This window comes from Poecilia mexicana, unplaced genomic scaffold (genome assembly GCF_051168715.1).
Source record: "Poecilia mexicana isolate PSO_F unplaced genomic scaffold, ASM5116871v1 scaffold_4, whole genome shotgun sequence".
NCBI classification, from domain to species: Eukaryota; Metazoa; Chordata; class Actinopteri; order Cyprinodontiformes; family Poeciliidae; genus Poecilia; species Poecilia mexicana.
The window spans coordinates 15,918,238-15,990,326 of record NW_028263373.1 but is presented as its reverse complement, the minus strand read 5'-3'; the positions used below and the strand labels follow the sequence as shown (position 1 = coordinate 15,990,326).

At 37.4% G+C, this 72,089-nt stretch overlaps 2 protein-coding genes across 3 annotated transcripts; both read right to left on the bottom strand.

Moving 5' to 3' along the window:
• Positions 1–33,481: 33,481 nt before the first annotated feature.
• On the bottom strand, positions 33,482–41,144 carry ptger3 (prostaglandin E receptor 3 (subtype EP3)). Its single transcript, XM_014971287.2, has 2 exons — positions 39,955–41,144; positions 33,482–34,506 (listed from the first exon to the last, which is right to left on the bottom strand). Exons 1-2 carry the CDS (start codon positions 40,897–40,899, stop codon positions 34,180–34,182), a joined length of 1,272 nt encoding a protein of 423 aa, XP_014826773.2. The 5' UTR covers positions 40,900–41,144; the 3' UTR covers positions 33,482–34,179.
• A 1,959-nt stretch (positions 41,145–43,103) lies between these two features.
• On the bottom strand, positions 43,104–48,424 carry zranb2 (zinc finger, RAN-binding domain containing 2). 2 transcript variants are annotated; one of them, XM_014971290.2, is made up of 10 exons: positions 48,268–48,424; positions 47,671–47,723; positions 47,475–47,583; positions 47,302–47,384; positions 46,563–46,639; positions 46,260–46,409; positions 46,030–46,181; positions 45,568–45,627; positions 44,148–44,297; positions 43,104–43,931 (listed from the first exon to the last, which is right to left on the bottom strand). In XM_014971290.2, exons 1-10 carry the CDS (start codon positions 48,321–48,323, stop codon positions 43,874–43,876), a joined length of 948 nt encoding a protein of 315 aa, XP_014826776.1. In that variant the 5' UTR covers positions 48,324–48,424; the 3' UTR covers positions 43,104–43,873. The 2 variants fall into 2 exon arrangements, with proteins under 2 accessions (XP_014826776.1, XP_014826774.2); XM_014971288.2 differs by having other exon boundaries at positions 43,104–44,297.
• Between the last annotated feature and the right edge of the window lie 23,665 nt (positions 48,425–72,089).

The following is a 72,089-nucleotide window of genomic DNA, read 5'->3' as shown; positions in this document are numbered from 1 at the left end:
TTCAGAAATTCACTGCAAACGGCAGCATTCTTCAATAGCACATAGGAAATTGCTTTTCTTTGACAAGGAATTTAGTTTTATTTTGGTCATATTTGTCTTATGTTCATGTTCAGACAGAACTGAACAATGGGGTGCCATCACATCATTCAATCTCATTTTAACACATTTTTTACCCAGCGTTATCAAAAAGAAAAAAATAATCATTATATGCTTTCAGTCAGCAGATGTTTTTTGTATTTTCAGTTGGTCAGTGACATTCAATGCTGACATTTCATGAGAAATATTCTGTATACATGAACTATGTTTAGCCACAGCAATTCGCTGTGACTTGTTAGGTGTGGAATTGAGGAAATAAGCGTGATTTATCGTCTGAAAATTATGACAAAACAATCTTAAAAAATATGAGTGGGTAGAAATAGAAGTAGTTTTCTATTAAAATTATGGAGCCTGGAGTTCTGGGGAAAAGAAATGATTGTAATTATCTCTAAAGCTATTAGATTTGAAGCTCTCATATTTTCATTATGCACTTTAAAATATTGCAGAAACTGAGAGCCGGTTTTACTTTGCTCCAGTACGATGTGGGAAAAAAAAAATCTTGGCTTTAAGATCATGGTTTATTTATTTAATGCTGTGTATGCCTGGCAAAAAAAAATGGCACTGCAACCAGCAAAATCATGATAAATCGCGCTCTACAATCAGATCCGTATGTACAGTGAGTGGCTGGGCAATGTAACCCTAACCCCATCAAGACACAAATAATGGCAGTGGAGTTTAGTAACAAGCCAAGCCTGAAAAAAAATACTTGTAAGGTAGATCACAAGCAGATAGATACTACATATCACCTAGAAAGCAATCTCTTGAGATGTTGTCAAGTAACCACCTCTTAAGAGCCTTACAGAAAAAGTAAAACAGCTAAAGCACATTATCTGTATAGACAATGTGTCCTTTTTAAAAATCATTGTTTATCGTTTCCTCTAACTTTTACTCAAAACCACACAAAACACTGCTAGTTAAGACCAGATGTATTTGATGAAGATGATTAAAGGTGTGATCATTTTGTTTACAAACATAATAACGAGCCTAGGAAGATTGTGTTAGGATACCCCATAAAACACAACTTTGATAGCAAGAAAAAGCATTTAGTCTTTCAAGATAATTGTGTCAAACATTTAGGCTTGGTAGGTCCCAAAAACAAGGAGGAAGCAGGCACACTCAAGATAAATAAAGTTGAATTTAATGACAACTTGAAAGAACACCACTGATGCCATCACAGAGGGACAACAACTTGGAGCCAAACAGAGAGACACGCGGAGAACAACAGGCAAGGAGTAGATGAGATCATGGTACCGATATATTCGGAGGAGTGATTAATGGAACAGTGAACTGGTGAGCCTGATTAAGTGAACATGGAGCAGGTTTCGGGGGATTTGGGGGGAATGGCTACAACACGAAACCATGGAAGCAATTCAAAGAAGCACAGGGGAAACAACAGAACAAGGTGAAGATGGGAAAATGCAAATGAGTGAAACAATCACTAACAGAGCATGGCTAAGTTGTGACCAGAAATATGAAACATAACTGACAGAAATAGAAAAATACAACAGATGAAAAAAAAAAAAAATTTAAGAACTAGACTTAAAATCTTATATAATATCAAAGAGTCCCTACGCATCATCTAAGAGATGTGTCAGTGTTCTCTAAGCAAAAACTAAAACTCTTCTCCAGGTTTCATAGTCCTGTAAGGGGCTACTGTCAATCTTGACTGATGCTGACAAGAACAAGCCAGTCTCGTATGTGTTGTGTCATCAACATGTCACCATAGCTTTGGCTGAATTATGTTTAGGACTGTAAAGGTTGTCACTCTGAGGGCTGTTCTTTTTGATGTGGGTTGTCACTGCTGTTTGTCTCACCCATCATTTAACCACTAACGGGACTGCAGGGATGCAGAGGTATAACAGCAATACCAAACTGTTATATGTTTGAAGATGTTTGCTTTGTGTGGCTGACACAATAATGAAATAAAGGGTGAGACAAATGCATGGGCTGATAGATTAACATAAGTTCTCATCGCCCTCCAGTATTTGTCATGTCACAACAGAAGCTTGATCTTGTAGCTTAACAGATATGTCACAAGAGAAGAATGAAGAAAAAAGCAAAAGGAGCAACATTTCTGTCTCAGTCTAGCAGGACCTCTCACCACACTGTCACCATCAGTCCCAAGATCTCCTGCACCGGTACCCTGGACGGCTGCCATTATTTGAATCACTAAATCTGCAGCACAAAGTGAAGCACTAAGTGCTTTCAGTCTGGGAGGCTTCTTAATCAAATCTGGAACTCATGTCTCATAATAAACCTCCAGAATCCCTAACACAATGTAGAGAACCACAACATTCGGTCTCTGCAGTTGGTTGGTGCAGTAAGCATGTGTATCAAACAAATGCAACATTGTTTAATACCTAAACAGATGCATATTTATGTAAGGACTGTGGCTCAGTGGGTAGAGTCGTCGCCTTGGTCGGAGGTTAGATTCCAGCTCCCATCCGCATGTCGATGCGTCCTCAAGTTGCCTGTTGATCTAGGTATTGGTGTATAAATATCATCGGAGAAACAGGAGAAACCTACAGCTGGAAGAGTAGCTTGTTGAAATATCAAAACAAATCCAAAGTAATTTAGACATGACATCTAAAATATGGGTAATTATTTTTTAATAAATTGTAAAAGTTAACATTGTCAAGTGGTCAAATTGTTGAATAATCTATATATCTGGGCATATCTGGGCTATCATTGAAAAAAAATCTCTCAGTTCTATACATTCAACCTTTATTAAGTTGATGACGTGATGACCCTATTGGCTGAACAAATCACCAATTTTACAATCAAGAAGTCTAGTCTGGTGCAGTTTCTTATCCAGGTGGTGGTGCTCCCACACAAGATGGTTTGTGTGTGTAGGAGTATTAGTCTCCTTGTTATCTCAGGTGACAAGAGCACAATGACAAACAACAGATTGGCTCATAATGTCCTAAAAAACATGGAGGCCAAAAAGACTGAAACTGCAAATTAAAGGAAATGTAAAGAAATAACATAAGGAACACTTTACTGGAACATAAATATGAAGGAATGTAATGACTGCAATACGTTTTATGAAAAGGGAACAAAAGCCAACAGAATGCAGAAAAAATGGTATTAAAGTTTTCATGCTAAGACTAGCAGATAACAGCACAGATCAGATTTCCAGGTGAAACAGCAGAAGATCATTGGTTACTTGCTGTGTTCAGGGTATGACACGGTCCTCTGCAAGACATAAAAAGCCGCCTATGAGCTGAACCACAGAAATAATTTCCATGTCTGGTTTGTGTCACTGTCGACCCTCGCTGACAGTTTCTTCAGTTTTACTTGCTGACCACCAGCAGACATGGAGGCCACAGCTATAGCAAGCTGCAGAGCAGTCCGACTGCCTGGACTTCCCACAGGTCCACTGGCCTGACACATGGCAGACCGTGAGTGAGGCTTTTCTACTCCACTGCACTCTAAATAGCTCAGATGCACTGAGGTGGAACATTCATGCTGGGATTAAAGCAGTTTACACTTCGTTCCTGCTGAAGAGTGAAGAAACACTTCCTTTTACAGTTGGATGACATCAATGAAGAAGATATAAAGAGGAAGAAAAGATTTTCTTTTACTCTCATGAACAGCAACCTCTAAACTCTCTGCTTCGATTTTACAGTTAAATATTTGGCAAGTAATTACGCTGATGATTTCTTTTGCTTACTCGTCTTCAACAGACTGAAACTGCTGGATATAGATATGTTCATAATGGATTAACCTCCAATAAATAACCTATCAAGACGCTGCACATTAACAAAGTTGCCATTAACTCTGATATCCAGCATTGCAATGTTCAACGTCTTATTACTCCCAATGACTCGAATCTACATGTGCAGGTCACACATTTTTATTATTCTTTAGCTATGAAGGGCAGGAAGACTCCAAGAGGGCTGATGCAATAATAATGGCATTTTGCCATTTGGGTCCATCATCTTCACAGAGTTACTGATACTGAAAATGTATGCTCATCTGTTTCACTGGAACATCTTTCTAATGGATTCTTCAGACCGTCCAGAAACAAACCACATTCCATCCCTTCGCATAGAGACGTGATTTGATTTGTGTTTTAGAACTTTGTAATTACGGAGAGCATTTGGAGCTTGGCTGCGTCTCCGACTGCTGATTATGGGCCAACAGATCTTTTAAATCATGAGCCGACTTCTAATCAGTAGATTTTGTTTTGTAACAGACATTATACAGCCGTGTGGGAGGTGAGGAAGAAGTCTTTAAAGTTTTGATCCAACATTGATAGCAGTTTTCACTTTGATTGCACTCCAAGGCTTCTGCAAAGCAAGTTTCAGTACATATTTTATTAGTTGGTATTTGCCAATCTTAACATTCAAGATCTTGGTTGAAGAAGTAATCATTAATATAATGAAGTAATTAGTGTGTGTGATTAAAATGTTAGGCACCCACTGATGTTTCTGTAATAGTGATGCAACTTGTTTTTCTTTTTGTTTTTTTGTTTGTTTTTTTTTCCTGGGGTGGTTTTTTCCTGTAGTCTATCTATAATCCCATTACATAGATATAATACATACTGGAGATTCCAGTTGTATCAAGGGTCAAACCTCAGTGGTGAGGTTGTGTTGGAAACATGTCTGTCATGTTAGGAGGAACACTTCTGACCCACAGGAAACAAAGGTAAGTTAATTTCTTCTCAATATCTACAAAGATAGGAACCATGCAGGTGTTCTCTCCATGGATCAGGTCGGAGGGTCGTCTGGAGGAAGAGAGACGGATTAATGACTGAGCGAGGTGAGGATGGTTGTTAATTTGATGAGGTGGGTTAAATAGGTTTACAGTTCCTGGGAGGCTTCTCAGAGTGAAGAAGGAGGAAGTAGAATCTGGGCGAAAACAATCGATACGTCTGAGGCGAGCCTCTCTGGTCCGAGGAGGCTGAACTGCGAACTGGAACGATCCGTCGGGCAGGTGAGGCTTGGAGCTGCAGGTAAAAGTTCAATTCTGTTTTGTCATGCAAGCCCAGCAGAGAACCATGTGAGTAATCATCCAGCAGAAAGTGGAAGTCCTGCAGCTTCTTAAATCCTCTCAGGCTGATGACCCAACGAGCTGCAGGTGCGCGGCTCTGGTCCAGGCTGCTCCCAGCAAGGGAGCCAAATCAGGAGAGACTCGGACTCATGTAGAAACAAACACAGATCCTGACGATATCTGGGCAGATGAACCTGGAAGCAGCAGCAGCAGATTGTCAATGGCACGTGGCCCACATGGAGAAAAAATAACCAGCAGATAAGGATTCTTGCACTTCATAATCCGCCACACACAGAATCCCAGCTCCCACGCTCACAAATCGCAAATAGAATTAGGATGCTAAGGAGCCAAAGAGAAGCTTTGGAATTCTTCATTATGCTGTTCAGATGCAAGATCTACTTATAAAAAGAGATGGCCTGCATAATTAGATACTGTTTGACAAAGGTATGAGCACATCTGAAGAAGTCTGCTTCAAACACAGCTGCCCAGACATCCATCTGCCCCCGCAAACCTAAAAATGATAGTTTTAACTGCTTCTTCCCTTTTCCATCCTCCAGTTGCATAAATCACTATAAACTGGAATGACTGGAAATCCTTATGTCTTCAAACGGGATGACAAATCTTATTGTTCCCTGCCGAGTGCCTCAGTCCCTCCCTCACAAATAGAAGAAGGCAGCTTAATCACTTGTGCATGGAAAAATGAGGCCGCACAAATAACACAAACATAAGTACTGCAACCGGTGGGGCTGTCTTTTTGTCTACAATAAGCAAAGGGAGTTTTATTCAGCCATCCTTTTTGATTAATTACTTTTTCTAGCACTAAAACGCACATATGCTGCTTCACAGCTAAAAAATATGGGCTCCAAAACTATTTTGGTCAGCTGTGAAAGCTGCCGGGACCGCTTTCCTTATATCAGGACTTTGCAGACATTCTCACAGAGCTGAAAGAGAATCAGCAGGTTTATTGTTTTATAGATAGTGGCTCTGCAACTGTGGTATGACAGTAATAAACAATCAGCAGTGGGTGGAGGTAAAAGAGGATGGGGATTTACAAAGGGATTTCTGCTCAAGGCCAATGTAGATTAAATAATGCACTGATGCACATAACAGTTAGATGAGCTTTAACAAGACGCAAATAAATTGCTGGCATTACAAAGAGAATTTCTCATACAGTTGTGTAGTGCATTCAATTATTAATAGCAAGCTTTTAAGATTTTATTTTTTAAATGCTAGGCATTCTCAGGTTTTTCTAAAACTCACAAAAACTGTTCAGCATCAAAACGAAGCCTGCAGTGGCTTACAGAGAGAACATTGAACAATTTGAAATCAAGATTTCATTAGTCTCTTTGATATTCTGTCTTTTGTTTATTTAATTTAGTTTCACAAATCTGCTTAAAGTGCAGTGCAGAAAAATCAAAGAAATACACATTGAAGAAAATTACTGAATATAAACAATTAAATTGATGAAATGTTTTTTCTGTCAAGAAATGTTACATACCTCGAGGCTAAACTAGGATGATGTTTTTCTTTTGCATTTGAAATAGCGAAGCATTTAAAAAAGATTATTCCCATAACTCCCTAGTTGAACTTTTATGTTTTTATTTTTTTGTGGATTGTGTAACAAATTTGCATATCTGCAAAACAGAAAATAGCTTAAGGTGGTTTATTCATCAACAACACCTTTAGATGATTATCTGGAAAACAAACACAGCCCTGTCACAAGAGATTCAGAGCAGATGTTTTGCTCGATTTCACAGCTATGTAAACGAAATCCAGCTATAATCGAGACTAACACTGACCACGATCAAAGGCAGTAGGTGAGGGCATAATTCAAATGTGTATATGCATAAAAACTTTTGTAAAGCACTTGTTTAATAAAACAACAAAGCAGTATTTCTGGACGTTGATCCTCAACTCACGCTGCCCTGTATGTCTTAGTTGTTTCTTTGCTTTAACACACCTGATTGAGTTGATTATCATTCAGCAAATTGAATGACATTAGTTGTTTGTTTGTTTGTCTTCAAAATGTTTGGAAAGATTTTTGCCAATCAGACAGACCCCTTGAAACACAAAAAGCACCAACACCAAGTCATCCTTTTGCAGCCTGGCTTTTGCTAAATGTTACTTTCTGTGGAATTTATTGCATGTGCCATCTTTGGAATATGACATGGTTACAGCTAAATCGCTATCCAGTAATGGAAAATATGTCCTAAGGATGAGAAACCATAACCAACGGTGAAATAACTGCTGAGTCACTGATTCTGATGTACAGTTGTTCGCAAAAGTGACATGTATTTTATGTCCTTCTTGCCGTCTCACAGTAAAAGTGTTTTATGTTCAATTATTGAATGATACATATTTCAGCTGTAGTGTACCTAGTTACTCTGACAGGATTAGGATATAATGTAATAGGATCTGAGTGAAAGTGAGAGAGTGTAACGATGTAAGTGAGAAACGTGTGATCCTGCTTGTCTCAGATGAGAGTTCATTTTTTTATATATAAATTTATAAATACAGAAAAAAGGGAAAGTTATCTGCAGGACTTCTCCCCTTCTCTCTCTCTGAGCCGTCTCTCATCACAGAAGGTGTAAAATAAAGTAAACCTTTCATTTAAAATTCAATTCGCATACAATCTGCCCTTTAAATGAACAAGCATAAACTTGTACTTTTGCCTTAATAAAAGCTGAGGTAATTTAAGAGTGCTCCTGAGAGCCACTTCAGGTTCTTGGCAGTGGCGTTTGTAATAAAAATGTGTCGTCCAACTTCTCAGCAGACATCCAGAGAGAGGTGCGCCTTTATCTCTGTTTTATTAGTAATATTATATCAGTGAAATAAAAGTTGGGAATAGGGGTTGTGGTAAAGATAAATATCCTTGCAGAACCAGTCTTGAAAATGTTGTTTTCATCCGTTTCCTCTTTTGTTTGTGTTAATTTCTCAAACGCAGAACTCAGGACGATGAAGGGTCGTCTTCTGCTGTTTTGGATTCTTTTTCATAAAACACTCAAAAGGCCAAAAACATTCACCTTATTTAATCCAGAACACAAAATTCTCTTCCCCTCGTCTGGTATAATACATTTGTAATTCATTTATCCAGGGAGAAAATTCAATTGCAACCACCGCGGAAAATTTGGAACACAATAAACAAAGCAACACGCTGACAGGACTGGTCAGAAAGTCAATGCTTCATTGCTGCTGCTGCTGCCTTGCTTAATGCTGACCTGCATCAGCAAAACACTGAACATCTGTTTGACACGTGAGAACCAAGTAACAACGTTGACACATGCATTTTCTATACTGTAAATTTAGGCAAAGACAGTGTCATGATGTGCTTTTATTGGTTAAAAAAAGAATAGTGGTTAGATTTGTACTTTGCTGTACGATGTTAAAGTCACTGGACATTAAAGCCTAAAGTCAGCAGATGTTGTGAATCAGAAATGGCCACTTTACCCAAACAAAGGGCTGCTCAAATTGTGTTTTCACGTTTTCAGCAATGACACAGTCTAACGGAAATGAACACTCAAGGAGAGTGCAGTAAATAGCTCATTTCTATTCATTATGTGTGTTTTCAAATATCATATTGCTTTTGTTCTGCTGAAAGGTGGAAAGGGGTCATTATACAAACAGGTTCTGTCAGGAACTGTTGTGTCGTTCTGGTAAATTGTTTTTGTCGCCGTGTAAAGTAAAAGGGCTTTGTTTTGTGCTTTCACCAGTTTGTGTCAACCTCTTTTCATAAAGCCTAACAAGTCAAGTGAATAATGTCTAAGCCAACAAATATAGTTTGTTTCCTTAGATTCATGAGATCGATAAAAAGACTAAACTTTTTAATTAGCTAAACGATCCATTGTTAAGAATTTACTTGTAAAAAATCCCCAGTGCTTCATTTTATATCAGATTTGGTCAGTTTGTCATGAAATATGTTTTACCATTTTGGCTACAGGCTCATTTGTCACAAAAAGGGCAGGATAGCCTCAACTTGGAAAAAAAGATAAATATTTTTGAAATGACCAATAGATGCTCAGTGAATGATAATCAGCCACAAAACAGAAAGTCTGTTGACATGACAACTAATCATGCACTCAGACTGACCTTCAGGGAAGAATGTCAACAAGAAGTTCATTGTTAAAAAAAAATAAATAACGGTATGTAAATGTTTGCAAATTCAGACCTATTTTGAATTTTGGAATATGTAAAACTACACTCCATTGATTTTTACTATCTGGAAAAGTACAGCAATACTTTCTTTTCCCGGTTCTGACCAGGACTTTCAGAAAACACTCCTTTATTCAGGTATGCTCTAAAACCAAGAACACTGAGGGTGACTAGTCCTGCACAGCAATAAAAAAAACCCAAAGAGTAAATAAATGGCCTTGCAGGATACAAAGTGGCAGCAAAAACAAAAAACCTTGTGTTCAGAATTCACATAATTGGAAATAAAGACCCATTTACCAAGAGCCTGATTCAGTCGATGATTAATGCCATCAGCATCAAAGTAAGCCTCCCACACAGACTCAAACACAACAAATTGACGTTTTTACATAGTTTTTCTGTATTATTGTTATTTTTATTTTTTCAGAGATTTTCTGATGTCGGCGCAGAGTGACAGGGTGACTCATCGGTTCTCCTACTGCAGAACCTACTTATGGTACCTCACACTCACTTTAGCCCCCAGAGGAGACAGATCCTTCAAAGCTTTTGGACCAAGATTGTGGAATGAAACTCCCATTCTACTTGTGATCACTGATCATTACTGTTTAAACTTTACCTTTAATAACATAAAGATACCTCATTTTTAAAGTGCAATCAGTAATACTTTTATAACAAATTTATATCAGTAATGATTTCCTGGTTAATGTCAAGTTGTCATAACAAAGACATTTTGAATGATGTCAACTTTGTATTAAAAGTGTCATGATTTACCGAATGACGCTTTATGACAACAGTCATAAATATTCATGAAGGCTTTTTGATGTTCATGACAGGTGTTATGACATGTTTATGACAGTGTCATGTCAGTCTTATTCAACCCCCTTCAAATAAAGTGTTACCAAACATTTTAACCTCACTGGTCACTGGACTTCCATGACAATTTGTATTTTCTGATGAATTTCCTAAACATATCTTTCATTGTGTTTTAATTGTTTTTACTGTTTTTGTTGTGTGTTTTTTTTTTTTTTTTACCGTGAAGCACTTTGTGACTTCTGTCTGAGAAATGTGATACACAAATAAAATTTACTTACTTACATTATTAATAAGCAGTTTGGTTTTTAACTTTCTGAAGTGGTAGCTGTTCATGATGTGTACTTTTCTGCTAAATTGCGTGAGACATAACACAAAATGTTTACATTTGATTAGTGATTCAATTAAATTCAGTTTAAACTGTTTCCGGTCCTGTTATAAGTCAATAAAATTTGGTAGAATTTTTAGGGGCCGGTGCTAATGAATGTGGGCCCCGAACGCAGCTGACTTTTCTGTTAGTTTTCCACTCCATACAGACCCTTAGATAGCAACAGGGCCAAGATGCAAAATCACCATCTAAAGATCTGCAGTACAATCTTGTCGAAAATCTCAGCAAACATTCCTGATAAATGAATCAACTACTGCAATTTCACCCTGCTGAGAATTTCATCAGGCACTTTTTTGTCCCATCAGATGGATGAGTTCCTCACGATCATTTAAGGAGAAGAAGTTTTGAATTCATTTCCAGACTTTTCAATTTTATATTTTTAAAAAATGATTGTGCTGCCACAGGTTTGGAGGCATTTCTAATGCCTCCAAACCTGTGACCTTTCTCCATTAAAATCAAGTCCTCATCCTGCCACATATTTCACAACAGTAGCAATCCTCTGCAGAACCTGTGTCCAATACTCATACTTGTCAGTAAACTTTTTATTTTTTTCAGAGTCCTCTGTCAAAGTTAGCATGAAAGCATGGCTTGTGACTGTGACAACCTTCATATTATGCTTCCAGTGTTGGCATTTCCTTGCTCTCGCCAAATATTTTACATGCAAAACTGAACACACTTCCTTTCAAAGTTGAATAAGTCAGCCGTTCTCTGTACACAGGCTCCCTATTATTTAGTTTGTGGTTGAAAAAGCTTTTCGGGAAAAAAAAAAAGAAAAAAAAATGGATGCAGAAAAAGTCAACATATTTGTTTTGACATGGCTCTGGTCCAATTTTTGCCGAGAAAGAACTTGCCTGTTCACCAAAGATGTTCCCCCAGCGGCCCGAATCATTGCGATACAAATCTTCTTCTTCCTGCTTTGGTGCATCCTCTGTTTTCTGCTTTGTGTTCTTCCTGCACTTTGTTTTCCTGATTCCCTCCAGACTCAGCAGTCACCTATTGCGCCTACAGGTCACTCTTTACCCACTTCGTCCAACTTCTATATTAGCCGACTTCAAGAAGTTTGTTAGCTTAGGTGTTTTTCAAAGTACCTCTTTACCATGAAATTCTAAAAGATGTTTATTTTTTGATAACCGCTCTTAAATTTTATGTTCCAAGTTTAAATTATTGCAGGAGAACACATTAAAATCATTGAGACAGTTAGATTGGTGAGTTTAAGGTCCAGTTTGCTTTAGAGCTCACATTAGTGATGCAGACCACTTCTAAATCAATCATTTGCCACAGATTAGCATAAGGATGATTACCTTTATCAGTAATTTAAACCCGTATATGTATAAACTTATGTCCATGCTATCAGGCCAAAGCTGCAATATTTTGTAAAATTTGATGAGTGTTTGGGTAGTTCCTCTTAAAAAGAGGCAACACTTTTTGCTAAAGAGTTGCTTCAACGAACCACATACCAATAGTAACAGATGAATTTCTGTAATATTGTCCATATTTTCTGTAATATGCATCTAAAAGTCAGGAATATTCAGATCTCTGAGTACAACTGAACATGTTCAATTCAAGCCTGGACTGGATTATTCCTCACTGATTAACTATTCTTTGAAAAGTTGATGTCTTTGAACATTATTCATAATTGTACAGAGGTAATTAAAGCCCTTTGTAGTCTCTCAAAGCAATCATGGTGCATCAAAACCTTTTCAAAACTTTCTTCTCAAAGTAAAACCATAATCGCTTGCAGCAATCACTTTGACCTAAACCGGCCCTGGTTGCACAGGACTCTCACGTTAGTGGGGATGTTGTGACGCACAGGAGGTTTGCTTTTGCAGATCATGTTGTAGCTCCGAGACATAAACACTTTCATAGTGAACAGATGTTAAGTTTCTTTCCATGCAGTACCTGCTTGAGGATGTCTTTCATGAGTTTGTTATACTTAAAACGATCGTGAAGGTAACAACCACTGTCTCTCAAACACTTTGTTGCGTAAAGGAAACTTTTGCATGGGTAAAATTCCACACAGGATCTATAAACACTGTCTGCCATATTGGTACCAACAGAAGACACGGCTTTTCCAAGCTTTGGCGTTTTGCTATTTGCACACATTGCACATGAGAGTTTCTGGGCTCATTTTATGTCATGCAGTTGTGTAATTTTACATTGACTTGAAACTATGCACAGTGATCAATTTAAAAATGGGAAACTGTGGATGGATCATAAGATGGAATAATTGAATAACCATTTTCAAGGTGAAAGTTTCAAGGTGAAAGATTGAAATAGAAAACAATATAATAATCTAACTACATCCAGTGATAAGTTTTTTCTTTGTAATTTGAAGATAGAGACAGTGTCATTGTGAACTAATGCTCTGAGCGAACAAGTGTGGGTGTGAAAACGTTGTGCTTGGTTATTCTGAGTTTTTGCTACTTGTTCCTCTAATGATTTGCTCATTTCATGAGTGTCAGAATGTCACCGCCTCTCAGAAAGAATAGCCTGCCAACAAGTCGCTCCTGTCCTGACAAGGCGGCTGCAGAGAAACCTTTAAATATCAATGTTCCACAACTTCTATTTAATCAATTGCCGGTAGATTTAGTATGGCGCAATAACAGAGCTAAAAGGATTTGAACATTAACCCGTTGACTTTTGTAGAACAAAAAACGTCAATATCTATCTCAATGTAAGCTGCAGAAATCTTTTTCTGCAGCTTACTTTTATTGCTGGTCAGAGTAGAAAGACTCTCACAATTTCTGATTTAGGTGATAAGATGTCAAAAAGGAGAAAACACATTAACAAGCTTCTCACTGCTGATTTTTTTTTTTAATTCAAGAAAAATTGTTGTTATAGAGCTCTTTAACAACAATAAGGCACCATAACAAATACACACTCTACCCATTAAAGAGATTAATTAAAAGTACTGTCTGAAAAAAACGAAAACAAAACAGATGGGACAGTAAATACAACTGTTATGTGATGAGTTGCTTGATACAACATCACATTTATAAACAATTAGATTAGAATATTTTCAGCAGATGCCAATTAGCACCATGCTGATGTGTCACCATGATGTAGTGCTGAAGGAAAACATATACTGAAGCTCAAGGGCAATACTTAGATAAAGATTTTAATAATTTTGCCATTGAAAGAAGAATAAGTTCACCGAGACTAACAGCAAAACCACAAACAGACTAAAATGCAACTTTGACACAAAAATCTGAATGTCTTAGAACAAAAGCTTCACTATTTATTTAAAACTGTACTCAAGTTTCAACCTTACATGCTCATATCTCAACTGGGAAATATTACGCATTTGCTTCGCGTCGCCCCTGCTCAACTAATCTCCTGCAACTATTTTCATCTCCAACACTGCATGCTCTTCAAACAGCTATTCATTTCTTCCTACTAGCTGTCCGTGGTGCTTCTCCCTCTCTGCTCTCATTCAGCCTCTCAGTTAGAAGTGAATTAAAGGGGGAAATTACAGGCTAAATAACACTTCACAGTGGAGGACCACGGTTAATATATGAACACATATAAACTGAAGAGTGGAGTCTCTGGTCTCTATTACACGTAGGAACAAACCACAATTGCAATACATATTCACCTCTTAAGGTTTCATTTAAGGTCATGAAGTTCTAGACTTAATTTTCCACTGTAGTCTTTCTATGAGGTTTCCCTCTGCTCATCTTTGATGCAGAGATTGTTTTTATTTCCCTTTGTAGTGACCTCAGAAAGGAAAACTTCTTCACACACTACGACTACAACTATGGCCTGATTCTAGATTACAAAATCATTTAAACGTGACTAACTTCAAGTATGTAACAACACATATTAAATTCCACACACTGTCATTTTTAATAAACAAAGATAAAGCCATATTAGAAAAAAGAGAAAACTTTATGTGAAAAACCAGATCTATGGTACATTTCAGTAGTTTGTTGAACCACATTCGCGAGCATTATCTTGAAGAGGCTGCTCTCTGTATGACTATGTAAGTGTGCAGAAATGTTTGGCCACTTTTCTTGAAAGCATTGCTTCATTGCTGGCTCATTTTATGTAACTGTCAAACACAAATTACAGCTCTAAAGAGAAATGGAAGAAAAAATATATGTTTTTCCATAACCTTTGGCTGGTTCTAGTTTTTTTGCTTGATGAAAAAATTGTGGCAGATTTGAAGAATGTTGACTTTATTTTACTTTAACAACAACAACAAACCCCCTGTTGCTTTAATTGCAGATTCAAATTCCCATAAAATATAATTTACCTCTGAAATTCATTAACTACAAAGATGCTTTAGAAAAAAAAAACATGCTGTTTAGACTCAGCAAGGAAGTTTTCCTTCTGCTGAGACTGGATTAGTGTAATAGGTAAACCCATTACATCTTAAAGAAAACTCAATTATAGACGTATGGAGGTCAATTCATTATGCAGAACACACAGCTGTCATTAAAGGGGGGCGACACCCAGCCGAAGCAAAGATGAACAAACCAGAAGAGGAATCGACTGCTTCCTCTAGAGGCCTCTCATCGCTGGTGTAAGAAGAATTCCTTGTTGTTCATCCATGCAAGACCTGATCCTTTTATGATGAACATTTCATCACAACATGATGTGATTTGTAGCTCCGCACCCTATCACTGGGTTTCTTTCAAGAGCAATATGCAGTACATAAAAAGTGTGGAATGATGACACACTGAGTACAAATATGGAAATTACCTATGGGAACCAGTTGGGGAAGCAGAAGATAAAAAAAAAACTTAAACTTGTAACCAAAAAATTGTGCAAAATGAAACAGCAATTTCACAGATATATGAAAAAAACTGTTAAAAAAATAAGTGGAAATTAACTAATTTCTCTTGCAAACCAAATAAGGTCATTTATAAAACCAAGTACACCCAAGTTAAAACTAAACCTACAGACCATGACAGAAAACATTGTTATTCTTCCAAACAAGCTATTCTAGGTCTCAGGGATATACAAGAAATGTTTATTACATTTTTTTGCATTTTTTCTCAGGTAATGAGATTTCTGCCAATTCTGATCTGCTTTCAAAATGAGGAGTTTTAGTAGAACAGTACATACGCATGTCAGACCAAGAAGCAGAAGAAGTGTAGTCTCCTGCACAACTAACGACAATGCAGCAGTGGTTTCTGAATGGTAAGTCAACAACTAACACTCGTCTCTTCCAGAATCAATTGTAAAGCACATACTGTGGGAAAACCAGCTGACCAAATCTGCTCGAGCCCCACTTCCGTTGCTAGGTGAGGGGCTGGGCTTAGCAGTGGTTGCTAGGTAACCAGGAAGTGCCCATCGGTTGTGACCTAACAATCACAAGGATTTTGAAACGCATCGTTTTCAAGACAAAATAAAAAATATTGGCAGAAAATGATTGGTTTGTTTTTAAGTGCTTGTCTATTTCTAGAAAAAGTAGAACCCAAATGGGATTACAAAAATGTGCAAAAAGCGAATCTGAAGCGTAAACGTTTCATTTAAAATAATAATTTGCACTGCTGGTTATAATATAAAGTGGCACAGTTTTATTTAAATGATGTTACAGAAACATTTCATGAACATTTAATCAAGTCACTGTTGTTGCTCTCCTAAAAACAACAACTAATGATGACTTTTGAAGGAAGAGATTATCATGGAATAATAACTTCTTGTTATTACATATAAAGACATGAGTTATAAATTGTATGATTTCTTCTATAACCAGAAACACTGCTGATGAAATGGTAATGAAGTACAGTTTAAAGAGAATAAAAGGGTTGATGAAAAAAAGAAACAAATAAAAAACATCTGTATGTCTGTTGAGTTCCAGGTTTGCCTTCCAATATTCTAGACATAATGTGACCTTAATTACCTCCATATGTTCCTGTAAAAGCCTATTTACAGATTTAAAAATAGTTTAACCCATTAATATTTGTATAAAAAACCCCAACCTTTACCCTCACATTATGTCTTTCCACTTCACACCATCAACAGCAAAAGTAAAACATGTTTATTTATTGAAATAAATTTCAGCTCATACCTGGATGTGATTTTGCTGAAGTTCGGCATTTTGTAAATCACTTCCCTCACCTACCTAAATACTTCTCTGAATTTTTCACTCTGTGGGTAAAAGTTTTATGAAAACATGCAACTTGCCCTGGCATGAAGGCCTTCTGCTTGTTCATTCTGGTGGTAACTTTTTAATACAAAACAAGGTTTGACTTGTGGGCAAACTATTAAATCTTTCTATTAGAATAAGTCATTTCCCCCCAAAGCACACAAACCTCTATGTAGACCAAAGTTATTGCATTTCCATTCATGTCACCTAAATAAAACTCCACTTCATGCTTAGATTGAAGCATTTTGTTTTTTATGATTAGAAATCATACAAACAAAATTAAGTAATGTAACAATTTTTGACTTTGTGGCTAAAATTAGCAGTGGGGTATTTTTTTTACACAATATATATATTAAAAAATAGCATAAATGCTTATTGAAAGATAAAAAAAAGCAAAAACAAACACAAAGAAAATATTAGCTCCACACAAACGTCTGATAAAGAATTTCTCAAAGATTCATGACATTTGTTGCTTCCAATTATTTACAAATAACCTGAAATTCATTTTTCTTTTTATTATTTTTCTCTGATTAAAATAAACAAATGGTTGGTAGAAGAGGAACAGAAAAACAGATCAAAGTATTCTTAAACATGCAGTAAATGCAGCGCTAAGCTGACTGAGAGACTCCAACATTATCACATCTTCTGCAAAGCCATGCAGAATCCACAGAACTCCACAAAGAGACATGGGAGGTACATCTTACGAAATTTGAGCTGATAATTTAAACAAATTAGAAAATTAGAGTATATCTTTTTGTGGAAAATTACAGCTGAAGGGCCTGGTGTGACAACTGGTTGCAGTGGAGCACTGATGGCTATTTGTCTTGCAAGTGTATTACTGTCTTTATTGCAGCATTTCTCTGGAGACTGAGCCTGTAGTAAAATTCAGTCATGATTATGTTTTCTTTTACTGAGCTGTGTTGTACAAAAGCCAAGGGGGAGCTTTTAGCCCAGTGTTTTACAAGGTTTGCACTTTCCATTATGTTACAGAAAACACACAATTCTTCCCAGGTGTAGGCACTAATGTGCAAGGTCAGCCTTGAGAAGTCGCAGAGTTTTGTACAATTGTTTTGTACATAATGCGCTTCAGTTGCTCCTCTGTAAAATTTCAAATGAACTTTAATGAAGGGTATTGACCCAAAACTGTCTGACTGTGAATCAATTAGATAGATTGATTCCTGAAGGCTTGGTCATTAATGCACAGAGAGTCTGGAGTCAATAACAGAAAACAGGAGAGGGTTTGTATTAACATAGCGCTCATAAAACAAACATAAACTTATGCTTGTGAAAGCTGCGTGAAAATACTTCATCACAACAGAGCCAGAAATCTAAATGAAATAAACACTTAAAAACTGTGTAAATTTACGCCTGTGCACAAACAGGTTTCTATGAAAAAAAAGTTGTTGAGCCTCCTAAATCTTTTTCGACCAGAAGGGGCTCTTAAAGGGAGGTCATTATGTTAAATTGACTTGTTTGAGCTTCATGTCCTGCTGTAGTGTTACTCCCTCATCAAAAACAACTTCTTTTTCCACAACGGGAAAAAAGCAATAATGTTTTCCAACAACTCATCAGATTGTGTTTTGAAGCAAGAATTAACCCCTAGTGTGCCAAGAGAAAAGTCTGTATTGTCCATTGCTGATGCTTGTGCATATCGCTTGTTCAACAGATTTAATGACGTACCACAAACGTGCAAATAAGTACATAAGTAAATAAGCACAATAAGTACATGGTGTGTGACATAATTACCTCATACATTTTGGTAAATAAAGGTTGTTGTGTTTCTGCTTTATTTCACACTTGTGTTCTAGAAAACACAACATCCTCTTCAACTCTTAGCCCAAAACTCAACAAAAGTAAATGACTTTGACAGAATCTATGTCACTGTATTAGTGTGAAGAAGAAAACTATTAAGTTGTAGCTAATTTTTGGAGACAATCCAGAATGAATGAGCATTTGGTGTATTTAGTGCCGAATAACATTTATCTGAGTGCCAACTGATGCGTTACTGCAGGTGGAGACATTTTGTTGAAAAGTCCATTAAAATGTCAGTTTTCATAACTTTTTAACAAGAGTCTGCTTGGCAATTGCTCCAAGCCAGCAGGAATAATGTTACCACAGCAACAGTTTAGAGCGGTGAACCTGGTATCAGTCCTTCTCATGTTTACTCTGAGCAGCAGGATGTGGCGCCCTTACTCTAAATACGACTCTCTGACAAACACAGGAGATCGAATTAAATCCTTCTCCTCACCCCAGGTTTAATTTAGTGTTATTACGATGATGAGGTCTCTTGAGGCCTTTGAGGTTTCAAAGCTTTATTGATCCACTACCAATAAAAAAAAAAGTCACATGGAGCATTTAAACCCTTCCTAGCCTTGGTGCTTGCTTATGAGTCTGAGTTTAAACATGTGCACACTTATAAATGCACTCACAAACCGATACAAGCATCTTTTTCTAAATGGTTATGTTATGCCACATGTTATCACATTTTCATGTGATAACATGCCAGACAGTTTTGAGCAAAGGTTTGAGTTCGAGACTCCTTTAAAATTCCTGCTTCCAAGAAGCCAGGATTTCTGCTAATGGTATCTTAATCAATATTTTTTCCATTTTCAGTGTATTCTTACTAGAAAAAGAGAAGTAAGGACTATATATAATAGAGACGCAGCATATAGAAGAATGGTCTCTAAGAAATAAAAACAAAATCCAGCAAAGACCAGAGACAATAATTGAGCAATGTCTTACCCTCCATTGATCATTGCAGGTTTTCAGTTAATAGAGCGTTGAAATCACCTTATTGGCACATATTGGTTGTGCAGTATTTTATGCCCCATGGCCTGTTTCATATTTCGTGGTTTTCAGAGATTCTAGATTCTACTTTGGAAGTGCTAATAAATAGTTTATTTGTGGTTGCTTGTAACAAATTTCCTAGATTCCAGATCTGAAGTTGGCTCTTTGCATGCTCTCCTGTAACTAACCCCTTGGTTCAGTGTTGAGAAGATTTTATGTCTGAGTAACTCAAATGGCCAAACTGGGAGTCAATACAAAAAAATCTTCTGAAAATGGCATAAGATGGGCTAAAAAATACTGGTTTAAAAAGGATTAAGCTTTTTCTGAGTTTCTGAAAATAATTTTTACATGTGGTCACTTCGAAGCAAAAGGAAGCCAAGTTCCTTGAAAGCTAAACGTAAAGAAGTGATGATGATGTAAGACTTTTACACAATACAGTACAATAACTAAGTTGCTGTGCTTACATGTGATCAGAGTCGATGATATTACTTATTTAATATTATGGTTCATTTTGATTCACAACTAATCCAAACTAATTGTAACTAACAGTGGTTAAAATTTGAATTAAACCCTAAATAATTCCTCACTGTGAATGCAGCTCCTGTCTTTTTTTTCTTAATGCAAAGAAATGCACCAAATAACATCCATATGCATAAACACTCACACAGTGTTCTGCAACAATTATCTTAAAGAAATCTCGTTTGGTGTTATTGAGCTAAACAACATCACAAAAAACATTACCACTAACTATTTATGCTAATTTGAAAAGCCTCCCACTTTTCCGTACTTTCAATGTGAATTTAAAGCAACTATAAAGATGTAAATGAAAGCATAATATGTGTGAGAGCCAGAAGAAGAATCTTAATTGTGTGACTAATTACAGATTCAAAGACACAATAACTCCTGATGTTGAAAAGCAAAGTATTAATCTTACATTCGTTGATGTGGTTCTGCAAATTAGGCAGCACTCTATGGAAAGTTTTGTGTGCCATCATGTCTTATTTTGCTTGTAGAAATTCTAATGTACTGTATAATCAATAATGGCCTGAGGGAACAACCACAGATTATGAAACAAACCAAGTAGAGATCACACCCTTGGCTTCTGCTCATTGATATTCAGAGAACACAGACGTCTTAAAACACTAAAGACATTTTCTCATTAAAAGTTTTTTCAGTTATTTATAGCTCTTCTTTTGTAAGAGGGGACTTGTGTGTGGTCCTTTCTAAATTGATTTTCCTCACCGGTACCTTCTGGGGAGGAACTCAGTCTTCTTAATATTTACCTTCTTCAGCACAAGCTTCACAGTTTCGCTTCCCGGGATTATTCCAGAGATATCAACAGGGTGATGCTGCGGGCTGCAGGCATGTGTTGCAACAATGAGCAAACTATCGATCACATGTGACAGATTTTACTGGAGAAGAGCTACACAGTGGGTGTGGGATGGATTTATGGCTTCATTAGTTTGTGTTAAGACAGCCTACAGATGGCATCAGCCACAAAAACAATGCAGCTGATCCTTTAAGGCCTATTTGATGTGGAGTGGAGCCTCTGAGGATTGCATCTGTTTTTCCAGGACATCCCTCAGGAAACACAGAAGTGAATAAAGGTCAACATAGTAATCCATAATCAACAACTTGTCAACAACTTGTTACACAGCAATAAACTAGGAACTGTTTGTTCTAATATTGAAGACCTTAGCCTGTGTCATTGCACCGCATTTATCGATAACTCATATTTTTGCACATATTAAAGGTAAACGAAGGAATTAAGTTGAGCTGGACGTTTCACCTTACTATCTCATTCATGAAACAAAAGTGATATGCAAGTGCAAATGCACCTGTCAAGTCCTCCAAGTGCAATACTCACTATTTTTCTACTGGATTGCAGTCTAAATATAATCAAGGCACAAAAGTTGACAGTGAAGATAAAAAATATTTTCTCACACCATGCTCCAGGAGTAAACCAATCAAGAGTTCAAGAAACATCAGTCTGAACAGTTTGTCAGTGTTAGACCAAAAGCTTAAATGTCCATTTTTATGATGTTTTTTGTGAAAATTAACTCTGTTAATCACCTCTGACATTTGTCTGTTGTTGAGTTGAAAACAGCAAGGAGCTTCAACCAAACATGATGACTTTGATGTTTTCTCGTTGAACCTCGTTGTCGTCAACGAGGTACTACTACATTTGATGTTAAGGCTCACTCACTAGTACAGCCAAATGTTTTTGACCGCAGTTTGAGTATTTGTGTGAAAAGGCGTGGATGTTCCTGGATCCTCAAGGCAGTCGGTGGATGACCTTTTGACTCATTGTGGTTGTTTACCTGTCCTCAGGTCTCTCTGTCCTCACACAGAGCGCAGCAGGACAGTCTTGTCTTATTTTCCAGCATACAGTTGAACACCAAGAAAAACAAACTCAGTCAGTGCAAAGTAAGCTAAGCTAGAAGTATCCATCACTATGCTAATTAATTCAGTTATAGTCATGCCTTTGCTTCTTCTTGAAAGGCCCCTGGAGACTAATTATGTCTATTAGATTAAAGAGACATTTATATCTCTTAGTATAATGGTCTGTGGAAGGAAAGCATTACCAACTCATAGTGAACTACATCCTCTAAGAACATACCCACACAAATGTAAAAGTGGGAACTAGGATCCTCTGGAGTTACATTTATATCACAGTTGCACACAGTTTTTGATGAGATAATTGTGACAAAGGTTACAATGCTATAAAAATTTCAAAAGTTAAATTTTCCTCAGCATTTTTTATTCTACCTACCAACCTGCAGTGATATCTGGAGGACAGAGAAGCCATTCCCAGACTTGGCTTGATTCATCATTCATTCATTCAGAGCAGACCGGGAAATTCATACTTTGATACTTATATTGGACATATGTATTGTTGATTCAGCTGTTGCCATCTCTTAATTTGTTTCTTTGATATTAATTGAAATGATCCTAAAACATTATGCAGCCAAGCAACCATTAATTACCCTTATGTTCCTATCAGTGTATAAATCACAACCTAAACCTTTGGGAGGGATGTAATTCCACAAAGAGAACTTTTTTAACTTTGTTCTTGTCAAAAATAAAATAAAATAAAAGTATTCCTACCCTCATTAATATAAGTCTATTTTCACAAGAAGAAGCACCAATTGCAAATGTACAATTTATTCTATTCTATTCTATTCTATTCTATTCTATTCTATTCAAAAACTATTTTAACATTGGATATCAAACATTGAGTTTGCACAAGGTTTTATCTTCACATCAAGTATAACATATTTTTATGTGTACAATCAAAGCCAACTTGTCAATATTATTCTTCCTGTTGCTATCTCCATGGAGGATATAATAACCTCAGCTGTGAGGAATAAAGTTACATTTAGTCTTTTAGCTGGCTCATTTAAATTTATTGTACGCATATATTGCCCCAACTCAGCAATAAAAAGTCACTACAGTTTGCAAAGCCAGGAGACTGAAGCCAGTGATTTCCATGGTCCATGACTTTAAGCTTACAAATTACTCACAAGTGACACTGAGGGCAATGGGAAGAGCATTGAGCTTTGATGAATGCAATGCAAAATGTAATCTTTAATAATAAGTTTGGATAGTTTAACTTGGACCACAGTCAACTGGGAATTTAAAAAAGGCATTTTCTATTGGAATCCATTGAAATTTTCATTTTTGATCCCCCCAGAGGTACATTTTATATGTTATGAATAGGAATCATGTATTTTCCTAAAAATACAGTTAAAATGCATAGAAGGGTGGATCTATTTAATCACTGAATCATGCAGACATTTCAGTTATTTTTCTTTAAATTTTTTTGAAAATAATGGATAGTGTTCTTTCCACATCACAGTAATTTTATTATCAATCAAAGCACAAAATTGAAAAAAAAATTGGAATATCTGAGAAAGGCATCAGAAGAACAATGTTTTATTTATCCTGATTTCACAGTTATTCAATAAAGTGAAGCTAACATTGAGATAAAAAGTCTTCTTGTACTAATAAGAGCTTTAAATTAGGCTATAAGATTTAGGTTGTCTGTTAGAGGACTTTGGAAAAACAATTAACTTGGCTTCAGTTAAGTCAAAAATAAAATAAATAAATTTCTTAGCACAGGATAAGAAAACTTTTAAAGGTTCTTATTAGAAAAAGAAAAAAAGAAAAAAATAGTGAAACGGTGCAAAAAGTATAATGTTGTTTAAGGATTTTTGCAACAACAAAAACCCCTGCAGTAAAGAACTTAGTGCTTTCATAGTTTCTGGTGTTTTTCTGTGTATTTAGGTATCTTTGATCTCTTGGTGTGTTAACTTTTCAGCCCATAACTCTAGGGTTAAAGCTGTTCCACATTCTGGATCACGGTTTTATGAGCTGTTTTCCATATGGAAGCAGATAAAAGACTTTTCTAAATGTGTTTGTTTGATGCCCAGAAATGTATACCTTTCCTTTTTGTTCTTTTTCTCTGTTGTAGTATACGGCTTCTCAACCCGAGGCTGTCCGGGCTTGTTGATGTGCCGCCGTCAAACCTCAGAAAATCAGCAGCAGCAGCAGCAGCAGCAGCAGCAGCAGCAGCAGCGTTGTTTTCAAAAATGAACTAAAAGGTCCTGGAGAAAGCGCTCCTGTGTGAAACTTTTATCCAGTGTACATTCATAATAGACACATCTATTCAGGCAACATTTTATACCAGGTTTTAAACTCATAATCATACAATTATGTATAAAAAATTTTTTTTTATGATATTTTGAAAAGGGCACTAGCACACTCAAGTACTTAAAGCAAAACTTTCTGATTTGGTTCTTCTTTGCTCAATGTGGTGAGGCTGAAGACGTAAACGAAGTGAATTTGTCCAGAGACTGACAAAGAGAAGAAGTTGTTTTCAAATCAAATGTAATACAGAAGGATGTTGTGGGAATTTTCCTTTAACAAAGAGTGAGGGAAAACGGTTTCAAGGCCCAAAGAACCATAGAAAGAATATATTCTTAATTGGTATTTATTCGAAGGCTGTACAGCATTGGAAATCTCTGCTCACTGATCGCAGTCAGGAGAAAGAGCCTCGAGCAGAAAACAGCTCACACTTTTATCGGGAGAGTTTCATAGTTTGATAATCTACTTGGTTACAGAACAGACAGCAGACAGCAAAAAAGAAACAATTCAATGACTTAAATGTAATGCTAAGGCCAGAGAAACTAAACTCCTACAGAAGTCTTTTTCATGAACTCATGCATCACACAAGAATCATAATACTGCTATGCACAGATTCAGCTAATTATCACAGTCACCTTAAAATTTCCCACCACAATATGAAGAGCAAAACTATGTAAGATTATTTGATGCTCCAAACTTTCACAACTTTCACAGGTTTTTGATTTCATGATCTTGAGTAGGATTATTTAGTAACCTGTTTTTGAAGATACAGTATTATTAATCTACATGAAGTCAGCCTTGTCTGTCACGTGTTGTTTAAGATAAATGTGCAGACTTCCAATGTTTTAATACATAGTCCGCACATTTCCTCTGCTTTCTTTTCTTTATGAGGTGTTAAATGTTTTTTTACAGTATCATGTGAAACACTTTACCATATTTCTTGTCATTTTAATATCTACAAATTATTTGTGGTTTTAGAAATGTGATGAATGTGCCTGTCTGTAAAGACGACTTAGCCTAGCGCATGCACCTGAGCAGTTCTTTTTTACTCACATTCTCACATTTCTGCAAGTTTTTTTGTGTGTGTCTAAAAACACCCCAATAAGACTTTCTAATTGTGCAAAGCTTAAGTTCTCAGATAATTTCATCGCATAAGTTGGAGGCTTCTCGTCAAAGAAAAAGAAACCACAATCCCTGTTAAATTCTAGCTTTTCAGCAACATGTATTTTGCACATTTGTTGTGTTTTAGAAATATTCTTAATTTTAATCTGCTTGTTCAAGTTTTTTTCTTTTTTTTTTGAATATATGATGAAGTTGTGGAATATGTGAAATTTCATTTTCTACACCTAAGGTTAAATCTAAAGTGTAACCCTTTCTCAGACAACATTTGAAAAAAAAAATCCACCAAGGTGGATGCAGTGAGGAGACACTGAGGGGCGTGGAAGAGTGGAGTGGGTTAACCGGGGTGTGGTCAGGAAAAGTGAAAGCACCGTTGCAAACTTAGCACTTTGTCTCTTTACTTAGGAACTTTTCAGATCTGTCTAGTGACTTTTTTAAGCAAACAGGGTCAAATCTACTGTTTTTTTTTCTGTTATGGAGACTTTAGCAAAAACACGTGAAAGCACCAAAAAAATTTTTTTGAGGCAAAACTATGAAGCAGAGAAGGGAACGAAAAAGCCAAAAACAAAGGTAGAAAAAGGCAAAAACAGCAGTTTTCCTGTAGTCAGCTAAAGCAGTAGCTGCTTCACAATAACTCTTGCGGTTATGCTGACTAGGCACAAACCAGGTAGACAGATCTCATCAGGTGGTGTCTCTCACTGTCCAAAAGCTATAGCTTTCAATTTTGGTTCATTGTTTCTGTTTTTCTGAAACAAAACACTGAAGAAATACAAAACAGGAAATCAGCTGGTCCAACTGGTGAAGCAGCAGGAGAAGAATCAAAGCATGATGATGCCACAAAAGATTGCCTATTATAATCAAAGGCTACAGTAAACCTTTTAAATGTAATGTGAGAGAAACTCATATCTGCAAGAAGTAAAAAGCAAGGTGAAAGGGTCAAGTACTCACTTTCACAGGAGAGATGGGCGACATGGACCACCTAAAATGTAATCATGATGTTCTGTGGGATTTATTGCAATAATATTAACAGTCATGTCTTTTCTGGCTATAAATCCATCACTACACACAGTTAAGAGAATCATAAACACAAATAATGCTTGAAAAATAAAACATATCCATGATGAAATATGTTACTCCAGTGTGCAGGTACCATTAGGTAGTAATGGACCCAGCACATGCATTTAACATATTCTCAGATATTTTGATAATCCTTCTCATGGAACCAACAGTGAAAAAAAAGAAGAACTCTTTATTATATTATTAGACTTTATTATCTCCTAATTCATCAGCTATTTGAAGCTTCTCACCTGATACACTCTGAGCGAGGGGTGGCATGCAGCACTCAGTGTTGGCCACAAAGCAACCATTCATTGGTGATTTTTATCTGGGATGGACAAAATCATAATTTCCCCGCTAACAATAAAATAAGAGAGTAGAAATAAATCTTTTACCACACTTTGTTTTAGTAGGCTTGACTACTTTCAGCAACACTTTAGCAGCAGTTACAATTTGTTACAAATAGCATGTTCAAGTGCTTGGTGTTACTCGCCTTAATCATATTTCCATATTAGAGTAGAAAATGTAGGAATGTAATGACGAAAGACTCCATCCGTCCATTATCCGAACACGCTTGTGAGGTTACGACGGGGACTGTCTCCAGCGGTCATTGGGGTGGGGTACAACCTGGACAGGTCTCAATTGTCCTTGAGATCAGTTGACCTAACAGTCATATTTTTGGACTGCAGGAGGAAGACAAGATACTACTGAATAAATATTTCAAATGATTCTTTCTGGGAGAAAATCTGCCATACGGGAAAATGCACATCTCTGCAGATGGGCTTCTTGAACATGACAGTGAGTTTGCTCCAATTAAGTAGATACACAGTCAACAGACCCAAATCTAATTGCACAAAGTCTGGATATAATGCTTTGCTTCAGGACTTACTTAAAGGGAGCTCAATTTAAAATCGAAAATGGATTAAGGATGTTTCCAGGCTTTAAAATCACATCAGTTGAAAGGTTGATGCATTTTAGACTACTGCCCTTCACTCTGAATGGAGACCATTGTATTAGCATAAGGAGCTCAGCTCAAAGTCAGTTGTGCGGAGAAGTTAAGCTTATATATCATCGCCTTCCTAAAATAATGGCCAGTCATCTTTTTCCAAAAGTTTATTTTCTTTTGTTTTATCTAAGTCATCATTTGGCAAAAAGGAGGTGGTGACTTTTTTTTTTTTTTTTGCTAAAACCACTTTTGGAAAAAATGACTTAGAGCATCATTTTAAGGAGGTTTACCCTACTGGTAGTGGGTTTAATTTACTGTCTGTTGGATAGTTTTGTGGTTAATAGTCTTCCCTTTGATTGTCTAAGCCAGGACTCCTCAAATCCAAGCATCAAATGCCACGTCTTGTAATTTTTATATGTGTCTCTGCTTCACCACACCTGAGCTAAATAATAACATTATTAGCAGGACTCTGGAGAACTTCACTACATACTGACGAGGTAATTCAGCCATTTGATTTGAGTGTGTTGGGCCAGTGACACATTGGAGGACACCAACCCATAATGTAACATTTTTGTTTTAAATAAAATCTGTCGTTTGGTTGTCCAGACAAATTGTAGAGTTTTCATCTCTTTTTAATTGAAATAAATGAACTCCTAGGTTATACAATTATAGAGACACACATGAGTTATTGAAATGTATTACTGCTTCTCGTCTATTCTCGTTTAATCCTTATTATGGCAACAATGATATTGGAGCTGGCAAACCAGGTCACTCACTTCAACCTATTCCAGCGTTTGCATTATTTATCTTCATTAGTGAAAGAGGAAGTGTTTCGTCCCCTGACTACAAGGTGGTTTCTGTTGTCCAAGCAAAACAGATTTATTTTCAGGGGATTTTGTTACTGCCTGAGCTTTAACCTTTTGCATGACACAAGATAATGTCAGTACAGCAAAAAAAGGAAATTCATGTAAACAAACCATCGGCGCAAACTGTTAATACCACATTGATCGTTTTATTAGCCCGTTAGAAACACAATGCGTAAACAACAAAGAAGCCTACACATGCTTTTCAGTGGCCAGCAGCGAAATACATTCACAAAGTTGAATATATTTAGAAGAAGAAAATTACATCCGAGTCATCTTGTTTAGCACAAAAACACACATAATTCAACAGGGTGTCTTCTGCATTTTACTGCGCTTTGTGAAAGAACTTGATTAATTTCCATTTTCTTGTTATTCGGGATTACCGTACTTTAAGGACTTTGCACATTTGAATAATTAACAATTGTGGTAATTATCATTCCGATTTTATTTCTGCTATGTGATTCCAGTTAGTCAGAGTGCAAATGCAGAAAAGTTACATTCAGTGTTCCCAATGTGTTTCTGCAACTGACTGCCTGGTTCAGCCCAACATTTTTGAGAACACGTTCCACTTGCAAAACAATGTTCACTTCACCAATGCCAGTCATTATTTACAATGAGAATAAAGACACATTAATATTTAATTATAAAACTAACAGCGACTGCAGGTGATCTCGTAGTGAAAAACTACGTTTTTATTTTTAATTGAATCACTTCACACATTAGCCATTATGCCACATAATGACTAAAAGGAGGGCTGTATGTTGGACTGATACAGAACAGAGACATAGATATCAGGAAACACCTGTCTGGGTAGACAGCCATTTCTGTTTTCATTTCAACAAGGAATTATGTAAGCCTTTTGAAGATAAAAAATTACACAAGATTGCACAAGTCTACAGCTTTGCTCACTCAGTGCATAAGAAATAAAACAAAGAAACAAACTGAAGTGGGATGCAGCCCTCATCCAACAACCCTTTTCAAAGATTTTTTGGAATTTAGAGAACTTTGATCAGTGATATGCACAGGCATCACGTGTGCAAAAACATCTGAGACATTTGGTCACATAGGTTTAGACAAACGTGTTTCTGTACGCACCGAAGATCCATGTTTGCTCTTAAAAATGGACTTAAGGAGCACTTTCCTGTTTGTGCATCTTACTTTTCTGTGTTTATAATACATAGTTTCTGAAAACAGGTCATTAAGTGCATTATCTGTAAAATCTTTATGATTTTTATACCACCCTCAGAATCAGAAAAGCAAAACAAAGACTGGAAATGTCCTATCCAGTTCTTCTTATAAACAAGAACAAGGTCATTTTGTAGGAAACAAGTTTACATGACAAATACAAATGGAAAGATAAAGTTATGGCATTTTCTTTTGCAAATGTAGAATTAATGGCATACATACAATACATATTTACTACATTTTAGAATTTGACTAATCCATCTAGTATCCTGCATGTTAAAGATATTAAACCAAAGTGAATCAGCCATGCAACCACTCTCTTATCAGACTTTCTCTCCTTATCAAAAACATCTCAAGACACCAAGGTCATAAGGCAATCAGTAAATCACTTCCATGCATTAGTGTCTGAGAGCAGGCCAACTAGCATTTCTGGATTTGGTCATTATGTAATTGCACTCTTCCCAATGATTCTGGTGCAGAATGAATGTGTGTGAATGCCCCTCGGGAGTGGCCTGCTCTCAACAAAAACAAATAATTTCATCGGGTCACAGACTCACACGTAGTAATTCTTACAGTCAAGGATGTTTTTCGCTGTTCTCCTAAACAAAGATAACCGCTGTTTACGGACACTTTTTTGTGAAATGTTGCATACACTGGCACATTGAAAGATTCATGCTACACAAGCTGAAATGTGAGGAAGTGAGGGGGAGTTTCTGCAAAATTTAAAATCTCATTACATCTTTGCAAGCGCAGATTTCACTGTGGAGTTGCATTGTAACAAGGAACATTACTTTTGCTTTGATATCACTTTTTTTGCTTTTTCTACATATTTAAGGATACATATATTAACTCACTTACGAAGGGAACTTTGATGCTCTGTGAACATCCCTAATTGGTCAGATAAACATTGACTTAAATAATCTGAAACATTTATTTTCAGTTTCAAGTATGAAGTATGCCGAGGTGAATATATCTTCTTCCGTGAAGACAACATAGCATTGTCTGAGATCTAGTAATATTATTAGGCTGTTTCTGAGTCACAGCTGCAGCAGTTCTGCAGCAGTGGTGCACATGTGGGGTATACATGATATGTACAAGCGTTGACACACATACAATGGGATATTTTTACATGTCCAAAACATTTGTGGCAGCCTGCCTTGCTTAACGATCAAATTGTGTATGTACTGTGTAAACTAAGTAGATGTTTAAGCATAATTTTCCCACGGAATTAAGTTTTCCTACGTATTGAAACATAAGGCAGCTGGGTCATAGTGAGACAGAATAATTTATAAACATATATTAAGTACATTTCTGGTAAATCTCTAAGTAAGGCCAAACATTATCTCTGAGCTTTGTGGGTCCGTAAAGAGGATTTCTTGATATTCTCATCCCGTAATACCCTCGGGTGGACCTTGGATCAAATGTTCATACATAATTCATGAGCAAAGCTGTGTTGCAGTACAACAGGAAATGGTCTCGGTAAATATTGCAGTGCATCTTACTACATCTTACTTACTGGTCAAATTAATTGCAATCCTCACACTTTCCGTTCCAGAGTAGGATGCTTTGCTCTTGAGCATCCACTGTAACACGCTGGTCCAGTGTGCTTTAAAGGCATATTCCTTATATTAATTAAGTTTATCAAGTCGCTTTGGTAGGACTGAAGCTATTAAATGTTGCAGCTTCAAGTGTAATGTGATTAGGTTGTATCCTGAAACATAATTAATATTCATTCTTTTAAATGTAAAACATCAAAGCACCGAGTTGCCTGTTTGGATTCATGTTAACTGCTGCAGGTGGATATTTGCCCCGGATAAATGTTGCTAATGCACAGCCACACGCTCAATTAGTTTCAGTATTAATTCAGGTGAAAACCACTTAAACCAAAGCGAATCCATTTATATGTAGTGAAACTGAATAATTGTTTTTTTCTTTCTGTTCAAAACCACATCTACATAATGCAGTGAAATCCATAGTAATCATGACTGTTGATTCATTATGGTGTAAAATGTTTTGATTTCTCTTAACCTCTGATTTTTATTTAATTTTTCTCATCTAACAGGTTTTAGTAAACAGTGTTTACAACTAGCACAAGATAAGTCCAGTTTGGCTCTGTTTCTCTCAGCAAATGGACAGTTACTTGGAAACAGGAAAAAAAAAAGAAAATCCTCATCTTTCACATCACTTTCAGAGATAACAATTTCCGATAGGGTCATTATCACTGAGCTTGTGTGTCTTCTCACAGTTAAAAGGCAAAGGCAAAACCAGGCACGGATGATGGTGCACATTAGCCTAATCTGATTGGTTCATGTGCAGAGGAGGCAGAGGGGTGGGCTAACCGCTAGAGACAGTCAGAGAGGTCAAAGGTCCATGTGACATGTCTTATGTTGATCTCAATTTATCCAGACATGAAGAAATTATATACAGTGTGGAAATGATGCCACTCTAGAAATATAATATCAAATATCAGAGCAACACAGCTGTTAAAATATAGGTACATTTTGCAATATCAACAGTTACCCTTCATTTTTTTCATATTGACGTTTAGAGAGTTGGGACAGAGATCAAGCCACCTCATTATAAGGTACATCGATTCCATCTGAGCCCTCTTGACAAATTGCACTTTGTGTGTAAAAGCTGTGAATAAATAACCCTGTTTAGCAGGAGCACGGGGATTAAACCGAGTAAATTCTGCTGACTCTGAGAGAAAAACAGAGTACACTACCATACACCCAAAAAACCCAAACAAATGAGTAGTTAAACTGTATGAAACAACAATGTAACCACCACATTTCACAGTATCATTTCTGCTTCTTTTCATGTTTTTTTTTTTGATTTGTCAGTTGAAATTCACTTTGAAAGTCCTAACAAGAGGTCAACTGTCAAGTACAACACAAAACACATAGAAACAATGAAAGCATAGGTAATATGAATATACGAACCAATTTCCTCATTTTCAGTCAAAACTACAAAACAATATGAGAAATCTTAGATGAGAAAAGCTTTTGTATAATAGTGCTATCTGTATTATAAAAACTAATTAGACAGTTCAGGATTTTACGTGAGGTACTGTTGAAAGGTAATTGTCTTAGCTGTAAATATCTCACCTGCAGTAGAGAAATTCATAAGTTTTGCGAAATTCAGATTTCCTGATTAATACTGAAGCTAACAGCTAGTTCAGGGCTCTACAACCTGTGGGTTTTTATATCCTCCATGGCTCTCAATAAGTTTTGTCAATAATTGGGCTTTTTTTCCACTGACTTCAGTTCCTCCAATAAAATTTCAACCAGGCCAATCAATGAACAAAAGGAGAAGTTTAACCAATGGCTGCATAGGAAGTGATCAAAGCCAACTGTGTCTCTCTTCTAAGTGGAGGATAGTTGTTTAGAGAGAATGCAATTTCTGGTAAGCTTTGTAGCATCAAACTGGCACATTACATACATCATAGGTAAACCTTTGCCACTGGGTAAAATTAAAAACCCCAACAGAGTTCAAGCAAGCAATTTGCCAACAACCAAGAACCCAGACCCTCAGTACGAAGCAAAGTGTAGAACAAGAGGCTGGTTTCTTACCAGGTTTGTGTTTTCATTCATTGTCTACATAGAATTCCCACAACAGAATCAGACCAATGCCACACAGAATCACATATAGCACTTTGGTATTTCTGCCTTTGACACCACAATAATTTAGTGTATAAATGCTTTACTTACTCCAATTTCAGTAACACAGGAAGGTCACTGCTGGTGCACCACCTCCAACCCCCTTTTTCAGGGTGAACAATCATTGTTCCTTGTGTTATCAATGTTAAAAGGTATGGTATATAAAAAAAAAATATATATATATATATATATATATATATATATATATATATATATATATATATATATATATATATATATAAGAAGGAACTTGTTTTAGGAGGTTTTAAGTTTTAAGCTCCTTTTATCTAGGCCCTCTTCGACCAAGCTGTTAGCTTTACACACAAACTTATGTACATTTGTACTTCATATCCACTGCAGGCAAGACCTTAATTAAAAATCCACATACATAAAACAATTTAAATATGACGAATATAATTTCAAGTGTTGTGATGGTCAGTTTTAAACATACTGTATACAGTGCACCTTCTTTGACGTATGTTATATAAAACAATAACATGTTATTAAGTGGCTGGTGAAAATACTGTACACTCTGCAACAAGTTGCAGACTGTACAGTTCCCTAACAAGCAGTTTTGTGCCATGATCTCATAATGTCAGTCACCGCAAGTATACACTCCATTCCCTAAGTCCTTGACACTTTATATCAGTTTCTTGGGTTTTTCAAACAAATACTGCAGAAGAAGGTCAACATGTGCAATGTATTTAATGTTCAGGATGAGACCTGCCAACAAAGCTTCACATTTATTAGTCCTGGCTGGTAGTCAAGAAGCGTGATGTGCAGGAAGGTATAAATTTGCAACAAGTGGAACCAGACAGATAACTTCATTAGGACAAAGTCTTACAGACACTAATAAATAACAGTATATTCAACCATAGGCTCCAGTTTAGAATATATGTTTTCTTTAAATATGATTTCTTCCTAAGCAAAATGGCCTGCATCACAGAAGAGAAAGCAAAGTTATTTACAACATATTTTCAGCACTTTTCTCATAGTCTTCTTCATTCAACAAAACTTACATTAGATAGTCTTGGAATCAACCCATTGCCTCAAATGAGTTATCAGTCAGCAGTAACCCTCATGCAGACATTGCATCTATCAAAAGTTTATATTAACCTTGGTCACAAGAAAGTTCTGATGGCTGCACAGCAGCCAGATTTAAGGGATGGCAGTCATGCAATTCACATGCTGGGTCGGTAGCCTTCAATGAAATGTGTTTTAAACAAAACATATGCCTGTATCTGTACAGGAGGCTCAGCTGCATCCCACTGCATAGTCCTTGTGTAGAAGGTTATGCACTTATTTGCTTTCCTTTTTTATTTATTTAGTTCTGAAAGCATTTTGACCAACAGGCCATAGGATGGTAATTATTGCCAAACGCTGATTTAGTTACTTGTTGCTTTACAAATGTTGTTGCCATGTTGGTTCTGTTTGTTGAGAGCATCCAGTGCTGTCTGGCTCTCCTTCTGATCTTCTGCGGAGCAGTTGGAGACGGCATTGGCCATGATGCAGAACTTTCGCAGGAGGATCTCTCTCAGGAGCAGGTAGACCCACGGGTCCAGGATTTGGTTGAGGGAGGCCAAACGTATTGCGGTCAGAAAGAAGTCACAGTCGAGATTTGAAGCTTTGCTTTGGACGGAAGTGGATGTTGTGTTTGTTGACTTACATTCTTGGGAGGATACTTGACTGTAGATCATCCTCAGCAGCAATAACTGAGGAGAAATATTGGGACATATTTTAGTATCTAGAAGCTGTGGAGGGGGAGAGGGATTGTTTGGGTAAACATTACCTTCAAAAAGCATGTTTTGGAAGGAAATCATGCATGAAATGTCTAACCTGATCGCTTTCCAATTGATACCTAACAAAGGAAAGGTTTGCAACTCTTACAGTCAGTGAATTCAGTTTTTTCTGCTAAGTGCTTTGGCTATTATTAATATCCCTGGTGTGGTTGACAATGCATGACCTCATAGCCCAGTGGCCAGACCCTCTCACAGGAATCTTAAGTGGATTACCCTGCTATACAAAACATGGCGGCAGCATCTGAAATGAATCCAAACAGATATTTTCTTTTTCTAAATCATGGAATGGAGATGTTGTTTGACTTTATAATTGGAAACCGTAATGACCCTAGGCTTTGTGGTCTGGGCTATGTGTTTTGTGGTGTGCCTGCCCCTTGTGTTTCTTCCCTGTGTAGGTCAATGTGATATAGAACCCAGAGTACAAAGGGCTGCCAGTTTCCTCTTTAAAGTCTGTCTTTCTCTCCACTCCTCCTGGCACGAGTGGTGCGGCATCATGCTCTGCTGATAGGCCTTCATCTGTTCCTCATGCACATTTGAGTTTATCTATACTTCCTCATTCCAACACTTGCACATGCACATCCACAACACACACAAACATCTGCATTACTCCACTGATTCTAACATTCATGTCACTTTGTAGTTTTTGGAAATATTGTGTGTGTTTTATAAATATTCCTTTTGTTCCTTTGACCCACTTTGGTCTCCCGTTGTTGCAATGACCCTGAGCGAGTCTTAACAGAAACAACAGAAAGTGTAAGATGTTCGACTGGACAGATGAGTGAAACAAAGAGCATACAGTGAGTTGCAAAAGTAACTGCACCCCTTTCACATTGTCATGTTACAAGCACAAGATGGTGCAGAATTATAAAGCGTAACGGAAATAAAGATTTGAAAAGTGTGCTGTGCACATGTATTCAGCCCTCCCAAGTCAACACTTTAACCCAGTTTTCCCTTTCACAACCGGAAGCCTGCACAGTAAATTTGGAAGTGTTTCATCAACTCCTACAGAGTTAAATTCAACACTTTGAAAGTGTTTATATTGGTCCACTCTGGATGGTGTAGAAGTTACACTTTTGTAAGTGTTATTTGTGATAGAGTTGAATCAACACTCACAGTAGTTGAAATCAAATACACTTCAGTGTTAATCTACCCAACACTAGTGTATATTGTCAAAAGTTAACACTATGGACGTGTTAATGTAACACAGGACGGTGTAAAGTATATATCAACATAGAAATCTGAGTTTTCAAATACTATTGGCAGGGTATGCTGTGGTGGCGCAGGGGTTCAGTACAACCCACATATGGAGGCTCTAGTTTTCAATGTGGCTGTTGTGGGTTCGCTTACCGGTCTTCCCCTTTTCTCATTACCCACTTTTCTTTGTCAATTTACTACCAAATAAAAGCCACTAGAGCAATTAAAACCTTTTTTTCCCCAGAAATTACTGGCCATCAATAATCTCCAAATTCATTTTAAGACATTAGATGCTACAAAAACACCAGCACCATTTGCAGAATATAATTTACTTTTATTTCAAAACATCAAACAGTACTGACAGCAATATACAACAAAGGTACATGGTATATGGTACTTTGCACTGAAGGTGAAGTGTGCTTTGAAAGTTCATTGGAAGCAGCCATGGATGGTCTTGTGATCACTGATGGTGAAGTGTCTTTGGTGCTGCTCTTGTTTTCGCCAACATGAAGGAGGAAGACTTCCAGCCTGGAAGGGAAAAACAAGAAATATAGCAGAAACATTAGGATAATAAATAAATATTTTAAAAAGTAGTGAGCAAAACTAATCAGACTCACCTGTGTATGTCACCATCATATTCATTCAAATTACTCTGCTCACCTGGTTTACAAGATAAAGCATAAAAAAGTCAGAACTAATTACTAAAGAAATTAGTCAGCTTATAGAAACATTTTGGACAGCATTAAAAGTCGTGCCAACCTGTCTGAAGAAATGTGTTAGAGCCATCATAACAGACTTCAGTCACGGGGCGTTTCTCGATTGATTTTTACCCAGACAGCAGATGGGCAAAACCCATGAGTGAAACGGTCACTGGGACTGACTAGTACAGGTGCTGGTCATAAAATTAGAATATTGTGATAAAGTTCATTATTTTCCATAATGTCATGATAAAAATTAAATTGTCATATATTTTAGATTCATTGCACACCAACTGAAATATTTCAGGTCTTTTATTGTTTTAATTTTGATGATTTTGGCAAACAGCTCATGAAAACCCAAAATCCCTGTCTCAAAAAATTAGAATATTATGAAAAGGTTCTCTGAACGAGCAATAAAAATAATCATCTGAATCAACAAAGTAACTCTAAACACCTGAAAAAGATTCCTGAGGCCTTTAAAAACTCCCAGCCTGGTTCATTACTCAAAACCGCAATCATGGGTCAGACTGCTGACCTGACTGCTGTCCAGAAGGCCATCACTGACATCCTCAAGCAAGAGGGTGAGAAACAGAAAGAAATTTCTGAACAAATCGGCTGTTTGCAGAGTGTTATATCAAGGCACCTCAGTGGGAAGTCAGTAGGAAGGAAAAAGTGTGGCAGAAAACGCTGCACAACGAGAAGAGGTGACCGGACCCTGAGGAAGATTGTGGAGAAGGGTCATAATATTCTAATTTTTTGAGACAGGGATTTTGGGTTTTCATGAGCTGTTTGCCAAAATCATCAAAATTAAAACAATAAAAGACCTGAAATATTTCAGTTGGTGTGCAATGAATCTAAAATATATGACACTTTAATTTTTATCATGACATTATGGAAAATAATGAACTTTATCACAATATTCTAATTTTATGACCAGCACCTGTATATATTGCATTGAGGGAACATAACTTTAACATATTAATTTCTCATATGTTAACATAAAGGCTCGTTTCCAAGTAGGCTTTAAGCTGCTACTTACAGGAATTGCTTCGAAGAACTCGACCTGGAATACAGCGTTCATAACAGACACGTGTGTTCATCTGCTACCGCTAGCAAACAACCGTATTGATTAAATAACATAAAAGTCAAGCAGTTCCCTATAAGTCCAACAGATGGCAGCAATGCGCCCCACAATTTACAGGACACACTTGGTTGAAGAAAAATCCACATATAAACCGGAAAATACAATAAATGAAAAAAAATGTAAATGCTCTCTGGTATTGTTCAGGGGGCCGGACCAAATGTGGAGGCGGGCCGTTGTTTGGGGACCCCTGATGTATATGAATCGATACTCTTGTGTAAACGGAAAAATAATGCCTCCATAAAATATAGTCACAAACATGATCATTTTAACATGGAACTTACCTTGTTATAATAAGCTCCAGACAAGACGCCATACTGCTGCCTCCGCTCCTCAGGCAAACATGTGACGCAGTAGCGGAACAAGACGGCGTCGGCCGGGGGCGGGGCTAATAACCGGGCCCAAATAATAAAGCTCATGATAATTTAACTTTACAACACGGACATGCCCACAACAGCGGAGCTAACAAGTTTCATCACCACAGAGAGCGACTATGTTATTTTGAAGTCCATCTGACATGAAGTACAACAAACCAAGAGAAGAACAGAAACATCAGGCTACTGGTCACTAATGATGAAACAACACAAATTCAAAACATGTTAACGTAATCCGTAGAAATGCTCTAGCTAGTTTGGCATTTGTTGCCAAGTAACTGATGATGACGTTGGTGACAAGCTTTACCCACAATGCACGTGGAGACAATAAGCACGATACATTTGTAGTTTTGTGTGTCATAAAGTTAAATATAAGAGCGAAAATAAAGCAAGTCATGTAGCACAACATTTTATTCAATATTTTACACTCACTATGTCACTAAAATCAGTCAGTCTGGTAAGGTTTTTAGCAACCATGAGTCAACAATGGGGAACCCTACTATATAACCTACTGGGGTGTCTTTCACAGTTTTCAACAGGTGAGGTTCCTCCTTTACAGTTCTCATCAGCTCTTATAAAGAAAATTTGGATTCCTGAAGTCATGTTCTGCCTCCCATCTGGGTCCCCTGTAGGTCCAGGCAAGGGACCTGCTGCAACCCCTATCCTATCTGTTGCTCCTTCCCTGATGTGATGCCACAAATATGTTACAATTGTGGGAGGAACTGTCTGATGTTGATTTCTAAATCAACACCAGACTGAGTGTTGAGTTAGACTGTTGGAGTTAATTTAGAAATCAACACTGGACTGGATTACTTTTTGTTTAACTCTTTGGAACTCCTTAGTGGGTGTTAGGGAGGGTTAGTTGTTGAATTAGCACTGTATTTTTAACATACAACACTTGCACTGGAAATCTGACACTTCTGAATTTACTGTGTGTGTCTCCACCATGTTACATGGTCTTCTTTGTAAAATAGCTTACATCAGTTGAACTTCAGTTTTCAAGTCATGTCTGATTCATTTTAAAACATTATTAAGCTTTGTTACACTTAGTAACTTAGGATAAGTTATTAAGCTGACCACTATTTAAACCTTTTGGTTTAAAGTCTGTTCTTCAGAAACATGAATCTCTGCTGGAGTTTCTCTCTGCAGCTCCTCCAGAGTTACAATGGGCCTTTTGGTTGTTTCTTCTGATTAATATATCACTTACTCTACAATTTAAGTGGATGGCAATGTCTTTGTAGCTTAGCAGTTGTGCCATAGTCTGTAATTTTAACTTAAATTGCATTAAGTTATGCTGCTCAATGAGATATTCAAAGGTAACTCTGCTTTAAACTTCATCCCTGAGCTGTCCACTGTGCTTATTGGTCTTTGCAATGCTGACTGTTCTCTAATGTTGCCCATTACAACTCCTCTGAGGCCTTTTCCAGATCAGCTGCATTTATATTCAGATTAAATTATATCAGCTGTAGGCTTTATTTAGGCCTGTTATTTGGAGTACATGTGGAGGTAAATGGATTTAGAGGCATCAGACTAAAAGAAGCCAAATAAACACAAGCAATACATCTCAGATTTTTATTTGCTATCAATTTCACTTATGCAGCACAGTTTGTTAATCTTTAACAGAAGATAAAATTCATGTTTGTTGTAGCTTAATAAAAATGTGAACAAGTCCAGAGGATATTAATACTTTTGGAAGGCTATGTGGGTTATGTGTTGGAGTCACAAGTCTGCTTTTGCTCCTTTAGCTGACCTGCAGAGAAATCTGAGCATCTCTAGAGATGCAAAGCTCTTAATCTGTTCCTAAAAGGCACTCCATCACATAAAAAAGAGCCAAGCGAAAATCTTTGGTTAATTTAACTAGGCATCAAGGGACTTTACTAAATAACAGGTTTTTTTTTTCTTTTTTTTAAAGGTTGTTAAAGCGAAGGCAGCAGTAGCCTGAAATAAAACCTACCAGCAGAGGAGACCAGCAAATAATCAGGACGCACATGATTCCTAAGAGCTGAATGACAGTCTCCGTGGTGAGACGCTCCCACTGCTTTGAAGACTGGGATGCACCAGTCTTTGTTTTACACCGGATGATCAAACCTCGGATAGTCATCACATTGCAGGATAGTGTCACAAATAGCGAGAAAATCCCAAGAACAGCGAAAGTGATGGCGAAAAACACATTGCCAGGAGCCTCGCTCTTCCCCGTGCTGATGAAGCACCAGGTGCCCGGCCACTGGTTCGTGTACTCCCCGATCCCCGTAATAGGTAGCAGAGAAAAGAGAAACCCAAGACACCATATGGCAGCCAGTGTCAGCTTTGTCATGCTCGTCTTCATGTGATTAGAGTACCAATGGGGGTTTGTTATCGCCATGGCCCTTTCTAAAGCCATGGCGCTGGCCAAAAAGAGAGAACACAGCCCGAAAGTTGTCATACAAACACCGAAGTATTTGCACAGCTTCCCGGTATTGTCAATTGCGCACCAGTTCAGATCAGCCAGGTAGACTGATATAACAACTGGACTCGTCAAAAGTTGTCCGAACAGATCTGTCAAAGCCAAAGATCCGATGAAAAGTAAGAAAGACTTTTTTCTTCTGTTTTCCTTTTTCCTGTATGATATGTACACCAGAATGAGAGCCAAAGAGTTGCCAACTACGCCAGTGACCATCATGGATATTGGAAATCCAACAGATACATTCCCACCGGCATTCGTCTTGTTTTCGCAAACTTGGATGGAAGCGTTGGTGCACCCTGTGTCTTTAGCAGTCATTTTTGCAGCCTCCGGGGTGACCACGGCAATTCTTGAGGGAACGAAAATCTTAAATACTGCGAGTATCTCGCCTGAATACGCCCAGCATCTTCTTGAGCTCCCCGCTTCTCTGAGTGAGGACAGTGCGTAAAGGCGCATCATGGCTTTACGCGCTGGAGGCGGGACTACTTATCGTCAAGGGCGAGCAGGGAGCTGACACTGCCAGTAAAAACGAATAAATAATTAATATGAGTTAAAGGAACTCTTTAAGTTCTGGCTATGGCTTTCTCGCGTTATTTTACGTTGCAAGTATATGCTCTAAGGACGAGAACAATTTGAAAATCTGAAAATCTTCCTCAGGATGAATCAAGAAAAAGGCACATTTTAGGGAACATTGTTTATGCTATGCATAATAAATGATTGCAGTCTCACATTCATCTCTATTCGAAGGCAATTAGAGAATTTAGCAAAAAATAAATAAATAAATAAATAAATATATATATATATATATATATATATATATATATATATATATATATATATATATATATACACACACACACACACACACACACACACACACACATATATATAAATATATATATATATTTTTTTTTCCTCTGTTTATTATCAAAATAAGGAGTATTTCAACATATGTCTCCAAATTGTTAATTTGTTTCACATATTTCAAATAGTGAGCACAATATCTTTATTACACATGGAATTTCAAGATCTAACTTCTGTCGTTTGATGATCATTGCTCACAGCTAATAAAAATCAAACAAAAAAAAGTTTATTAGAAAATTGGATTAGAAAGTAACAGAAATGTCATCCTTCTAAAATCATATCTGAACTGCATGAACTCACTACTTAGTGGGAGCTCCTTTTGCTTGAACCAAAGCGTCATTGATCCGCCTGTGGGAAGTGTTAAAAAGATCTGAATTAAACTATTCAAGAAATGTCGACTTATGTGCTCCAAAATCTCCAAGTAGATTCAGATGACCAAGAGATTTCTCAAAAGCATCACTGACTTGATGCTTCACCCTGGAGCAGCTTGCAGTCTCACTTTTCGCTCTTCCTCCGGACTAATTTCCCCCAAGGAATTTGCACAATTTAACACTAATCTGAAAACAGGATTTTGGACCACTCGGTTTTTCTGCTTGGCCCAAGATCCTTTTGAAAATGTCTCTCGATTCAAGAGTGGCTTAACACAAAGAACGCAGTAGTTCTAGTCCATACCCAGAACGGACGACTGCAGATACTGTCCACGCCTTGCAAATATCTTCCTTGTGTTACAAATCTCAGGGTTGTTATCCATTTTCTTTTTTCACTCAACTTTTCTATAAACAACCAACTCATCTAGCATTACTCACTGTCTGCTTTATTAAGCATAGTCTTCCACGATTGTAGACAGTAAGATGTCTGCACAGAAGTTAATTTTTTATTGGCGTTTAGTAAAATTCCGATTTTGAGAAACCAAAATTTGAGTCTGTCAACCGTAAGAACTTCAAACATTAGTGAAATAAACTGCTCAATTATTTTAATTTAGACGCATCACTTCGTGTCCCCCCCACCGAACCTTAACTTTTAATCACTTTATCAGTGAGCAGCGATCCCTTTCAACTCAGAGAAAACCTGCCACCTGTTGATCACACTGGGATCTGCAAGATCAGCTACCATGAAATCAGTATATTTTTATTGAATATACAATTTTAAGTCTAATTTTTAAAACGTTCAATGTATGGTAAATGGCCTGTACTTGTACAGCACTTCAAGTGAAGAGAACCCAAAAGTTTCACATTCGTTCAACTATTCGCATGCTGAATATATATTGCGCATAAAACTGATATCAGGATAAAAGATGGCTTTAACAGAGTAACCAAAACCTTATTAAAATAGTCACCTTTTTAAAAAAAATAAAAATGTATGAATCCAGTTGTGAATGTGTCCGTTTGAGCAGTGATTCCCCACCTTGGTTCTGAAGGCCTCTTTCTTGAATGTCTTTGTTGCTACATTAATTTCCACAGGACATGGTGGTATGCTTAAAAGCTAATGTAATCATCTACATCAGGAGAGCTGGAGTAAACAAGTCTACCCCATCTTCAATATAAAGTTTGTTACAACAAATGTTTAAACTATGCAAAGTCTGCTACATTAATACATTTTGCCCACATAACCTAGCAAAAACATTTGGCCCAATTAATCATTATGAAACTGGTTATAAAACAATATATTGACTTGCAACACCAATATAAAATTTCCAGGGTTAACCATATATTTAATTCAAAACCTAATGTTTTTTTTTCAATATTTTTCACAAAACACAGATTAAAAAGAATGTCATTAAATAAATACTATTATCAAGATTGAAGGTTGACAAGTTTTTATTTACATGTGTACATTTTAGTCATTTTACTCCTAAAAAGACTTTGATGTCACATTTTAATCACAACTTTTAGCAGTTTGTGCTACACTGAACTGGAGCAGAAAATTAAGAAGCATTTTCCCCCAGGTGGCAAAAGCAGGGTAATCATTTTGAACAAAGCCAAAATAATTGTGAAGGGAGACATAAGTACAGTTAAACCTCAACCCTAACCCAAAAATGTGAAATTTATTCAATTAAGACAATATCAAAAAGTATACTTACCTTGAAACCTCCCCACCCAAAAAAAAAACAAAAAAAAAAAAACACCCCATTCAAATTAAAGCTACATTTCAGCTACCCTAAACTGATGGTTAAGAAAATGGAAAAAAAAAAAATATATAACAAATTGCTCCAGTTCTTCCACACATGACCAGAACCAAATGCTCTAAAATATTTTAGGCAAAATTTATTTTAAAAGGGAGTACACCCTTTACACTTAATTTTTTTTTTCATTAGAACCAAACATTTTTTATTGGACATCAATAGTTACAAACACTCCAGATATGTGTTTTTTTTTGTTTTTTTTTTAAAAAGGGGAGCACATATGTGAAGACAGGGTGATTTCATGTTGCCTGTTTTGCTTGATGCTTAGAAGTAAGACTTTTGAGAGGTTATAACAATGAAGAGCATACTGAAGGTGTACGGTGGTTGTGTTTGCAACACGACATGCACTTCCACTAAACTTTACTGGCTTATGAGGCTGTAAGAAAGCTATTTCTTTTTAGAACTGGAGCCAGAGAGAGACGATCCAGACGAATGGCCACTGCGCCTGAAATCACACAAACATCGTGGGAAGAACGACAAGGTCAGCAGAGTCAGCCACTGGCGCATCATGTATACATGAAGCAAGGTAAACGGATGTTATAAAAAGCATTACACAATGGCAAAACGTGAGCATAAGCTTGTAAATCTGATCTCCCGTAAGCGATCCAACAGAGGTCTAATTATAATCAGTGCCATTGTGGTATTCCACAGAAACCCAAACCTTTCGGACGAATGTGATCTAGAGCGTCTTCGTTTTCGCCCTCCAGATGAAGACCTGGAGCGACTTCGCTTCTGTCCCCTCTCTGGTGAGGAGGACGGTGAGCGGGACCTCTTCTGGGGAGAGGAGCCCTTCCCAGACCTGGAGCTCGATCTTTTGGAGGAATACACCAAGCACTGAGGTCAGTAAAACCAAAACCGGTTCCCACAGGTGTGAGTATTTATCAGACTTCTCTGCTTCAAGAGCACATATGGTGCTTTACAGCAGTATTTATCCCCCTTCTTCACATTTTGTTGTGCTACAACCACAGGCCTCAGTGTGTTTTAATGGGATTTTAAACTGATAGACCAACCCAAAGAAAGATCTAAATGAAGTGAAAAAGAAGATGATTAATGGTTTTCAAAAAATGTATGCAAATGAAAATTTGAGAACTACAGCAAAGAATTCAATTCAGTACTTGGGAGGAGAAGCATGTTTTGCTTTTGGGGTACATCTCTACCAGCTTTTCTGGTAGTCTTAGTCTTGCTAAGAGACTTCTCTTAGCAAAATAACTCAACCTCAGTCAGATTGGATAGAAAATACATGTCAACACCAATTTTCAAGGTATTTACTTTGACTAAACAATCCTAAACACAAATCATCCTTTATCAAAACCATTTAGTCCTTTTTAAAATATATTTTTTGAAATCCAGTGTTGCTCTGGCAGTATGTTTAGGATTGTTGTGCTGATGAAAGGTGACCAGCCTCAGTCACAAATCTGCAGATTAACAAGATTTCTTCCAGAATTAGAAACCAGGTTTCTTATTCCTTGCCTGAGAATAGTTAACCCACAGCATCAAGCTACCACCGCATGTTCTCACTAACGCTTTATACTTTTTTGACAAACCATATTTTGCATATAGACCAGAAAATTCAAACTGCAAAACAGGAATTGTTTGAATTGGATTTTTTTTTTTTTTTTTTTTTTTGTGGAGAACACTATACTTTAGAGATTTTCATCTCACAAAATAGCAACAAAATACATTTAGTTTTGTAACACGAGAAACTGTGGTAAAGTTCAGGAGGTATAAATACTTTTGCAAGGCAAAGTGCTTAAAAATTAACATATTTGACCCAAGATGCCTTATTACTCACTGATAACATTTTCCTGAGGTAGCTTTACATTCAGGACTAATTTATCCTCTTAATATTAGTCTTGTGAGTCAAGTAGGCATCACTCTTGAGAGAGGTGTGATAAATACCCCACATGTTGATGTGGACATCTGGGCCACAGGAGTCATAAAAATCGATAAAACCAAACACCGTATATATAAGTTACAGTCTTGGGCTTGACTACATCAGTTGAAACAACAAAATCTTCTAGAAACTGCCCCACACATACGCTCTCTCTCTAAAGGGAGAGAGTGCATGTCACCTCATTCACCTGGAGTGAGATCTCGAACGAGATCCAGATCTGGAACTGGAAGTACTTCTAGAACGGGACCTGAAAGACAGACAAAACAACAAAACCTTTCCAATATTTTTTAAATACAGAACACAGTTGTACTTCAAAGTTGAATGTGACTTGATCTCATTTCAAAAACACTCAAGAAAAATAATAGCCCTCAAAATAGAGAAACAGAGTCCCCATAAATGTTAATTTCACATAAATGGTGCAGATAAATCTTCTAAAACTCCTAAAAGCCAGTCTGCTTTTAGACACAACAAAGAGAGCTGGCTATGAACATCAGGCATTTTGTTGCCGATGGGAAGGGGATGAGAGAAAAGGGGGAAACAACATATTGGCATTCTAAGAAATGTTCCGATACTGATCATTAAATCAAAAGGAAGATTGAGCTGATACTGACATTTTGCCTGGGGTTACCCTTGACCTGTACCCTTTTACCTGGACCTCGACCGAGAGGTGGAGCTAGAAGAGCGCGAGGTAGAGCGCGAGGAACCGGAGCGGCTGCCGCTCTTCTTGGCTGGCTTTTCGTCCTCATCACTGGCATTGAGGTCATACTTTGACAGATCCCCATCTTCGTCGTCCTCATCATCCTGTACATAAATGTCTTCATCAGAACTGCTAATCGCTCACTATGAGAGGTTATTAGGATACATGATCACTAATCTTACATCCAGTTTGTATTTTGACAGGTCACCATCATCGTCCTCCTCCTCCTCTTCTTCCTCATCTTCATCTTTTGGCACTTCTTTCTTTTCAGTTTCTTTTGCTGAACTTGAGCTGTTGCTCTTTCCACGATATTTTTTCTTTTTTCTACCAAACTACAGGGAAAATAAATAAATAAATAAATAATACATATATATATATATATATACACTCCATCAATGTTATTTTTTTAAATGAGGCTAGTAACTTATTAAAAAAAAAACAAAAAAAAACAACATGCTAATATCCAGGCTGAAGCCAGTACTCACCTCATCATATTCACCATCAGATTCCTCCCGTTCGATGTATTCCACATTTTCCCTTTCATTGAACCCTCCACCATAACCTGCCATTAAATTAACCAGAATGTGTAAATGAATGTTACTCAACACCAAAAAGACCTTGCAAAAATATTCAGAGGGACAATTTTTTTTTTTCACATTTTGTCACAATACAACCATATTATTGAATGCAAGCTATGGGGTTTTCTGTGACAAACCAGCTATATATATATATATATATATATATATATATATATATATATATATATATATTGAAGGAAACTGACAAATGTTTTTCTATGTTTGTGACAGGATTTGCTGTTCACATCTGCACCGAGATGGCACTCTACTTAAAATACAAAGAACGCGTTAAGATTTCAATTTCTAGATGCACAAAGCTCACAAAAGCATAACAAAAAACCCACAGCTATAATTAAGGCAAAATGTAACTACACTGAGTATTGATACAGGGGAGTGTGACACAAATGCATGCATTTCTTTTAATATTTTATTAGTAAAAATAAAGATCGAAAAACTATGTATCACTTTTCTTCCATTTCAAAATTATGAGCCATTTTGCATCCAATCACTTTAAATCTCAATAAAGATTCAGATCTCAATAGAGGCTTGATGCCTGTTGTTGTACTGTGACAAGGCGTCAAAGCTGAATATTTCTGCAAAAGACTTTACAAAAATAGCGACAAATTTCTATAAATTAAAGCAGGACCTGTTCTTTCTTCCAGCTTGGCATACTTAGGAGTGTTGCACATGTTGCACTCTGATCTCCTAGCCCAGTTCACATTGCCACATCTTTAAGCAAAGGAGAAAACAAAACAGTTTATTTGGCAATGGATGTAGAAGTACATTTATAACACAAAAATGTTCATGTTATGCTCATACGTTTTACACTGCCAATCATTTGCACTGAAGAGGCCTCTGCTCTTCTCAGCCAGAGTTTTGCCAATTTCTGTTCCTCCTGCTTTCATCATCTTGGCCTCTGTGGTTTTCTCTGTTGACACAAACATCAGCTTTATTAAAATACACTTCTTAAACAAAAACGAAATAAATTAACTGTTGCAGCAGAGTAAAACGTCACCTCTGCCACATCTGTTGCAACTCGTTCTTCTAGCGAAGTTCACATTACCACATCTGGGGGGGAAAAAAGGAAGAAATACATAATCCATGCATGAGCACGCCAAGCAACAGGACAGGATCATTCATGTCTTCGTGCAGGCTAAGCTAGCAGTCTTAGTTTAGAAACATTGGGCCAAAAGGTCTAGCTCTGACATCTGCACCCGTCTGTCATGTTTAAACTGAGCTTAGTGGAAACATGATACTCCCGAGTAAGCATGAAAACTGTTGATATACGGTAACAATGTAAACATCGCATACAACGGTACACGAATACCTTTCTACCCACGCAAGCTAACAGCTAATATGCTAATTAGATAGCCCGCGCCGATCAGCAACATCTACAAATAAAACCACCCTGTAGACTAGTTGAACATTCAGCTGATTTACTGTGCCTACAATGTTCAAAGTTATCATGAAAGAAGTGATAAGTAACAATTTTGTTTCATTTTCCAGCGTTAGCATGAGCTACATGCTAGTAGGCCCGCGCCACGCTGCTAAACCAATTCAAACCTCCTGATAAAAGTAAGACTCCAAAGCGTTTTTTAATCGCAAGCCTTACTTTTTATCGGGACAAATCCAGTCCCCGTCGCTGACACGAAAACTCTTCCCCGACATTTCTGTGCCTTTTGGCTCAGTAAAGTGTGCAGAGATCACGGAAGGTTCATGCGGCGGTAGCAGCGGTTAGCTTGAGTCAACGCCTCCCTCTACTGATGCCTTCATATGTCCTATAACAACTCGTAAAACTCACATTGCACTTCTTGTGGCTCGAAAAAAACAACATCATTGTTGCTACATTTTTGCAAGACAAACAACCTTGTGTAATTTTATAAGGGCTATTGTTGAAAATATAATTTAAGGTCTTGAATGGAGCATACATATTCTCTAACCAGCATGGCCAAAACACTGTGAGTGTAATATTTCCGAAAACACGTAAATATAACATTCACAAAGAGCAGATCGTCATTAAAAGAAACCATTTAACACGAAAGGTTTTATTTTCTATTTTTAATTTTATTTATGTATTACAATGATGCTTCATAGTTTGTATACTTAATCAGTAATTTATAAACCATATAAAATACGTAAAAAATATCAATATTAGAATAATGATCTTAAGACTGGACATTTGTTTAGTTAGTATGTATGCCTTTCAATAGACACAGACATGTTTTCTAGTGTTGAGTTTATAGGTTTTCCAAAGCTTGTAGATGGTAAATTACAACGAAATATCAAGCTTGGCAATAAATCAGCGAATCGCCTGCTTTCAGAAGCCATTTAAAATTATGAATTAGTATTTTTTTTCCCGAAGTAATAATTTCTGTTCATGCACAACTATATATTTGTACAAATTGTACTTTTATTTTTTGTTTGCAGGTAGCTCAAACAATGTTTTGGCAATACCCGTGTTAACCACTAGATGGCAACTTAAACTAAGAGGAAAAACAATCATTTAAGTGGACACCTCTCCTGTTTGACTTTGACTGCTTAATGAAATGACTTGTTCATCGTTATCAAAGCTGTGTAAAGGTTGCAGTGGAAAAAAAAAAGTTACATTGAATAGACTAATCTCTCTTTGTGTGGACACGAGTGCTTGTCTGATCTGCACATGTAATTATTCAATAAATATAAACCCTGTGAGTCTCTTCCTACATGAAGAAGGAGTTAATTATTTTTTGGGTTATGCAAGAGCTTGTCTATTATTAGTCCCGCTGACACGAAAACACAAAGACTTCAATATGTAAGGCATGTGATATGTAGTGGGTTAGATTTAAGGATATAGCAGAATGCACAGTACAGGTATGCTAAATAGATCAGCCACAATGTTAGAATCACCTTTAAAATCCTCTTTGTCCTACTAATAACACAACTGACTCGAGGGACAGGAATGCTGAATCTGTACTGTAAAAAACGTGGAGGCCATTTCATTGCTGTGGGCTGTTTGCTTTGCTCGTGACTTGTTCTTTAGTAGTCCTTGTGGTTTGGCATCGGTGACTGCTGGAGTATGTTTCACATGCATAATTGCCTTGTTGATGGAAGATCAGTGATATTCAAGTCACTTGCCATTGTGTTGTTGAAGCTGATCTGTGGATATTATTGCCTTTTAAGCAAAGTGGTGACTGTGTTCAGTGCCTTGATAGTATGTGTCATATAAAGATAAGCTTAAAGCATTGTGCATGGAGAAAAGACCTTGTGTGGTTGTCAAATGGTGCCCATGGAAAGCATAGATAAGAAGTTTGGGTTCATGGAAAGCATATAAAATAGATCTACTGTATGTGTGCTACCTTCTGTGAAAATAGAGCACATCACCCCATTTCTAAAATCTGTACATTGGCTCCCTATAGGTCAGGGAAGAAAACTTTATAATACTTTTGTTAGTTTATAAATCACTGAATGGCTCAGTACCAAAATACATTAAGGACCAGTTGTTGTTGTATCAACTTCCGGACCACTGAGGTCTTTTGGTTCAAGTCTGCTCCGCGTCCCCAGAGTCAGAATAAAACTTTAAAACTTAAAGTTTTAAAGCCTTAAACTTTAAGTTTTTAGGCTCCGCTAATCTGAAACAAGCTTCCAAAAAAACTGCAAGACTTAAATCAAGGCTAAAACCCCACCCGTTCAGAGTTCCCTTTGATTAATAATAACCAGAACATTGATTTGACATGTATTTGATGGCAGTTATTCTTTATGATTTTGATGATGTCATTTGACAAAATCTAATGTTTATTGTTTGTTGATTACTATAGTTTTGTGGTGCAAAGAAATTTGAATTTTCCTCTTGGTGGCATGTGTTATACGAATAAACTTGACATATCCTAAGGTAAATTATATATATTAATCTCATTTCCAAGCTGAAGATTGCCGTGGCGTTAAGCTCGTCAGCTTTGTTTTAATTTTCTTCCCAGAATATATACCTTTGTAGTGCAAAATCCCTGAACACATAGCTGACCACAAAAGTGTTAGGTATCAGGGTAGTTAACATGCAGAAAGTTGTGCAGCGTATGTCGCTGAATTAGAAATGTGGCCATTGTGGGTGAAGGAAGGGCTAAAGTCGTTACCATCTCTCACAAGATAACAGTTAACAACTGCTACAGTTTAGATCTCAAGCTGCTTCAGAACCACTTTTGTCCACCCTCTCGGTCAAGATCAAAGACCCTGGGAGGCTGCTGTCACAGCTGGTGTGTGACCCTGAAGAGATGCTAGCAGCCATTTCAATATTTCAGCTTGAGCGTTTCTTTTTTTTACTTTCTTTCCTTTGCTCATTTTTGACCAAGGGTGAAATGACACTGCTGAGGCACGTCCCTCATGACTTGGACAAGATGGGTTTATTTTATTAAGTACTCTGGAGATGAACTGAGCAAGATTTATTTTAATCATACATTGTTTTAATCATTATGTATCTGGTTAGGGAGACATGCACTTGATCTATGAACGCCACACACATTTATTAGGACTAAGGGCCAGCAGAGATAAGCCTCCAGGGACGAGAGAGGCATGTTTTTTTTATTTTTAATCTTGCTGAAAGAGGAAATGATTTTTAGACCTTTATCAGTATGATTCACAATACAAACAAGGAGACAATGACTTTCATATTTTAAGAAAAAAGAGCCACACAGCTGGTTCCAGTTGAGCGTGCACTTTTTTTATCTTTCAATATGGATTCTAAATCACAAGAGGTGATAAGAACCCATCGATAACTTATAAAGCAACATTGTGAAGATCATTTTGTTTACAGTGCATTGGACTGAATTTGGTTGGGGCCATTCTAGGGTATGACTATGCTTTGATTTAATAAGGAATGTTCAGCTCCAGTCCTGTAGAGCTACCGACCTTCACGTTTTAGATACGTCTTTGTATCACCTGAATCAAATGAATTAAATCCTCAACATGCCATCACGGCAAAGAGCAAATTCATGATAATTGCCAAAAGTAACCAGAAGAAGAAGGCGAAGGCCTAATAAAGAGTCACTCATTTGATTTAAATGTGTTGGGACAAAGATGTATTTAAAAGCTGCCAGACAAGTATTCCTGAAACTGTAATCCTGAAATTGTACCTCTGGTTTTCTGTTTGAGCTCATTGTTCAGCTGGAAGGTTACACAGTCTTATATCTTTTATAGAGGTATACTTAGGCCTGTCTGTGTTCGATAAACTCTGACCAGCTTCTCTGTCCCTGTTGATCAAAAACAGCCACACAGCATGATGCTGCCAACTCTGTCATCATGGCAAATGTGTGTTCATGGTAAGGTGTAGTTTTCCACCATATGTATGTTTTGCATGAAGGCAAATAATAATAATAACAATAATAATTGTGGTTCTATTTGACTAGAGTATTTTCTTTTTCCACTTGATTACTGGTCCCTCGCATAACTAGTGGCAAATGGCAAATGGGGTTTATTATGTCTTTCTTTTGTCAAAGGCATTCTTTTTGGACAACTAAAAGGTGTTCTGTTGTAGAGTATGTCACCTGAGCTGCAGCTCCCCCAGAGGGGCTATCTTTGCTATTTTTGTGATTAACATAATTGCTGGCAGGCCTGAAGATAAGATAGATTTCGTAACCAGATTCTACTTTAAACGTTTCCATAAGTTTAGCCTATTTTTCTAATCGGGTTAACACTGAAGAGTATGAAAATAAAGCAACTGAATACAGGTGCATGCCACACTTCGCAAATGTTTATTTGTAAAAGAAAAAAAATCTTGAAAAAAAACATAAAACTTTTATTTCCACTTCACAATTAAGTAATATTTTGTGTTGCTTCAGTTCATGAAATCATATCAAACTAAGTGTATAAAGTATATGTGACACAGTTCTTTTCCAAGGCAGTATCTGTAGCATCTTGTTGAAGGAATCCTAGATTATCCAGATAATTAAATGACACTTTGGAAAACAGCAGTTAATTATGCTGAACTTGTGTCATGCTTTCTTAACTTTACTGAGTCCTTTTCAAGCCAAGTATGGCCAACCTCTCATTATTTCCTGGGTCAATAATACTACTAGGAGAGCTTTTTCATTGGTGTCAATGAGGCTTTGGCTCAACTCGAGCCGTTTTCTAGCCCAGTGGTTGTTTACGACCGAGAGATTCATGCACAGCAGAATCTCCATCAGAGGAACCTGCCTTTCTCTGATGGCAGAAAGGCAGGTTTGAAAAACCCCTGCTGCAAGCCACTGTGTCTTTCCAGTACTGACAGATGGCACGGAGCTGTTCCACAGAGCAGAAGCATTGTGAGGGTGACGGGGTGGAGGCTGCTCGGCATTGGCACGCTTCTTCTTCACTGTTTTGTACCCTTTATTATCGTGATTCAGCATTAATCAGGCCGTGTGACATACATTTCCCACATGCCAAACAAAATTCAGCTTTGGGATATTTTTTTTTTCCACTGGATAGCATTTGTATGGCACACTTGTTTGTTTCTGCACATATGTCAGAGGACAGTCTTACACAGCAAGAGTGGCGTTCACACTTATGGTAGGTGAAGTGTTAGGAGCCAAACAGCCCCATCAGAATTATATAACACAGGCACAGCGAGGCAGCTTGTGCTTGGAGACGTGCCACAGCATTGTGCAGTATCTTCTGTCCCCTCCTCCGGCCCTTATCGCTCAAGCACATTCATTTTGGGAGCCAGAGTGCATGCAGTTTACCATGCAGCCTTGACACTTCTTGTTAATGCAGTTCACAAATTGTGATATGATGTGCAAAATGTGAAGGCAATAAATCTAGTGTTTAGCAGTAATGAAATGCAAGATGGTGCAGCTTTTACTGAATCATCAGTTTTTACTGAGTAAGTGCATTAAAGCTCTTAAGGCTGATCATTTATCTATTGAGGCAGATAGTTTGAAGCTAATCATGCTGAGAGATTTTTTCTTTTAGCCATTGTTTCCAATACTATTTTGTTCTCTATACTTTCATTAAATTAATTGAACATAAAGTTTGCTAATGATCCCACTTCTTCTTAGAGAGATATACTTTTGATATACTTTTGTGCACTGACAACCCAAATTCTTCGCAGGTCATCTTTAGCATTCCTCATTGACAATATCAAAGTGACAGCTCTTGCAGATCATGACGAGCCAGACAGTTTGTTGAGTGATGTTGGCAGAAAGTACGAGTACATCCATTGTTCTTCAGATCGAATCGGTGAATCCTACAGATAAAGTGTTTGCAGGGCTGGAAGCGATCTCTCTTCATGGTTCCTTTGTGGCTGAACAAAATGCAATAGCTTAACTTCTTCCTTTATTAAGCCAAAGGCCAGGAGGACGTTCTGCAGTGCCATTCCTCATGTAGTTTTGTCAGGTCTGTCACACAGATTGTTGTTTAGATCAGCTGGGTATAACTCTGGGGACCACTTGGAAAGAATCAGTCTAAATACTCTGTCAAACTAAGACAATTCAATATAAAGTGCCATCTGTAATAGAGGTCAAAAGTGTATCATTTGTGCGAATGTCATATTGATTTGAGGCTTTTAATGACTCGTCTCAAAAGTTCTTTCTCCAGGGTGGAATAAATATATAACAGGGGCTTCAGTGAATCTTGAAGCAATAGTTAATGGTGCTCAAGTTTGAATTGATTGCACATTTCATGTAATGGTAGCCTCAGATCATATAGGCTCAAATATTTATGCTAGTAACATCTGAAAGATCTGACAGAGCAAGTTGCAGAGAGACCTAACATTTTCTGCATCAACAAACTTCTGCCTTAATTCTGACTGGATATCTGACCTCTCTTATCAGAACAGACACTGACTAAGCACTTTCAGACACAGCACTGGTATTTGTATTACCAGTACTGGTAGTGGTATTAATACATCTCAAAATGTATCAACTTCCACTCAAATCAACGGTTGGCTTGAAACTTAGTCAGAGTTGATTGCACCAGTTTAATTTACATTATATCAGGTTTTTGAAATGTATAAATCAGGCTGGCATTTGTTTGCATTTGTCTGATTTGTTTCAGACACTGGTCTGAAACAAATCCAACCTCAAACCTGTTTAAAATTTATAGACTACGTGTAAAAGTTGGTTCCATTACACCAACAATTACAATAAACTCTGCCATTTCTGTTGAGAACAGTGGTGAAATATTTTCCCACAAATATGTCAGGAGTTTGTCAGGAGCTAGGAAACATGACTGGTTTTACAGCAAGCTGCCAAAGGATATTAAACCAAATATTTGAGCATACACATATACCATGACGCCATGTGGTTTACAGGAAACCCCGAATAAATTTGAACCAGCGCACACATTCTCGTTTGTTTTAAGTATAGAAGTTATATACTGCAGCTGCCAGATTCAAATAAATTATTAAAAGCCATCAGCAAGAATTACATTAATGCTCACAGTGAGTTTACGTAAATGTCTGACCAGTTTACAGGACGAGCAAATTCCAATATGCAGTTATTTTTATCCACATTCCAGTCATACTTTTTGTGGCAAAGCTGGGAAGAGGACAAAGAGTGGATACGGCAGTAATGGATCATGATTTCAGACCATCTTCCAGTTTCAACATATTTCATGTTTTTGAAAAACTATAAAACTATTTTACTCTATTTTTGAGGCATTCTTAAATTGAGAGAAAGGGGATGGATATGAGAACTGTTGTGCAGTGCAGGGGAGAATTACAAAACAGAAATAATAAAAGAAAGAAGAGATTATCTCACGGTAAACAATACCCAGATTGTAATTAAGTGACCTGACTTCTATTACAAGCTTTATGTGAGGAAAATTGTTTCTGCAGCTTGACACACTAAACCGTGCATTTGATCTCACAGATCTGTTGCCGTTATCTATAACCCTTTCAGTCCACTGTTCTGTATTCTCTTGAAGCGTCACGTTAGGTTACTAAGATGACAGCTTGTGAGGAAGTAATCTGAGGTAATCTCAGTAAAACAATGGCTGTAACGCAGGAAAATGGAAGGCGGTCACGGCACAGTCGTGGTCTTTGCATTACTCAGCTTTACTCTAGGAAGGGACATAGTCCTGGCAGTAGGGTGATTAATGTGATAGGTGGAATTTGTCTCATTATGTTAACACCAGCTAATGAATTCCTTGTAAACAGCCAGTCACAGCTGTTAATGCATCATCATAATCCAGGATTAGGAGGTGCCAGGCATGGCCAATAAATGCAATTAAACACTGACAAAATTCATTTGCCCATACTCCGGCTTTCTTCCATTTTGTCCATCCTGAAGGAACCTCAAGTGTGTTGTGTGATCTTGCTGTTTTGCAAGGGGATAATCCCACTGAAAATCTCCTCATTAAATGAAGAACGCCCACCTCTTTTTTTACAGTTTGTAATTTTCTGAATATCTGATCTAAGCAGAACTGAAATGAGAAGAAATACTCCAAACTAAGTCTGAATCCAGTGTCTGAAATTGGTACATGTTGTGCCTTGAACAATCATTGAAATGCATTTTTGTTAAAGTTTCTAGCACTCTGAATTTATTTTATTTTATTAGATAGACCAGCACATACCAGTGTGTAATTGGATAGAAGAAGTAAATGGTACTTAGTTTTATATATATATATATATATATATATATATATATATATATATATATATATATATATATATATATATATGTGTATATATATATTAGAGATGTCCCGATCAGGTTTTTTCCTGCTGATACCGATACCGATCACCCATGAGGGCCGATCACCGATACCGATCACCGATATCGATCACATAATTATTATTTATTTATTTTTTATCATAAACCCTACCGGTTACATTATGTGGAAAAAGGAACCATGAATTCACCTTAATTTAGACAAAAACCTGTTTTTAATAACTTTCCAAGAAGAAAACTAAACAAAACAGGCATTGTGCAAATTGTACTGGTATTGATAATACTATATTAACAGACTGATAACATATGAAGGCTCTGAAGAGGCTAAATAATAAAAAGAGCCAAAATAAAACCTCTAAACATTGCCAAGAAGTTCAAGTATAAAACTTAACATTCAAAGGCAAAAACAGGCTCCATTACAATAAACAATCCAGTTACTGAATGAAAACTTCTTGTTAGCATGGCGGCTAGCTGATTACTGCTAGTTCTGAGTGGCTGTTTCTGACTGAGCGGAGTAATTATGCAGAACAGGGAGGAGATCGATTATTTTTTCAGAGATTATCTGTCTCATGTTAGGACAGCGAAAGTTTTAATATGTATGTAAAATTTATTTTTTTAAGTTAGATGCTGCAGCTTTAAGCAGAGGTTCGGTGTGAGAGTCACTACCAGGTGGAGCAGAAGCGGCGCTCCGTCTGTGAAATATTACTACCTATAGCGGTTCAACAGCGAGAGCAGAACCAGCGTCTTACATCGCAGCTAGAAGACTTAAATAATTTTCCAGGTTATTTGTTTAGCTTTCTGACCGTCATGCTAATCCGGGTGAGTGTTTGTAGCTGTGCGCTGCTTTACCTGCTATCTGATCGCTCCGTATGTCTTTTTTACTGCAGTGAGCCTCGATGTAGCCAAACTCCGTCAAGTATGGCACTGTTTTTATGTCGTATTAGCTTCGTTGTGTTGATGCATTTTGACCTGCTTCACCCCACGTGCTTTAATTTTCCGCCGCAACACGCAAACTTCCCCATTCACTCAGTGCGTTATAGTTCCACATCGCTTAGGATTTGTTGCTGCGCGTTTGCGCAGTGTGAAGGAAAAAGGAGACCAGCTGCACAGGCAGGCTGCGAAATGAGAAGAAGGTGATCGGTATCGGCAACAAGAGCCAATGATCGCCGATCACCGATCATGCACTTTTTCACGGAAATCGGCCCGATTATGATCGGTGACCGATCGATCGGCACACCTCTAAAATATATATATATATATATATATATATATATATATATATATATATATATATATATATATATATATATATATATATATATATATATATATAAATAATGTTCTGAAAACCTGGAGAGCAAATGTATTCAGTCCTTCTGAATTACTACTGTACAAAATCTGCATTAAGCTTCATCCATCTTCACATAAACTCTGATCAGCTTCCTTGCCCTGCTAAAGAAATGCATCACCATCACCATTTCAGATGGTTGCCATCACCATGTCTTATGGTGAATGTTGTGTGTGTCTTAAAACCTTCTTTTCTTCTGTAAGGGCCACATTTCTGAGGCACATGTCTGAAAAAAAGTCTTCTCAGCATATTCTCACATCCTGTGGCTGTCTGCATCTTCCCCAGTGTCAATTCTCTAAAAATGCTGCTCTCACTTGGTCTTTTGGCTTAGGTGTTTTAGGAGATTTACACTTATACCATACTTTTTCTGTTTTCAGATGATGTACTCAACAGTGCCATGTTAGAAGTTCAAAGCTTGAGATATCGTTTCATAGCCTGCTTTTTAACTTGTTCTCAGTATTATCACTGACCTGTCTGATCTGTTCCTTGATCTCCATAATGCTTGTTCTCTAATATAACCTCTGGGACCTTCACAGGACCTCTGTATTTATAGCTAGTGGCGGGGCATGAAGTAAATGTTTCAACGAATCAAAGTGTCGATGCAATACAGTATTGCCTCAATTAGCAAACACTTAAACTTGATTATCTTAATATTAATTTAATGATCTATTTTTGAAGAATAGAGAAAGAGGAAATAAGAATCCATCAAGTCTGATGCCCAGACAGTGTCACACAAATCTAGATTTGAAGAAGCTGCAACAGAATGTATCTGAAAAACAGCAGATTGCTAAGAAGGATTTAGTTTTAGTTCCAGATGAAGTGAGAGATCTTGGCATCACTCCTAAACCTGGAAGACTCCCTGAAGTACAAGACTGGTGACTTTAAATGTGGTTGTTAGATTGGCCATCCAAGCAGCCAGGTGCTTGCACTCTTAGCTGTCAATCTTTGTCATGGATCATTAGTAAAGGTTGTGAAACCTTTATTATTATTATTTTTTTTCATTTTCACTTACCTGTCTTACTTTTAGCACCTTGAACTGATGTCAAGATTAAAAAAACAAAAACTTTTAAAGACACTTCCCCCTACCATCACCTTTCCCAACCAGCCCATCCCATTACCGGAATGATGGTCAATTGAGATGATCAATTTGCATAATGGAGCATTAAATTGGGCCCATCACACCCACCTCTCAGTAGCTTACTCCCATGGAGGGCTCACCGAGAATGGCAATTGCTCTTGAAGGGGCTGTGTGTATCCTCCTTGCTGGAGTATCCTCTCACCGTGCAGGCAGGATCATTTGGCTGGTAAATGTAGCTCCACCACTGAATAATGTAAGCTCTTATTCATGAGTAATCTTCTACAGGACAGATGGGTTTGTGCTAAAGGTGAATTCAAGACTGAGAAAAAAAAAATCAAGTTAAAAATGTTGAGAAGCAGACTCAGAAATACAGACAAAGCATTTGTATCTGCCCTATGGAGTGCATTATGTAATAAAATCACTTAATAACAGCTTTAAATTTATACATGCATGGGTCCTCAAAGTGACCAGTGATCATTTCTTGGACACGGAGCAGATTCTTTTGATTAACATTCACCAAGAAAATCTAAGGCTGTTATCTTAGGCAGATTAGTCGAGCCTTTAAGAGGCATGTCAGCGCCTAAGGACCTGTGACAAATTGCATCCAAGGCGCTTGCTTGGGAAAGGGGCTGATGGACGGTGATTGATGTGTGCGCTACGTGAGTGGCACAGGGGAATGAGATAGAGCCATCATGGGCTTCCTCTCCACCATGTTGGCTTTGTTTGAGGGGATTTCTCTGGGGGGTAATGCTGTCCAGAGTACAATATGGCAGGAGCTCCTTGATGTCCAGGTTTTGTTAAAAGGCTGTGCCTATTTGGCATGGGGATATTTTGGTGCCTGGCAGCAGAATCAAATTTCATGAAATTTAATGCACACCAAAAAGGGCTTGGGTGGTTACACAGTCCTCAAGCAGAATGTGACATGAAAAGCTCTTTTTATGGCATTTATTACATTTTCACTATGACTCTCTGTGGAGAAGACCCTGCACACACAATTGATTTACTCATGTCATGAGGGGTTCCTGGAAGCTTTATTTCCAATGCATGAGTCCTACCTTTTCCTGCCACAGGCAGCCTGCTGGGCTGTTGACAGCCAATCAGTCGCCACCTGACAGGTGATTGACACTAAAGTACTAAGGGATTCAGAGTTAGTTGTGAAGCAGTGATCTGATGTGTTTTTATGAAACCTTTGTCAGATTTTTCTTTTGTCACTGCATGAAAAGGAATGGTAGACGATCGTTCTGTCTTTTAACAGCCAAACAACTAAGAATGTTTAAAATATATACTTACAAGAAATGCTTTAAGGATGAAATATCAAATTTCTCAGAAAAGTAAAGAGTGACAATGTCTGACACAAGTTATTGGAAAGTTAGATCCTGAAGAGAATGAATGTGATGCATTTAAAGGTCAAAAGACTACAACAAATTTATTGAGACTGGCAAATGGATACAGAACCTAACTAGTAACAGCTTATATCAACACAAATGTTGAAGATCTGTGTGGTTGGTTTGGTATATTGTAAGTTTTTGGTCTTGCAAACTGTACCTGGTGGTTACATCTTCCTTTTGTTGGCTGCACTCTCAATGATGCATTCTATAAATACTGAACTCTCCAGCTTCATGACTGTCCTGTCAGTTTCGACGGTCCCTTTGATAGGCCAGCTACTTTTACTGGTTTCACAGTTCCAAACATACGGCCAAATAATATTGATTCTAACATGACATCTAAGGTTGTCTTTTTTTTTTCCATAAGAGACGGCAATATGTTGCCTGCAGCACATCCTTCTTTGGCTTTAAATGTATTCCTGCATGTATCCTACCAGGTGCAATAAATGAAATAATGCTGGAAGCCATTTTAAAATGTCCGTTCTTTCATCCATCTGTTGTCGATACCCACTTATCCTTGCACTCTCAGAAGCCCATCACCAGAGAGTGAGAGGAAAGGAACATCCTGGACACAGGAGAGACAACCATGGAAAGACGCATTCATAGTTAGAGATAACTTAAATGAACTCATTAGCCTTATTTTTGGACTGAGGTACCAAACAAAGAAAAAGAAAAAAAAAAGAACTCAGACAGTCTGGGTGAGTTTGATGAGAAAAAAAGGATAAATATATGAAAACAAAAACAAACAATACCCATTGTTAAGTATTGTGGATGATTCACTATCTTATGGGTTTTTTTTTTATAATTATTCCAAAGACTAAAGGGCCCTTTTTAGAATATATGACATCACATGTTTTTAAAAAAATACTAACACATTTTAAATAGAAACCTGGTGTACTCCTTTAGTAAATTGAAAATGGGTTTTCATTATGTCTTTCAAAAGGATATTGGCTCAAAACATGTCATCAAATCTACATAGAAATGGTTTGTCAGACAGAAAATTAACCTTCTGACGTGGCCATTTCAGTCCCCAGAACTAAATCCAAGAGAGGACCTGCGGATTATGCTAAATAAAAGTAAGGATTTAGGATTGTACATGAGATTAATATAGATGTAGTGCAAAGAGGAATGGTGAAAAATCCCTCTTTTTATGCTCCAACTTCATTACAGCGGAATACCTCCCAGGTGCTGGGGGTTGAGTAGAGGGTCTAGTTTTTCTGGCTTTTCATTAGTTCTGATTCCAATCTTTCTTACTTTGCAGCTTATCATTTCTTACTTTGCACCAATGGGCCATAAAAAAACAAACAAACAAACAAAAAAAAAAACACAAAAAAACCCACAAACTTAATGCATCAAAACAGTAAAACAATCCCAAGAAGATACATTTATTTCACATGGCACATAAACTTAAAGACATTTCACAAACTGAACTAAAGCTGATCAGGTAAAGTTACAGTTGTTTATTTTGGAAATGTACTTCCTAAATCACACTTCTTACAACTCCTCTTCAGGGGCAGTTCTTGCAGTGTTGTGATAAATGTTTATTAGTACCAACCTACATTTTAAAAGGAAAAGAAGTGCAGCAAGCATAATGCATTTCAAGTGCCAGTATAAAAGGAATCTCTGCTAGGTTGACATTGCAAGCCAGGATCAATTCTTGGGCATTATTTCTGCTCAATAGGGGAGACTGTTGGCACCTAAAATGTGTTCATGTGTGCCCCATGGGAGGGCAAGATAACAAGAGCAAGGCTAGGAAGTGAATAAATGTTTACAGATTCTGACATCCAGGTTCAATGCTTCTTAAATAAAACATAAAAACAACCTAAATCCAACCATTGAACAGAAAATGGTGTACTACAAGGCAATTCAAATATAAAACCAGCTTTGGGTTTGAAAAACAAGTACTGGTATGTCCTGACAGTGAGAAGAAGATGTTTGTCTGAAGGTGCTGCACAGCGTAGATTTCAGGATTATAGAAAAACTTTTAAAACACTTAGATTATTAGCTCAGTGTTTCTCAATTCCAGTCCTCAGGCCCCCCTGTCCTGCATGTTTTAGGTGTTTCCCTTCTGCCAAACACCTGGATTGAATCTGTGGGTGATTAACAGGCTTCTGCAGTATTTCATGGTCATGCAATCATCTGAATCAGCTGTTCTGGAATAGAGGCACATCTAAAACCTGCAGAACAGGGGGGCCTGAGGACTGGAATTGAGAAACACTGGATTAGCTTATATGTGCAACACGCCCATTTTCTGAAAATACTTCTCCAGCCATTCTAGTTCAAAATTAGAAACAACTTCTGTGGGAGTTGCATGTGTTTGTCTGGCACGCTTTAACACACTGATATTGCCAATTTATCCGAGTAAAGTCCAAACACATCGAATCTTCACTGGGTGCCATTTGATTTCGAAGTGATTTCTCTCAAGAAATCACTGAATATTTTGTGACTATGGATGCTTCGGCATGCGGTTTGAACCGTAGGTGTGGATGCAAATATGCCTCTCTTCGAATTTGCCCATATGTGTCTCTGTGGGTGAGCCCAAAAGCCTGTTTTGATCTGTTTCGTAGTCTATGTGAGTCTGGAGCCTTGCACAGCCTGGTTTGGGGGGGTGGAGGCGGATTAATTGGTTAGACACTGCATGCATGAGTGGGATCTAATTTACCTCCATCAGTGGTTGCACAAAAGAAAAGATCTCTAAACAGGCAGTGATGAAATACATCTGAAGTCCTTGTTCCTCCTCAGTATCTAGTCGGGGTAGCACAAAAGCAACCTGGTGTTTATACTCAAGGCTAACACTGAGGCCAGAGTGAAAACATCCTTCTCTCTGACTCGAATCTAATGCTTTCCTGATTTTGTTCTAAATGTCAGGCCCGAAAGACAACATGGCTGAGTATTTGCTCCTCTATGCTCCAGATCCATACCATTAGCATAAATGGGGAATCAATTATTCCAGCCCCTGATGGAGCCGATTATGCAGAGACAATAAAGGCAGGGGAAAGGAGTTATAATTACAAGATGACCTATGTCGCCTTTCCACCATCACCAGTGTACCAGTGCTCTGCTGGTATTTCATGAGTGAATTGGTAATTACCTGATAAGAACAGCAGGAAACATTGGAGAGCAGATTGTCCCATTTGTCTACTTACTTGAAAAAAAAAAACACTCTTGCTTTCTTCAATAGATAAATATGGTAACTGTAGTAATCAAGTAGCTCGATACGTATGTCCTACCCCAAAGTGCTTCAGGGTTATGATAAAATTATATAGCATATACTGTGGTTTCAAAAAAGTGTGAAGGCATTCCTTTGAATAGACATTATGAAAACTGCAGCATATTTCATATTGGTCGTACTAAGATAGGTTTAAATGGCACTGGGTCAGTTTAACCTTTCAAAATTGGTTATCCCATTTTGTATGCGAACAAACAAGCTTATACCTTGGTATCCCGAGCATATAAATTTATGTTTTAATTTCATTTAAGTATTTTAATGAGTTTGTGGGAGAGTAGATTTTAAAAAGCTCATATCCTAAGTTTAATTCTGTTTGGCTTTGTATTGATATCTGAAAACTTTAAATTAGACCGTAGATTCCTTTATTTTGATTCTGATCCCCAAATGTCTGTAAGTGACCTTCTACTCAAGTAATTTTTCTCTGTAGTGTTTTTATTTTTATCTTATGGAGCTGACTGAACTTTCTGCTGTTGCCAAAGGATAAAACAAATCATGTAAAGCACAAAATGTGTCTTTACATAAAAGAACCAGTCCAGATGCCGGCGTTTTAAAAAAATACATCATAAGTGGGTTATGTGTTGGCTTCTTAATATATTATTTACTCGTCTTTTCCTCTCTCAGGTCTTTGTATTGCTCTTTTGACAGCACTCAGAGTAAAATGTTTATTTACGCGTAGATCGGTCAGGACAAACTTTAATGTCATGTATGAATGGTCGTTGTTAAGCTGTCTGCTTGGAGCTTATCGGTCAAAACAGATGTGAAAACCATGCTTGAACAGGGCTCTTTTCTTTGTCTGCATTAGTTGAAAGTTTTAAAAGATTTGTTACATATTGTGTACTCATGCTCATTTGGATCTCTCTGGGGACTGAAGAATGCAATTCAAACGGCATCATCCTCAAATGAAAGTCTTGAGATGTGTCGGGCACTCAGCTGTACACCCCACAACCAGCTAGTACACAGAAGAGGGGATTACGACCTCCACATCAGGGCTGTCTGAAGGAGAGAAAAAGAGTGAGGAAATAGAATGCTGGATGTGTGAAATAAGGGGGAGCTGGTGGTGACGCACAGCAAGTTTCATCTGTGGCGTTGCTGCTGCATAAAAACTTCACCTCGTAAAATCTTCTCTGTTGGCTGCCGGTGGGGGAAATGCCAAACAGACAGGATTAAAGAGACACAAATGGAGATCTACTAAATGAGGGTTGTGCTCAAATCCTTTCACATAAATCATGAGCCGCCCTTAAGTAATTAACCCTTTTACTAGAATCCGCATCCAGCCCAATGCAACATTCATCACGCCATTCATTCAAACAGAATACTCATTTGAATCAAAATCCTACTTTCTCATTCACGTTTTCAAGTTTTTGAGACCGTGTGAGAGGCATCGAGAGTAACTCCCAGGGGGAGGCAGATGAGTTACTTCTGAGTGACTCCAGCAAATGTGTTGCAAGATGTTCTGAATTATTTACGTCTGGGAACTTTAAAGGCGTTCCTCTTCCTTCCCCTGTAATAATGTTGACTGTATTAGCACGAATGAGCACCATGCTTATACGTTTCAGTCTGAGCGGGAATCAGAGTGAGATCACACACCATTTCGTCATTTCAGCTCTGCCATCCCACAGCTTGCTTTGAAGTGCCTGGCTGCAAAGAATAATGAGGATGCAAGGTCATTTGGGATGACTTGGGTAGCAGCCCACACACACACGCACACAGAAATCACTGCAGAAGGCACAAAAAAAGGGAGGCGAGGGAAATCTTAAGAGAGCTGAGTACAGTACCCGTCAAAAGATTGTACTGTAGTTCTAATGCTAAGAGGAGATATTTAAATGGAATGCTCAGGATCGTGACATTAACTTGACACATTACTCGAGCAAAACACTTAAAATTGGCAAGAATAGACTGTTAAGTAGCTGTTTATCACTTATAAACGAGAGGTCAAATCTGGAACTGAATTGTTGAGTGTGCCTGTGGACGCTGCAAATACAGACTGCCATTTGACAGGAAACAACAAAGGCTTTTGTTGTTTTATAATAAACCTGAAAGAGATTATGCAAACACTCTTGTTTTCCTGATAGACAGAAGAGTAAATATGAGCTAATAGAGCACCATCCATTTGTTGGAAACCATATTTCTTTCCACGACATTACCAGGCTCACATTCCTTGCCAATCAGGTCCCCATTGCTGCCACTTTTTGAAATAGCCAGGCACTATTGTGTCTGGCAGATGTCAAGGCATCCTGGCAGAGTAACATAAATCTGGGACAGTTGGACTCGACAGACATTCAGGACTTTCTCTACACACATGCCACCACAAGAGGACACTGTTGATATATCAGCCCTTGGGATTTTTTTTTCTTTCAGTATTGTTGTCCACACCCTTTTTATATATAAATAATTCCAAACTACTTGAATTTAACATAGCATTTTTGATGAAAAGGTAAGTGGGTATGTTTTCATCATCATCATGTATAAACTGGGTTATTAAATAGTTCAGGGCCCTCTTATTATGCACTCTGAGAGCAGGTGTGTGTGCGGAAAATCATGAGAGGCTATAAGGCTAGTTATTTCACTCTCTAATAACCTCTGTTGAACTGAGACTTTTGTGGATTGAGATAACTAATGATTATCATTCTGTGTTATTGTGATAAGCTTGCAAAGAAAAATACACAGCGATATAGGGCATGGACAATTACGAAAATGAAAATCTATTCATTAAACTGACTCCCATTCTTTTCAGACTAAAAATCTGACACAATAGATATCTTCTGCTGATCCTCAAATGACTTCCTGTCATGTTCACGCAGATACCAGTGCTTAGGTACAGAGGACGTGCAGAATTATAAATCTGGATACAACTGAACAATTATATTACAGCGCAACGCTATCTTATTCCAGTAAACATCCAGTCATATCCATGCGCATTGGAATGAATAATTATACAAGCAAATATAAAGAAAATTATTTTCTTCAATGTTTGCATTCATGGAACTTTGTTTTGAATTTCATATCTCTTCTGTAGGACTGCATGCAGGTGGGGTTGGTGGCACTGTTGTCTTGCAGAAGGTCCTTGGTTCAAATCCTGAAGTTTGCATGAATGTGTTCTCTCTGGGTACTCCAGGTTTCTTCCACAGTGCAAAAACATAATTGTTATGTCAACTGAATCACCTAAATCACCCTTAGATGTGAATGTCCATGTGTCCCTGATTGCTATGTGTCTCTTAGTTGGATTGGTGACCTGCCAAGGGTGTACCTTGCCTGCCACCAGTGACCGTTGAAAAAAGATGCTAGCCTCCCTACCATCCTGCATGGCTAAGCAGGTATAGAACATGGACCTCTATTGTGCAAAAATGACTAACAGCACTTTATTTACCAGATTTTCTTAAATATCAGACTGTGCTCATGCAATATTCATTCTACCTGAGCATAAAGCCTCATTTCAACGTCAAGACTACAGGAAGACCTCATTTAGACATGAGTCAGTGTTGAGTCCAAACACACTCCTGATTTGGACCATGGGGGTTTAGATCAAGCAGAGCTTGGGCTAAGCTTAAATTTGGAATTAAAAATTCAGAAGATCCTCACCAAAAAGTCTGTAAATCATGCAAAAAAATTCCAGAAACCATGAATCAAAACCTTAAAAGAACCAAATTTGATATATGAATTAATTTTATTTTATTCAGTTATGACATTGCAGTAATAACATGATTATATTTACATATTTGTTCTGATGAAAAAAAAACTAAACTATTAAACATTTGTCATGTACGAGATTACACTTCCTCAGTATGATTAGACTGAATTTTTTGTTTCAAGCATCTATATTTACTTGTAATCTAATAACATGATGATCAGCTCTGAGACTTTTCAATTTATTTCCCTAAACTTAAAATGAGTAAAAAGCAGCCATGGGTTTTGTTTTGTAACCTGTGGCTATCTTGTCATGAAAAGGCAGTTGTACCTATTTTATTATATGAATGAAGAAGAAATTTTAAAGATAACACAGTTTAACAAACAGGATATTAATTATTTGCACACCAATAAGGTGGGTCTCAGTGTGCTATTGGTTTGCTCTGCAGTAGCTGTTTAGTAAGGACTAGGAGTCCTGGTCTATAATCCAGAAATATTATTTTGTTTGGCCACCTTAAATTGCCCTTGAGTGACTGTGTGATTGTTTGTCCTGTGTGTCTCCGTTAGCCCTCTGATGGTCTGGCAACTTGTCCAGGGAAATACTATTCATCTCACCCATTAACTGGAGATAAGCACTTCAACTGCACCTTCATTGTCAAGGTCTGGAAGGATTAGGAGATCGATAGATGGAGGATCTCAATAAGGAGATATCAACCACCACATGACAATGATGAAAAAGGTAATTGACAAGTGTATTCTGTTTTGACAACCAATTTCAGTAATGGCGTGTTTAGTGGACAACGCTGTCTGGCGGTTTGGATGCTGGCCTGCACATTTGCTTAACAAAAGCATTTCGGCTTGACTCAGTGCTTCTTTCTGGTCAAGACAAATTTGTGATATTGTTTGTCATACGATTTTCCTATGATCCAGGCATGTATAAAAAGGCAATATCAAGATGACATTGTCATCACAGAATATCTCAAACCATCTTAAGTCTTTGATGCAGAGCTAATGCATTGCTCCAGGATTTCATAAAGGTATCACTTATTATTGAAATGTCAAGTTTTGTATGTAAATCCACAGTATGTCTCAGTGATGCAATTCTTTTATATCTAGAGAGTTTGTTACATGTAATCTTTCATCTGAAGTTGCTTCAGAGTTTGATAATAGTGCATGCATATTTGAATATCATCAGCTTTCAATCATTTGGTTCCACACCCACCATACTGGAAATGCCTTAATGCACTGAATCAATTAATGTGTGTCCATTGGGGATTTATCACACAGACGTTTCATGCTGAAGTGCACCAAGAAAAAACACAATCCTGGTCCAACAGAACTGTTGAGACTTCTGAATGGGACAGGTTTAACAAATAAATAACTGGGTAAAACATCTCAGAGAGTCCAACCCTGCAGGTGCTGGTGGATAGAAATAATAGCGCCGTATTTTTGAACGTATCTGCCCCTCAGATTGAGCTCTGAGTATAAATCTGCAGTTTGGATGCCAGAGCACTGTGAAGAAATGTTTGTTTTGTTTTGATTTGCACCTAAAAACGTTTTAGGAGGTACTTGTCAAAAGAATGATCAGAGTAATTAATGAAAATAAATATTCAGACATTTTTTTTTATTCTCTACATAGTTGAATGTTCAAAACTTTGTAAAATTAAAAATAAATTTAACCATTGAGCTTGTATTCCTGCACAATCTGACTCTTCAGGACTATCCGGGAAATGACAAATCAATTGATCTATTTTTTTTTTTTAAATAAAGCATGCTTCATACTAAAATAAGTTCAAAGTGCTGCACAGAATTATAAATGAATTATAAACAAGAAACCTATTGTCACCCCCTTTCTACCAACATAAAGGAATAGAAATATGCCTGTAAAATGAATGGACTGGTCACTATTTCATAGACGGGGATTCTACTGAGAATAAAAGTCTCTCTATAAGTGTGTTCAAGCTCTTTGGACTGTGAAGAGACCAGTGCCGGAGGACCTCGGGGTCCGTGGGGTTCATAAGCTCAAAACCAGATCTGTAAGATAGGAAGGTCCAAGATCTTTAAGACATTTAAGAGACATTAAGCAACACCTAACATCGATCTTGAAACAAATGAAAACCCAATACAGTTATTATTAAAACAGCTGTAAATGAATTCATTTGTATTCATCTAAAGCACCCAGAACATCCAAATCACTTCCTGGTAACATGCAGCTAAATTTATGCTTATCTAAGCCTACTGGACTTTCCCAGAAATGCTTTTTTCTCCCCAATACGCTCGCTTACTGACCTATAGTTTTCTCCCTTCATGCTCATCACTTTCAACTGGCATTAATGTCACCACTGAAATTAAATGTCAGGAGTCAGCAGAATTATACTGCTATTTCCAGCAAGCTAAAATATAGGAATATGTTTTGCTGGTACTGCTTAACCTCTGTATATAACTCAACATGCCTGCTATCAACTTTCTACAAGTGCCCAAAGCTTATTTTCTCTTTACCAAAGGAGCAGATTCCCATGATTGCAATGCTGACCTGCATGTGTCTGCAGCATGTCAAAAGATGAATGTGTGCTTCTATTCCTCGTGGTATTTGGATGCAGGCAGTGCTTTAAGTATATACAGAAAATACCCATAAGTCCCTATATGGCAAATTTTTCAGTCGGAAGATTTATTTAAAGGTGAGCTTATGGGGTTTGGGTTAGGTAAGTCATAGCTGTAGGGAAAGGTTGGAGTGCGTTTCCAGAAATATGTATGTTTGTTTTTTTTACCATTATTGTGTACACAGTGAAGCACAGAATGTGTATCATACCTGGACTGGCTGATTCATGAAAGTGATATTTTAAACTTCAATTGTTAGTACACATAAATATATTAGTTTTAATTTTGCAGAAAGGTTCCTATCAGTGAGACTAACATAGAAGAAAATTTGGAGATTTCATACCAACCCAAATACTCAACATGGCTGCTTAGCGATTGCTGCAGTAAAAGTACTTATCTTTCTCAGACAGATAATGTTTCAACCTTAAATAAGTCTAATGTCCCAGTGTATTTAAAAGCACAAACTACATGAAAACACATTGGAATGACATTTTATTGCTGATAATAGTGATTATTGTCATTGAAATGATGGCATACAACACGGGGGTAGAACCAGGTCAATTGTACTTCTGGGTCAAGGGAGGGATCCAGAAGTAACACCTCCCAAGTCAAAACCTATTGCCTTTAAGTTCACAAAATACTCAGCAAACTAAAGTCAGAAAAATGAAAATATGTTGCTTCAATATGTTTCTCCTCTCCAGGTCAGGCAGCTGCTCCATCACTTGGAAAGGGAATGCTTGGGGCTTGGTAGTTGTTAATTGCTGCACTGTTTTGTAACTTTGTCTAGAATGACGTTCCAACCAGGTGCGTACTTGCTGCTGCACCTGCACACAGGATTTGTGGCTTAAGGTGAGTGACCTGAATGAAATGGCAATACAGCTGAGCACAGAGCCCGAACTGCTTTAAGAAGACCCATGGCATTTGGAGCTCAAATGTAAACATGTCACAAAGGCAGTAGCTTAAAAAAAATGTATTAGACCAACCAGCAAGCATGAAAAGCCAAAAGTGACACTATCAAGTACCAAGATTGATATTTACACATTAAAATTTTAAGAAAGCTGGAGATGCATGTGTTGAACAAATTAATCAGTTGTAATCTTTAAAAAATATAATTATTTTATATATATATATATATATATATATATATATATATATATATATATATATATATATATATATATAAAAATCCCTTCTCACCCTCTGCGGGTGGTCTCTTTCATCCTCTGAGCAGAGCCTCTACCGGAGGCCTGGGAGCTTGAGGGTTCCTCCAGTATCTTGGCTGTGCCTAGAACTGCACATTTCTGGACTGAGATGTCTGATGTTGTTCCTGGGATTATCAAGGTTGCCATTTGCTTGTGGTATTCCCAGGTACTTGTAACTGTCCTCAATGTCTGCTATTGTTCCCTCTGGGAGTGAGACCCCTTCTGTGCGGATAACCTTCCCTCTCTTTGTAACCATCCAACCACACTTCTCTAGTCCGAATGACATCCCAATGTCATGCAAGTGGTTTGAAGTTGACTTCAAGGGTGGTTTTCCACAGCCCCATCGAGTTTGAAATGAAGGCTCTTAGAGTCCTATTGATGTTGTACATCTCTAAGCATTCAATGATCCAGGTATGTGGCATTGAGTCATAGGCTTTCTTGTAATCAATCCAAGCGGTGCACAGGTTGGTGTGTCGGGTTTTGCAGTCTCGGGCGACTGTGTGGTCTACAAGGAGTTGGTGTTTGGCTCCTCTGCTGTTTATGCCGATGCCCTTCTGTGCCGTGCTCATGTATTTATCCATGTGTCCGCTGATCTTAGCCGCTATGATGCCTGACATGAGCTTCCATGTTGTAGAGAGACAGGTTATCGGCCGATAGTTGGATGGGACTGAACCCTTTGAGGGATCCTTCTGGATCAGGATTGTGCGCCCTTCAGTTAACCATTCAGGGTGAGTCCCATTCTGTAGCAGCTGGTTCAGTTGAGCTGCCAGTACAAATCACTTAGTGGGACTAACACTACTATATTAAAGGTGATTGGTGTGAGGTTCAGTTATTGCAAAGGTTAGTTGATCATATTTAGTGAGACAGTACCAGCATGCATTATTTCCCAATGTATTTTAGTACATAAGGCAAAACAATAACAAACAATGTATTATTTTAATATATGATTTTATTTATTTATTTTTTTTAAGCTCCACTAGTTTAATACATCCAATAAAGAAATAAATTAAAATGATCACATGTAACTATTTTGCAGATTTATCTTGGGGATTTATGTCCTAAGGACAAAGCCATACAAAATATGGAAAAGAGAGTAGGGGAAGGCAGGGGAAGGGATGGAAGGAGAGAGAAGGAGAAAACAGAAGATAGAGTGCATTATCTATCAGGTCTTTAAATGGTAAAGGTTAATTAATTTTTCACTAGTTACAAAATGCCATGGGAGAGGGCCCCGTCTAAGATTATCTTGTCCTGGACCCTGGAAAAAGCTGTCAGCTGGCCTATCTGAGACTGTCAAATCCCACTACTTTTCTAATTTATAAGTGGTTTGTTACAAAGTCATTCCCAGAATGGTATTCA

What these genes read in the sequence shown, in the direction of transcription:
- ptger3 (XM_014971287.2), bottom strand. Translation starts at nt 40,899, where the DNA reads ATGATGCGCCTTTACGCACTGTCCTCACTCAGAGAAGCGGGGAGCTCA. An exon ending in TTTGCTGGTCTCCTCTGCTG is followed by an intron (nt 34,507 to 39,954) that starts GTAGGTTTTATT and finishes ATTTCTCCTCAG; the next exon opens with TTATTGCTGCTGAGGATGAT.
- zranb2 (XM_014971288.2), bottom strand. Translation starts at nt 48,323, where the DNA reads ATGTCGGGGAAGAGTTTTCGTGTCAGCGACGGGGACTGGATTTGTCCC. An exon ending in TTGCAACAGATGTGGCAGAG is followed by an intron (nt 47,584 to 47,670) that starts GTGACGTTTTAC and finishes TTGTGTCAACAG; the next exon opens with AGAAAACCACAGAGGCCAAG. An exon ending in CGTTCGAGATCTCACTCCAG is followed by an intron (nt 44,298 to 45,567) that starts GTGAATGAGGTG and finishes TTCCTCCAAAAG; the next exon opens with ATCGAGCTCCAGGTCTGGGA.